Source organism: Embiotoca jacksoni, unplaced genomic scaffold (assembly GCF_022577435.1).
Source record: "Embiotoca jacksoni isolate LCO1_2020_lvr unplaced genomic scaffold, fEmbJac1.0.p SCAF_22, whole genome shotgun sequence".
Taxonomy (NCBI): Eukaryota; Metazoa; Chordata; class Actinopteri; family Embiotocidae; genus Embiotoca; species Embiotoca jacksoni.
In genome coordinates, this window is record NW_027185363.1 from 3338319 (window position 1) to 3406607 (window position 68289).

The window sequence follows — 68289 nt, forward strand, 5'->3', positions numbered from 1 at the left end:
GTACTGGAAAGGTTAAGGTGCACATAGGGTGAGCAAACTCCAGATGACTGAGCCAGAAAGCCGAGATACAGCTGCAGCAGCAGCAGAAGCAGCAGCACGCTGCAGCACTGAGGATTGTAGTAATCTGGGGTTGGTTAACACATATAAAGCCCTTCATACGCATCTCCGGCTCAAATTCTTACCAAAACTCTAAAAGTGCTTTCCTTTTTTCTTTTTTTTTTATCGCAGTCGCTGCATGCAATTAAATCATAAAGTTATGAATGACTTTTTCTTTTGGTGTCTGTGTCTTTAAAATTTACCCCACTAATAAAAAATAAATAAATAAATAAAAAATGCTGCATCCAAACGGTAACTACACACACAAAGAAAACGAGCTCGTAATTAATTCATAAACAAGCACGTGGAAGTTTCTTACCGGCGTTTTTATCACCCATGTCCCCTTGCGGTGCAGAAGTTACTGCCGACGTAGGCTGAAGGGATGCGTTCGCCTGGCGCGCGCTCTCTTCGCTCAGGAGAGCCCAGCAGAGGAGGAGCTGGACGGAAGTTGCTCGTTTCAAGTAATATTTTTGCCTAAATTAGATCCTGCTCGGACCCCCTGTTCACCGGATGTAGCTCTCTGGCGAGCTCGTGCTTACCGCTTGGGGTTTCTGAGAGTTTCTGAATAAGGTGGATTGGGGACTCAGGTAAAGGGTGGTGGGGGTGGGGATGGGGGGGTGCGTGTGTGCGTGTGTGTGTGTGTTTTGCAGGGGTGAGCGGATGCAGTGTGTGCATTGTGTATTGATGCAGAAATACAGGGGACTGACTGGCAGTAAGACCTCACAGCTAATGTCGTCAGAGTTTTTTCTGTGTTGTGCAGATAAACCCTGATTAATTGAACTTTTCTTCAACTTAAATATCTGTAAGAAATCTGACTGCTCTTTCTTTTCTTGTTTAACAAAGTCAGTGAGTATAATTTTAAAAGAATGGGGGTGATACTGTACACGTCAGATTTTCTAACCTTCACGCCCACAAAAAGTTGCTGGTAAAACATGTAGTCTACTGTAACTCTCGAGTAATCTGAATGAAGTAATCAGTCCATCATGCGGTTTTTGAGACAAACTTAAACACGTCAAATTTGAACAGCCACAATTTCCCATCGGCTGTACACCTGAATATTTCAGGGTTTTGTTGAGTAATTTAATGGAAAATGTCATGTATGTCCTAGTAAGAGCACAATTGAGCCATCTTGTAAAGCAAAGAGCTCCTTCCTCACCCTTCCTGACCACATTGTACCATTTTGCTTCACTGATAGCAAAGGTATATGATATTTTGCTGAGAGACATCAATATTTAATGAATGAGTCCGATCAATAGCCTTGTCCTGAGCATCTGGCACTTTATTGTGACTGTTATTTGATTATACTGCGGAAAAAATTCAGATGGATATTGTGTACAGTGTAGACTGTATATTCAGAATGAGCTTGCTGTTGCAGTGTAACGAGTTTGTGCGAAAAGCTCTTGAGGAACTTGCTTGTGTTGTGTAATGCTGTCGTGTCAGTTTGACTGCTGGACAGATGCAGACAAAGGTTCAGTGTGTGCATAAGAGTGTGCTGCTCTCACATTTATTCAAGTGCCTCTCTTGTTCTATAATTACTCTTTTTTTCACCCCATACAAACTATACATAAACACTGTTATTGTAATCCTCTTAATCAATTAGAGGAGTGAGAGGTTGCTGCTGTCGTGTAGTGTGCTGTCCTCTGTGGTATTTTGGGTAAAACAAACATCAGGCCTGAAATCCCGCTCTCGATTGTCCAGTTCACACGGCATGAGTCTGTAAATCAGCTGCTGCTCAAAAAATACCACAGCGATGCACTGACCACTGAGGTTGGAAAATCTATGCAGGAAAAAAACTGAAAACAAGTGTGTTATTATCTAACTGGCCCATTGATCAGCGTCTTAGGAAACGCCCTGTCAGCACTCTGATGGGACGCTATGACAACAGCTAGAGTTTCCACTGATGGTATAAAAAGACTGTGCTGCTGGTATAAAATGTTGCTGGCCTTTGTGCTGAAATAGAAGCCTCAAGGCCAAATGACGTGAAGCATCATGCGTCCGACCGTGGATCCGAATCACAGCACTAAAGCAGGAGGGCAATGTCAGAGTTCATGTGGATATAGTTGCGGTGGAGTCAATGGTTGTCCTACAAGAATGACAAGTTGTTCTGATTTCAGGGAGACTACTTCCTGTCACATGGCCGAGGCCTTGCTGCCCTGTTGCCGACACAGGCGAATCCTGGCTGGCGTCGGTTCACAGCGAATCAATAAAAGGACCTGAAAGAGGACACCTATGCTGGAAGGGAAAAAAAATGAACTGCATTGATCAGAAAGGAACCTAAAGGCCTCTACATATCGAGAGAGATGAATGTGTGCGTGTTGGGGTTGCGCTGTCTGCAGGTCTGCAGCACTGTACGTCTTTTTGATCAAAATCAAAATCCCCCAACAGCTTTTACTTAAGTTCACTTCTGCGGCCACTCAAATATTTATGATTCTCACCCTCTTTTCCTCTCTCTATGCTCTCCTGTTTGGCCTCCCCACCTCGATCTATCTACCCTGTGCTCGGTCCTGTCATTGTCACTGCTCCCTTCCCTCCTCTTCTCTTTTCATCCCTCCTCCTCTCTAATTCCTCTCCTATAACTCTGTGTCCTCCCCTGCCCCAGACCTGCACCCATAAGATATCATCTAACTTGGCAGTGTGTCCTTGGTCCATACAGTGTCAAAGGCATATTGCTCCCTTGTCTTTGTACACTGTATGTTTTGTCCTGAAACCGCTACATCCCCTCTTTTTTGTATAATTTTCTAGCAGAAGTCAGGTTGTATTATACTATACCCACGGGATGCGTTGTCTGCTTCCGTTAAGATAAATTGCCTGTGTACCTACTCCTAAACTTGAAGTCTTTTCCAGCTCAATTACTGCAGTTCTCTGTGCAGTATTGTGTCGAGCTAAAGCAGCGCAGCAAGTGCAGATATTGCATTGGAGGAGAGCCTTTCTCTGCAGACACTGCAGTGCAGCCTTCTCAATGTAAAGTCTACCTTCTTTACCTATTTTTGGAGTCACTGGCAAGCCTGCAAGAAGTTTGTGGAACTTGTCCAGATGCCAATAGCAACAACCAGTGCCATCAATATTGCTCAGCCAACTGTCCAAGGCTTCCATAATTTCTCTCTTCTGTGTGCTCATACGACATGTTTTAAAAGAAGGAAAGGAAGGGGACCCACTAGTTTTAATTATAAATTTTGGTTTTATTTGTTGTTGTTTGTTTGTTTTTAAGTGTTCTCGTTTCCTCCATATTCTTTTGTTTTGTAAATCTGGCAGAATAATTATGATCTTTTAGCCAAAAGAATGATGGAAAAATAGCCAAATTCACTTAAAGTGTTAAAAGTGATAATTATGCAGAACTGATCCTTTAAGGGCATCAAATTATTACATTACAATTTTGGATTATCATTTTTCACGCAATCATATTCTAACTGCTTTATATGTAGTTTGGTAGTTTAATCTATAGCAGCCGTCCTTTTCACATCACACATGTTCCTTTTACAAGTGTCACTAATAGCATAAGCAATGGCTCTGTGTCCCAGTAAGCCATTCAGTGTCACAGTGAGCCAGCATGCACACTACAGGACCCTGAGACCAAAGAAGCAAAATCAAATTCAGCCATCATTATTTATTTATTTATTTATTTTAATTACTCTCCTGTATTCTGTCCAAAAAAGGCCTAGGTACTATATTATGCAAATTAATCTGCATGGCACCTGACTGCATACACTACTGGAGTGAACAGTAATAGCCTATATTTCCATCAGATATTGAAAGAATAAAATAACAATTAAATGAGAGCAAGAAAGTCCACTACTTTAAATTGTAAACTGTACTTAGGTTCATTACTTCAGTAAAAGTACTTAGTCACTTTCCACAACTGATTATGTCTGTGATTCTGGCTGGACAAGCCGTACAAGACAAAGATGTACTTCAATAAGCCACTAGAGGGAACTGAAGTCCTATCATTGAATAAAAGAGATGCAATTCAGAGGCCTACTGCACTGTATATCTTGTCCTGTAAAACCGAACAGTTATATCGCAATCACTATATGTATATTTAAGCATGGAAGAAGTTAGTCTCTTTGGTTTCAAGCAGCTCTCTGTGTACTGCAAATACACACACTGAACAACAAATGGACAATAACAATAAACTAATAGATATAGTAACTATATAGGCAAAAGCTATAGCCTACTGTAAACCGTGCAGGATTATAAATAGTGGAAAACGTACGCTGTAGTACAAAGAATTGAAAACCCACGTCAGATACAAATTAATAAATCGGAGCTTTTAGGAGAGTCCGTGAATGCAGCACGAGCTCCAGTCTGGCAGTGGGAGGGGCTTCAAGCAGGAGGTCACCACAAACATGGCGTGGAAGGGATGTGTCATGAAATGGGCCAAAACAGAGTTCATCAGATCCCAAAACACGACTTCACGGAGCTCCAGGTGAGCAATTGAAACGCTGTTCAGATCGCAGTCTGTCTAAACAAGAATACCACGGACATGGTGCATGTGTGTGTGTGTTTGCTGCTGGACCAGCAGTGTGTGGTTACCTAACTGCACCGACTGTCATTGTAAAGACATCCACGGAGCTGAAGACAGCTGTATGTTTCATCTTATGTACCGAAAAACAACCTGCAACACCAGCACTGTCTGTGCTGTCTTTTATTGTCAAACTGAACCGAAATATTTAAACTGCATGTCATATTGTGAACCTCACTGAATGTACTGTACAGCCAGGAAATCAAGTAGCTGATGTTACATGATTTCAACCAAAAGTAACTGCCAATGTCGGGTATACTCACCTGCAATCGTCCATTTTATATTTTCAAACATTTTTCACCTTGTATTTTAGTTAACAGGAAATCAGGAAACAAAACTGAAGCGGTTGGTCATAACAGTAAATTGGTACACCATGTAATATTTCCATAAATGAGACCACATATTGTCGAAGGTTTTGTTATCATAAAGATATGGTATGTGTTGTCTTTACCCACTTATCAAATTGTTCTAGCTGTTCTATTAGTTGCCTTTACCTATTCAATCATTATATCTTTATAACCGATGATTATTCATCATAAATCTCATCATGTAATTACTTAAGCACCAGCAATCATCCCTACAATGTTGCTGCATGATCAATGTCAAACTGTTTGAAGAAAAATATTGTGATATTTAACGTTGTCCATATAGCCCAGCCTTGATATTAATAATATTTCACAAACTCATACTGAAACAATCTACTAATCAATTACAAAAAAATACTACTACTTTGATAATTGACTGGTTAAAAAAGTGTTCATTGGTTTATGTAGCAGTCGGGGTTATTCTGTGTATTTCCCAACACTGACTTAAGTAGTTTTAAAAACTGCCTAATTTTTTTCTTTTGGCAGACTAAATCCCCACAACCAGCAGAGGTGCGGCTTCCGTCGTGACGCTAAAAGACCAGATACGAAGAAAGGAAATGTCACCCAAGAAACCAACGCCTCATCCTGTGAGGCTGGCGTGGCGGGGCACCCACCTCCTCCCAAAGTCCCCAGTCCGCTATTCAAGCCGCTGATGTTCACGGTGGGGGTAGGACTCCTGTGTTTTACGGGAATGATTTACTTTCCTTTTGTCTGATGTTTATTGTAAAGCGGGAAAATAGATGCATGCTCTAAAAAGGTTTGGGACTGCAGGGTGGTGTTGGTTGTCGCCTGATTCCATGTCAGTTTACAGGGTGCTCCTTTGGTGCGGCGGCCATCCTGCAATATGAGACCCTGAGGTCAAGAGTTCAGACTGCAAAAGATGACGCAGAGTCTGAAAAATTAATCCAGGTGAGCATTTAATGATGCAAATTGTCGTTTTACTCCTCCACTGCCGTCAACTTGTATGACCAATTTACCTATGAGTGACTTAGTGAACCATTCATATGTCATTAGGGCTCCCAGAACAGGACACACTGGCATAACTGGTGGAACCAGCTGTCCAGCTTCCAGCGACAGCTCATCCTCCTGATGTCCACGGTGGACGGCTTCTGGAGCAGCCTCACCGAGGGACAGAAGACCGCCACCGGTAGCTCATTTTACAGACTCATTTTGTCCTTCCGTTTCTTTAAATTTGAATGTTATCTATATGATTGCATTTATAATCCTGCATTTCTTCTCACTCAGGAGTTTCTCCATTGATGTTTTCTAGGTATTATCGCTGTAAATGCTGTGGTCCTGTGTTGCTGGCGGATCCCTTCAATGCAAAGAAGTATGATTAAGTACTTCACGTCCAACCCGGCCTCCAGTGAGTACGCCCGTCCATGAGTTTGTTTTCTGGAAAATTTGAAGTAAATAAAGTTGACACAAAATGAAGAGCGTCCATTTTCAAGTGTTATGATTTTCTGCTTGATCTTGTGACCGTGATGAATTTGTCTTTTTCATTTCCAGTGCACAACAGTTTTAGTCCTTTTCTCTTTCTTCTTCCAGAAACACGGTGCCTTCCCATGGTCCTTTCCTCTTTCAGTCACTACTCCATTATCCACATGGTGGCCAACATGTATGTCCTATGGACATTCTCCTCAGGAATCGTCTCTCTCTTAGGCAAAGAGCAGTTTCTTGCAGTCTACCTGTCTGCTGGTGAGTCAACTAAAAACTAGGACTAGGGACTGATAACATTTATCAAATCTGAATACATTATTGGATCAGTACTAAATGTATAAAACCTGTATCGCTTTAAACATGTGGAAGAATATTTTTAATATTAGTGTTCAAGAAGTTGATGTAACTCAAGTTAGAAATAATTGTATTATTCAGAATATGCACCCTCAACTTTTAGCAGCGAGTCTTCTTACATTTTCTTCAGAAAATGGAACCCTTTTCAGGTTATTTTTAAGATTTAATATTCAAAGATTGACATTTAGTGAACTAAAATGGCCATATTTTTACGGCACAGATTACATACTTGCTACTCGGCAAAATAACCAGAATTTTCAATAAGTTACTTGTTAGACATAGCACTGAACAAGTCTAGGTAAAAGTGTGCTTTCAAACATTTTGAACTGAAACTGCTTTCAGTGTTTCCACTCACACTAACTACTGTAGTCACTTTTACATCAATTCAAACCTAATTAGCTGTTGTCTCTTACTATTCAACTTTCAAATGAAATTGCTTTTATTTCATCTTATTTCACTCATTACAAGTCAACTGATATAACAAGTCCACATTTTATATCCTTTTAAACTTTGAACTCTTCAGCAGAGAAGGTGGGAGTTTAATTTCTTTCTGCTTTTATGCTTCAGCTGCCAGTGTTTGTTTATTTCATAGTTTCACCTGTTAAAGCAGTATAACTGTGGCGTTAGATTGAGAAAACGGGGAACATGAAGTAAGAATTGACACAGACAATGTTTGTGGGGAAGAAAAAGTCTGATTCTTAATGTGATGTATTTTCAGGCGTGATTTCCAGTTTGGTCAGTTACATGTGTAAAACAGCCACCGGGCGTTTCTACCCTTCATTAGGGGCGGTAAGATATTTCTTTTTTACACAGCTTAAGTACAAATTAAGTACAAATTTTGACCCGCAGCTTTGTTTGATCAATAGTCGGGTGCCGTCATGGCAGTACTCGCTGCTGTGTGCGCAAAGGTGCCAGAGGCCAAACTCGGCATAATCTTCCTTCCTATGGTCACTTTCACAGCAGGAAATGTGAGTGATGCAGTTTGTGTATTTACGTCTGTCTGTGTAAATTATGTTTATAATGTTATGTTTGTGTGCAGTCATGGCCCTAAGTGTGCAATTAACATTGTTTGAAATACTTTCTTTTTTTTTCCCATGTTCGATAGACACCTCTGAAATGTAATCTTAAAACACTTGTTTGCAAATTTGTACATTTAGTTGTGTTTTTCCTGCAGGCAAGACATTGAAATCTGTGCATGAACAAAACAAACAAGTGTGGGAATGAGTAAAATGTGTAAATATGCATGTCTGAATGTACGGTGGACAGAAGGTTGATCTTGAGGCACTTCCCTACATTGTATGTAACTTTAGATTCCTGCTCCATGTTTGTCTTTAGGCCCTTAAAGCGCTCGTGGCCATAGATACAGCAGGGCTTATATTGGGATGGAGGCTGTTTGACCATGCAGCTCACCTTGGCGGAGCCCTCTTTGGAGTGTGAGTCTGCATGTCTTTAAATGGTTACTCAAAATACGTCCGGGTTAATGGTAAGAAATATAGTGAAAGTTATAGTCTGAACTCTCGTTCAACTACTTTGACCAATCTTAAATCCTTGAATAGGTCTCATGAGATGGTCGTTTTTGGCACTTTCTTGAACTTGTACTTTATGTCCTTTATTGATTTCTTGTTGTTTTGGTTTTTATGATGCTTATGCTTTCTGTCAGATTATGTGTTGTCATGTGTGGCTGTTGTTTGTGCTCTTTTGTGTAAAGCATTCATTCATTTGTGTGGATGTTATCGGGCTTCATATGGGGGGGGGGGGGGTTCCTGCTCTGCAGTCACAGTATTTCAACCATATCCATATATCTCATCTTACAGATGGTATGTGGCATATGGTCACAAACTAATTTGGAGGAAGAGGGAGCCTCTTGTGAAGCTGTGGCATGACATACGTTCTCCAGGCGGCAGAGGATCCAGGCCTGGAGGTGGACCTGGGGTCAGTGGTGGTGCTGAGGGTGGGGGACCTGGACCACAATAGGACTCCGCAAGATCTCTGGAAACCTTTTTGAAAGAACTGGACTCCAGTTACCTCAGATTATGCAAAGACACTTTTATCCACCAAGATGGAGGGGGCTGTTATTATTTATCAATAAATATAGTTTTCCATCCATTTGCAGAGACTTGGAAATTTGAATACAGGTCAGATCTCACGTCTGGCTTTACGGTCCAGATGTTTACAGTTTAGACTGATGACATCCGTTACCCTTTCCAGCTAAAAAAAAAAAAAAAAAAAATGAAATACCAATCTCCTACCTCTTTTAATGTTTAACCCATATCCAGTATGTCAGCGTTTTCCTGTTCATATGACTGAAAAGAATTACAGTCGTCTCTCACTGGACAGAAAAAGAGGAACTGATCTGATTCATTAATGAGATTGACATCTGCGGGCTGATCTCATGTCACATTATAAAACTCACGTTTTGCATTTATACTTCTGCAAAAAGGAAGGATTATTTTTGATTAAAAATGAAACAAATCAAATTATTTTTGACAGATGGGTACTCCTACCTCCTACAAGTTATTATCCATCCACCCCCCTAAAATTAAGAATAAATTCTGGCTTGATTTGTTCTTTTGCATCTTTGTTTTTTGCCTTCTGTCCAATAATCGCTCTTCACAGCCCCCTCTGTTGCACTCACCAATTTAGGGCTTCACTTCATTAATAGGCTTGAAATTTCAGTTGTCAACGAATCATTTGTCGTAAAAATTATGCATCAATATGCCCGCACCTAATTCGTAATTAGTTCATGTCAGCATGTTGATTTCTGATCATGTTTTTAATCACTTAGTAACTGAAATCATAACTATGAATTTATCCACAAATTATATCAATAGAAAGAGAAAACTTTGTTTAATCAAATCTTACAAACATATGTGTACATAAAAAAAAAAAAAAAAGATTGTCCATGCGTGCATAATACTGGACATGAAGATTGCTTTTTAAATGTAGTGGAGTATTTAAGGGAGGCTATTTTTGGCCAAACACTACTTTTAACTACCTTTATATTCTAGCATTTATTTGGAGAGAAAATGTAACAACTGAAATGACACAATCTGTAAATCATTGACAAACGAGGCAAGTTGTGTTCTCAAAGCAGACCTAAGACCGACACTCGCTGGCTTTAAAGGAGCTGCATTTCAACCCATGAGGGAGGCTGTACATGCTGCAGGAAAAGCCGATTTTCCCAACAATACAGATTACATTATCAAAAATGGATGTTTCATCAGAGTGGGCCAGGAGGAGAAAATTCTTTCACAGTCATTGCGGTCGTCCAAATGAGGAAAAGTTCATCATTGTCCTGCTGATTTCACGATGAAACTGTTCAGGATAATAAAACACAAAAAAAAAAAAAAAATACTTTTTTACAAATTATTTTTAGATTATATACAAATGTTTGGATTGATAACGTCTTTCAGTGAAATGACAGTTTCTTTGTATTTAAAGCATATTTGTTTCCAGACACATCCAGTCGCTAATGACTGGTCATTGTCCACACATTACACAAGCATGAGAAGATTTAAACTAATCCTCAGTCCAGGCATGTGATGTTAACTTACCAGACTGCTGCTTGAGCCTGTCGTCTTCCATTCCAACACAGTCAGCGATGTGGCTCTTCCTCAGCTCCTACTCTTGTGATTGGCATAGCTGGGGAAGCCAAACTGGGAGACCATCAGGTTGGAGAAGCAGAGTGGCATGAAGCCATAGATCTGTGTCAGCCTGTTCAGGCAGTAGGACCTCTGAAGAAGGTGTTCGGGACGGTGCCACATACCCTGGTATCCACTGCTGGCATCCTTTTCCAGGTTGCGGAGGTCCACAGGTTTGACAAAGACCCCAGAAGGCTTGTTGACTCTGCTCGCCTTAGAGTGTTTCCTTAAATACAGTGCTACAGCAAAGTTCATAGCAATGTCGTCACAGTTCTGTGTTTCGTCCACTAAGGCATGTACTGCTGGTGGTTGGTCCTGGAAGAGCTGCAGGTAGCGGCGGTGGTAAAAGGCAGCACCAATTAACACCATGGAGTATCTGCAGTGAGTGAATAAAGACAGAAATGCAATTAAACAGCCTTTACGATCACAATAATACCAGTCAAGCAGCCTTTAAGATGCGGTGTACGTGGAGAAAACGATGACCCAAAAAAAAACCACCATACTTGTCACCTCCAGCTGTTTCTGGATCCTGGAGCTCAAAGCTGCCATAACTGTACACTCCTCCTGGTGTTGAGACGTGTTTCCTTGGGACAAATCCAACAATCTGGTCTGGGAATTGCTGTGTGGGAGTTAAAAACAAAACAACTCGGGCTGTGCCTGCTTATTTTATGTTATGAATAAAAGTAGCACATTATTGCTAATAAGTCCATTTTAAAGTTACTGCGGCTTATTTACCTTCCAGACAGAGAAAGCAAAGCTGATGTCAGGAACACTGATGAGAGTGTCGTCATCCAGCATCAACACAGCTGAATGATTGGGGGAACGGGAAATAACAAATCAACAAATGATACTTAAAAATTGTTGACAAACACAGAAAAATATGATTATGATGAGAATAATGATTATTCAAGTAGATTGTGCAAGCTGACATATACTGACCATCAGTATCAATCTCAGGGAACGGTTGTAGTCTGTTCCGCATTCGATTGCTAGTCTGCTCCTTGAAGACCACCTGGACAGGATGAGGCCCCAAGGAGTCCCATAACTTTGCAGGCGTCTGCTCCCCAACATTGTTCCAGACTATAATAATCCGCTGAAGATGAGGCACCGCCTGGTAATGGTTCAGGAGTTTAAGCAAAATGTCTGTGCGGTTGTAAGTTTGGAAGATGACGGTAAACTTTTCCTCCTCTGAGCTGTCAGGGTGGCGGCCCTGGGCAGGATATCGCTTTTGAGGCGTTGTCCTGCGCAGCACTCCCAAGACCCCAACACGTCCTTGGTCGTCAGCAGGTGGCAGCAGAGCTGTCAGGGCTGCACCAACCACGAGGATCAGCAGGATTGGACAAACTAAATGTGTTCGCCGCACTCCAAGGCAGCAACGGGGCACCCTGCGTCAGAGGAGGCAAAACAGATTTACAGCATGGCCACAATGCTTTTATGTCAACACGAGTATTTACATGGGCTATTCTGAACTTATGCTATTCAACAGGGGAACATGCAACAGCAACTTACTTTTGGGAAAACAAAAGTCATCTCTCTGTTCCCAGCGTGGTGTTCCCAGATTTACACAGCATACAATGGGAACAAGACAAAGGGTTCTATGATCCCGGGATCCCTAGCTCTATGCATCACATAATGAACCTGGAAAAGATTGTTTCCCAGCTCTCGCTGCGCGTAATATAGCAGTGGGTTAGGGTTGAACTGGGGAAAATACATTTCCAAACAGTTTAATCCTACAGTCTATGTGACTGTATTAGGGTTTGGTGAACACGGTGGGTCAAATCAGAAATCTCATTTTGTTGACCCTTTAACTTTAAAGAACCTTCAGGGGATGTTCCTTAAAGGTACCCCTGAAGGTTAGGTTTTGCGACCATTGAAGAAAGTTCCAGGAAATGTTCTCTCAACGTTGTTTTTGTGGACCCTTTACTTCGGAGAACCTCCAGGGAACCATAAACTGTTTGCAGGGGAAAACTGTAGTAAAGTATAGGTGGAGGCATTCACAGCTGGAAAGGGACAGAAAAATCAGCAGACCGTATATATTAAATAAATCAATTCATCAATTGTTTTCCTGGCAAAGGTCCAAAATTCCCAGTTTATAATCTTGCGCATGGATGAATTCGTTGTGCAAATACATCAATCAAAACTGCCTTGTTGACTTTTAACATGTATGGTTGAACTTACTCCTGATCTCAGCTCAGTGTTTCTGTGAATGGACATAACGCCACACCTTGAGTTTACCCACGTCACCTCATGTTAGAACTACTATTTTACGGTTTACTGTAGAAGCCATGATTCATGTCGATCTACAAATCAAAACTCACCTCATTTTCGTCGGCACCGCAGTCCACCCCGCTTCCTTCACATGGTCGCCATGTTGGCTGATTCCGACCAGAGAGCCTGAGAGGAAACAGATGACGGCAGCTGACGTTCACCGTTACGTGCAGTCAGGGGACGAATCAACTACCATTTTGTCAGGAAAAACAGAAGAAAAAAAAAACTTGCCAAAACCTTTACAAAATAATGAGATTACACGAGTTCGTATCCTTCCATTTTTTTTTATTTTTTATTTTTTTACATCACAGTGTCGTGTTTATGTTTTCACTTCAAGCATGTTCGTAAATTCGATAAACCGGCGCCATCTTTGTTCGGCTGAGAAAAAAAAAAAACCAAAAACCCGGAGTGATTCGATTTGTCTTTAGAGGCCCATCTTCACCCCTTCAGAGATGTTAACAAGTCTGGGTTGGAAAGAAGCATTACAAAATAAAAACAAACACTTTCATACTATCCTGAATCAATACCCGAAACATTAAAGTACAAACTGCCCACCCCCCCCACCCCCAGCAAAGCGCAAGTAAGTTTTAACTTGATGTGTTGTCGACAATAATGTTATTTTACTATTAACATGTGGGATTTGGAAAGTTGTGAGAAGTCGTGAAGTAGGCTACAGAAGATTTGTATGAACGGACGAGGACACAGATTCGTGTTATTAAAACAAGATAAACTAGGAAAACCTCTTCTTTCAGGAACACATGTCTTTCCCTGCAGCGCTGAGCTGTCCTACAGTCCCACTTTCTAATGGTCTGCAGATTCCGGTACTTGGATTAGGTGCGTTTTACTTCACTAAATCCTGGACATGTAAGATTATATAGATGCATTGCATAACCCTTTAGATACAGTAATTATATGTTTAAAGAAACGTGTACCGTTATACGGTGTACCGTATGGAAATGTATTTAAAAGCTTATCAAATAAAAGTAAAAATTAAAAAAAAAAAAAAATGAATAAGTAAAGCTAAACTGACCAAACAGTTTGATGTTTTCCCTGAATAAAAAAAAATGTCCCTAGTAGCTGCTTAAAACATCTGCTACTAGTTAAATATTAGAAGTACATGAATCACTTTTCCTAACAATTCTAAATGATTGAATATTACTTTTTTATGTTATTATTTACCTTTTTTCTTTAACAATGTTCTGAACATAGCCTACTGTTACGTCAGTATTTATATTACCGTGGTAAATACTGCTCTTGAATTTAAAAAAAGTTTGAATTGAACTGGGTTTAAATTCTTTGACTCTCTCTCTCTCTATATATATATATATTCATATTTTCTGTCTATTCTAGGCACATCACATGATGGTGGATACTCCCATGATGCCATTGTTTATGCCCTCACCGATTGTGGCATGTGCCACATTGACACAGCAAAGCGCTATGGCTGTGAGGCCGAACTGGGCAAAGCTGTCAAAGAAAGTGGGCTACCGAGAAGTAATCTGTGGCTCACCAATAAACTGTGGCCCGGGGACTATGGATACAAAGCTGCAAAAAACGCCTGCCTTGATTCCTGCTCAGAGATGGGGGTTGAATATTTTGGTATGAGATAGGATTGATGAAGTCACGTTAAACATAAACCTACCAGAGACTACAATTTGACCACTTATTGTCTTTTTTTTTTTTAACATGTTCAGAGATGTACTAACTTTTCTATGCTTTTTAAAATTATTATTATTATTATTATTATTATTATTATTATTATCATGTTAATTTCCCAACATTGAATACCATTTGTTGTCTTCCTGTCTTTCGTCTTTCATTAAATCCTCCTGCCCTCTTAATCAGATCTGTACCTGATGCACTGGCCAGAGTCATTGAGACCTGGTTGCTCCAACAGGGAGGTGAGAGCTGAGACCTGGAGAGCTTTGGAGGAACTTTACAAAGAAGGTAATTGTTGACTAGATTACGGGGGTTGCTCGTTTCTGCTACTAAACCAAATGTAACAATGTTAAATTCGATGCAAGACGGTAACCTCGTAGGTCGCAACAGGTAACAAGTTATAAAACACTGAACTGAACTATTTACTTTATTACCTTTATATTTCAATAGTTGGAATTATTCTCAGTACTGCACTTAAAGACCAGATCCAATGTTACAGCAAGACAGGGAACACCAAGTGACTATTTGTTGTAGTCACTTAGTGACTAAAAAAAACTATCATAAATATAGTAGTAAGAGTCGGGTATTTGAACATAAATGAATTATTATTGAGCATAAACATCTGTGTCTCACTGTAGGAGTGTGCCGTGCTATTGGGGTGAGCAACTTTTTGGTCCATCACCTGGAACAGTTGAAAGAAGATTGTAGTGTGGTGCCGCATGTTAACCAGGTGGGTCTTGAAATACAGTATGTAAAAGAATAGACAACACAGGTCCATATTCTTATTATCTAGTTCTTATCTAGTTATGTATCTTTCCTAGTTACAAAGGAGAAGTACACCCCTTCATGGGTATCTGTCCCTGCACCTACAGTAGCAGTACTTAGTAGTAATTTTCATACATAAACTGACTTTGCCTGCTGCTGGCTGTAGTATTAGTCACTCTTTTGATTAAAACGTTGCCTCATAAACTGTTAGTAATATGGTTAGGGACCATCGGGAAATTATTGGCTGATTGGGGCTCAGACAGAGGGGATGGTTATGTATTTTGAGAACATTATATATATATATATATATATATTTTTTTTTTTTTTTTTTTTTTTTTTTTTTAACAATATTTACATATCCTAGATTTAAATTTCAAGTCACTCTTTAGTTGTGGGACACCAAAACGTGTTGTACTGTTGCCCAATTTTGCATAAACAATTGATTCAATAACAGGTTTAGAAATGTGTCACTAACATGAAAAAAAACAAAAGCGCTTTGTGATAGGTGATAAAGCGCTATACAAGTACAGACCATTTACCATTTACATGATCAGAAAGAAAATTCAATCTTTAACATGTCCTTTCCAGAGATGCTTCAAAACCTTATTGTTTGATGTGCTGATTTGACCCGTCAGGTGGAGTACCATCCCTTCCAGCAGCCCAATCACCTGCTAGACTACTGTCGCCAGGAGGGGATTGTGTTTGAGGGGTACAGCCCTCTGGCCAAAGGTCAAGTCCTGAGCAATCCCATTGTACAGCAGATAGCAGAAAAGCACACACGCACACCAGCTCAGATCTGCATCCGTTGGAGTATTCAGGTTATCACATTGCCCTGGCTTGAGACTTTTGTTTCTGTAAATATTTTTCATCACAATTGCACTGTTTTCTACATGTTTTTTTGTTTTTTTTTTCAGAATGGAGTTGTCACAATACCTAAATCCATCAAAAAGAACAGGATTCAAGAAAACTGTCACGTAAGTCAAAAGACCTTTGCCAGGTCTATTCAACCGTCAGAAAATGTAAGGAAGATCCTGTTGTGATGGACCAAGCATGAAGACGCAGTATGCATTTAAATGTCAATGGACATTTTTTTTTTATTTCACTACTCCGCGTCCAAAAAAAACAACTTAAATGAATGAAGCCGAATACTTTATCATGGGGCTGAAATGAAGCCAAAAGCAGACTACAAGTGAAATATTGAGGTAGCGGTTGGTATTTTAGTAGCTTGGCTGTGGCTTAATGTTTAAGATGTGTTAAAACCGGTCTTAAGATCAAGCTGTTTGGTCTAAACCCTTGCTGCATCGAGTTCACCTAGATACCACGAGAGGTCACCATATGATAAATTTGTACACTCGGCTTAACTGAGGTTTAACAAATGTCACTAAGAGGTTAAGTCATTTCTTATTGCGCAAATCTTTGTTCTTTGAACGTCCTTACAAAGGGAGGACAGATCTTGGATATATCGTGATTGCCACTGCAGTTTTTGACGCGAGATAATACTGCTTGACAGATTATTAATAATGTGGTTTGTAAATCAAGTCATTAGAAATTAGAATTGCCATCTGTCACTTCTAATGACACAGGCAGTCATTTTCTTATTTCACCCAGTGCCTCCTTCTTTGACTCCGCCGTCTCATACTAACAGGTGTTTGGGTTCCAGCTGGAGGAGGCGGACATGTCCGCTTTAGGAAGACTGCACGATGGAAGACACGTGACTTGGGATCCAACGAATGTGGAGTAAAATAAAAGTGTGGGAAAACAGGAGGCAAGTCTTGTCCTGGAACTAATTTTGTCAGTAATGGTTGGGCGAAGGGACTAATCTCAAGGTACAATTTTAATCTGTTCTTTTTTTTAGGTTAGGTTAGGCAGTTACTTTATTAATCCCCGAGGGGACATTTTTTTCGCTACAGCAGCATACAGGAAGCAATAAGATAATAATAGAATAATAGAAAAGCAATAAAATAGCAGTAAATAGCAGTAAAAAATATAAATATAAAATGCACAGTATATACAGTACAGTATATATATCTATATATATGATATACAAACAACCAAGAAACACAGTCAACAGTGTTATTGTTATGTGATGGGTTTTGTTTTGTTATCTTTTTATGTAATACTTTTCCTGGAAAATGACCTCCATGATCTGAAGTTCATTAATCTCAGCTACCTCCTCTGAAAAAAAAAAAAAAACTAAACCCATCAACAATTGTACACAAGCTGCACATACACAGTACCAAAAAAAGTACCTTACTTCAAATGACTTGGACATTGCCTTTTTTATGTAAAGTAAGACTGACTAGATATTGCAAATCATAAGTAATTGCTAAAGTATTAAAAAAAAAAAAAAACTGTTTAAATACATAGTTGACTTTGCAGAAATACAGCTATCACTAAGGATGCGAGTGATGTAGACAAGGTTTTGAATCTTGTCCCAAATTTTCAGGATGTCCACGTTCAAATAAGGCAACACCAGATCTGGGCTTCACTCGAGTATCGAGTCACTTAATACATATTTAGTTTGACATTTTAGGAAATATGCCGATTCACTTTCTTGCCGAGGAGGTAGACGAGATCAACGCTGCACTCATTAGCGCGACAGTTCCATCCCGTCAGCTAACATTCAGCAGTAAAACAAGATGTTGAACTATTCCTTTATGTAAAAGTTACAAGACCAGTGTAAAAATACAATGACACAGACTAGTAGTAAAATACAGTGATCCTAATTTGTGTTTAAGTACAGTGTACTTTCTTCCCCACACCGAGTGTACAGTGTTGCGTGTCGCGATCACTCCTTGAAGCACTTTAACTCAACAAGTGGGAAGATGATGTTTGAATTATTTATTATTATAAATCCAACATGAGAACAGCAATGACTCACCCTGGCGTTTATGTCGAGGTGTACTTGCCACACCCTGAACAAACTCTACATCGTCGCAGAAAAGGTGAAAATCTCGCCGTCGGGACGTCAGAAAAAGAGATGGCTCAGCAACTGCAATGTCGTTCTTTAGGCTCGGAAATCTCAAACTCGCGTTAAAAATAAATAAATAAAAACAAATGACGAAAACATTCAGAGTTAGCAATATTTTTAATCTTTCCCCCTCAGCTCAGAATCACTGTTGTACATAAGTTACATTTTGTTTTCTCAATTTCACAGGTTCTTTTTTTTTTTTTCTCTCTTCAAACTTCCAGTTTGACCTCCATCTTGTATCAAACAAAAAAAAGCAGATTGTATTATACAAAAATGCAAACCAATTTTCACACAGTGAATTCTCTTACAAAGTCATAAAATGGCGTAATAATGGCTACATCCACATTGGAGGAAGATAATTCTAGACATTCCTTAATGGAGTATAATATACATATAAAAACTTTTTTCTTGCTGAAATCAAACCTGTACCTTAATTTAAGAGATATTTTACAAGGGAGTAATCATATAAAAAAGCGTTTTGCGAATTTCCCCAGAAAGTCCAGGAATAAAATGGGAGCCTCAAACAGCAGTAACAAGAGTTCAGTGGTCAAGGGTGGGAGTGGAGGGGTTAACTGGTTATGCGAGGGGAGAGGCAATAGTTCCACTCGGAAACAACAACAACAACAACAAAAAAACACACACAGGAGATTGAAATGAAAATCTTCGTAATCACTACATAGTAAACCACCCAGTAACTCATATGTATGTCAGTTCTGCTGAGCTAAAGGCGTTTCCGGCTCCATTCAGACCTGCAGCGACCCATCAGGTAGAATCAGCACTGTAGTAGTTTTGGTCGACTTGCATTTAGAAGAGTGAGTAACAAAACATTTTTAAATGAACCCCATTAATTGTTGCCAATTCGTGGTTAAACCCCATTCCCTCTTTTTATTTTTTTATTTTATTTTTATACGGAGCTTCTTAGTTGGCGAGCAAAATTCTTTTGATACTTGTCAAAGAAGAAGAAAAAAAAAATTATAAAATGTGTGAATGTCACTCAGATACTCTTAAAGCTGTTGAGTACACATCAGGTCAGATGATGCATTAAACACTAATACTTGCAGGTCAGTAAATTCACTCGACTATTGCAGAAACAAACACGCACACACAAAAAAAAAAAAAAAAAATACAAACCCAGCTATTCAACATTTCCTTAAAAAAAAAAATTAAAAAAAAAAAAAAAACAATAAAAAAAAAATTAAAAAACAAAACGATAAAAACATGCGTTTTACTCCAAATCTCGGGGATTTGCATTATTGCATTGTTGCTGTTTAGGACATGTTTGAAAGGGCGGCGTGGGGCCGGGGGTCTGCTGAAGTTCACCTGTACGACTTAAGTCGTGCCAAATTCAGCGTCCATTTGATATTTTTGACATCACCTCGCGCTCTTAAAACGCATCGTGTCGAGGAGCATTACCAGAGGATTTAAGGCTAAATAACCCTTTCATCAGAGACTTCTGCTAATTGTTTTTTTTTTTTTTTTTTTGGGGGGGGGGGGGTGGAAGGGGGGAGGGCGCAACGGTGGGCAAAAACTCCAACACTTTTCTAATACCTCAACACTATCAACCGGTACAGCACACTTTTGAGGAGGAAAAAAAAAGAAAACCAACTTAGTTAGGGTACATTTTCTACAATACAATCTAGCACACACAAAAACATCTCGATCATTTTCCAAAGTTACAGATTTTTTGTCTTCTTCGGAAGCATAGTCTATAAAGAACATCTTTGTTTGAACACAAAAGATTAAGTGAACACACATCAATGCACACAGAAGTCCTTCGTCTGGGAAAGGATAAAGTCTGTGTTGGCAACCAGTGGACAGAAAACAAATTAATAAAAAAAAGAAAAAAAAAGAGAAAAAGATTTGCTGATTCTAAGTAGAGATCATTTAATATAAATGCTGAGCGAGTAGAATAAGAGGTGGCACATTAATAGTGCTTTAGTATATTAAATGTATGCATACATACTCATGTATAAGTGAGCTGTGTACCTAAACAAATGTAGCAAGGAGCAGCCAGAGGCTTTAAGGTGTGGCTGAGAAAAAAAAATAATAAAAAAAAAATTAAAAAAATCCAAAACATTTATGACAAATTGGAAGAGAAGCCCATTTAACAACCAGATGAGGATGTCGGACACAAAAAAAAAAAAAAACATTCGCGTCTTTTATTTTTAAATGGAGTCGTCAGTTATCGGGGATTCGTCAAAACCGTCAAGTTTCTCGGCGCCCCTCGTTTGACCAAAACGAGGGGGCGTGACGTCGCAACTAAAAAAAACCAACTCGACCCGAAGCGTCTCCTCCGTCCTTCAACCGTTCGAGCGCGAGGGCTCGCTCTCGGCAGAGCCCTGAAACCGTTGCCCGATCGTGCTAATTGTTTACAAAAAGCAAAAACAAAAACAAAAAAAAGGCGAGGAGCTCGGCGTCGAGCGTCGGCAGTAAACGATTTACACGACGGCGGAAAGGGCGACGACGGCAGCGATGGTGGTGATGACGACGGCAGGTTATGAACGGGGGGGGAGGGGGGGGGGGGGCGACCGGAGTACTGTACCGGTCATCGGTAAAAGATGGAGCTTTGCAACGTGTTGGTTTAAGGACAGCCGTTGTTCGGTACGCTTTGCTTCCGTTTACTCCCGGACGACGAACGGCGATGTCTTCATGATTTCAAATGTACCGCGAAGCCAAAAACGCCACGACGGTGACCTTCTCGCCGCCAAGTGAAGTCGGGAGGTGGTTTTTGTTTTTTTTTTGCACAAAATTTAACCGTTTCCCGACAGAGAGGATGCGGGAGGGGGGGGGGCGCGTCCTCCACGAGATAAAGCTTCACCGCCCAAAATCGTAACAATGTAAAGCATGAAGGAAAAAAAAAAAAAAAAATAAAAAATAAAAACAAACAAAACGACAACAACAACAACAACAAAAAAAAAGAGAGACACAAGGGAAAAAGGCAACTTCATAGAAGTTAGGAGAACAAATGACGAGATAATCCCAATGGGGAGGCTTTTCGTTTGGCCAGATGAGAAGCGGCTGAGGAGGGAAACCTTAAAATCGCCTCGGTGTTGTGAAGTCCCAAGTTTTACACTCGTTCTCCCGACTCTTGAATCAGAAAGACGACCTCTCTCTCTCTCTCTCTCTCTCTCTCTCTCTCTCTCTCCACCTTCACTCAACAAAAAGCAACTGTTTTTGAGCGTGTTGTAAAAAAAAAAAAAATTTCCACAACAATTGGCAAAGGACTGAATTCAGCACGGGTCGGGAGCGAGAGGCATTGCAACCAAACCACGTCGGGATGGGTGGGGGGGGGGGGGAGGGGGGGGGAGGAGTCGCCGCACCACAACCAAGAGAAGCACGCAGTAGATTTCCCTTATAGAAAACACGGAAAGCTCGTTATCAAAAAGACTCTTGTTGCAATCTTTAAAACAGAATGCTCCAATTAAATATATAATATACCGCTTTCAAGTATGAAACAGGACATGTGATTTTGTTCATAAAATGCACGAATAAAAATCATACTTCTCGTGGCCGGTGAGGAAGTGCGTGTGGTGCAACACTTCTTTTCTTAAAACACCTCGCGCGTCCATTTTTTTTTTTTTTTTTTGCTGAATACGGGGGTGGAATATTTGACTGCTTTTCCCTCCTCAGACGTCTGAATCTGGGCAACCTCTTTTTTTTTTTCTTTTTACGATTTTGGGGGGCGAGTAACCGAGCGACGGACTTCTGCCGTTTCCTGCCATACCTGTTGAAATCATCAGATTGGAAAGAGTTCCTCGGTGCACGTGGTGCGATGGCGCTGGGTAATCTGCTCCTCTGGATTTAACCGTTAAAACTGCTTACACATCGAAACCCGAACGGGTGGGGGGGGGGTGGGGGGGGTAGGATCAAATACTTCCTAATAGTTTTGTGTTTGTAGAAGATGTCACTTTTGAATAAAGTTACAATACTACCGTCAACATCACCACCATTTTCTCTTCCCGATACATCTACTGCGAGCCTTGTTAATGTAATCCCAGTACAAAAAAAAAAAAAAACCATTAAAAAAAAAAAAAAAAAAAAAAAAAAAAAATACACGCACGAGAAATGTTATCATATGCCCTGGTTTCCAGGCAAGGAAAGTCATTAAAAAAAAGCTCATTCACAGAACAAAAAGAAAGAAAATTCATCACGGCAGATACTGCTCATCTTCTAAATAGAATGGGTGTATGTGTGCCTGTGCATGCTTTTCAATTGAGCATCTTGTGTGTGTGTGTATGTATGTGTGTGTGTGTGTGTGTGTGTGTGTGTGTGTGTGTGTACTTCCTAAGAGCAGGAATGGACAACGCCATTCTTCTGCATCTCTGATCCAGCGGCACCGGGATCAGAACACAGGCTCAACGCAGACGTCTTATTTGTCAGTGACAGCATGGACCCGCCCACTGCACTTTCTTGCAGACCGCTGGAGCCGTTTGACACCTCGCTGAATTAAGAACAGCCACAAAGATTCAAATGAGAACACGAAATACAGGGACCGGGTCATTCTAAATGATACAGCATGGAAATATATATATATATATATGTATATATAGCTTCATGTTGAAGTACGTTTATGCTCACCCAAGAGCCAGGGAGATTTCTTCCAGCTGCGTCTTGTGGTCTGGCTGTCCATTCTCTGCTGGCTTCATCTTGTACTGCTGAACATCATGGGCTACTTGGTTTTCCTGGTCCGCAAATGGAGAAAATATGCGTCATTGAAAAGACCCCCTGATGCATATTCTATTTTTGACAAAATGATGAGCTTATCTGAGCCACGTCAGTCATTTTTAAGACTTCAGTTGTTGACCGAAACACCACAGCTGTTACTGTTGTGTGCGTGCATGCACGCACGCATCTGAACTGGTGTTAAAATGTATAAAAAAAAAAAAAATACGCTGTATGGTTGCATTTTGTAGACTCCAACAAGGAGTGAGTTTGTTGTTGCATATTTATAATTTTCTTGTTTCGTCTCTTTATTTTGCTCACCGTGAGACTGAGAATTTTTTTTTTTTTTTTTGATCTATCTGTATATCTGTATGTGGTGGACGGACATTAAAGCTGGAGTTGAGCGGCCGAAGGGATTCTTAGAGAAACCTGCATATTCATGTGTATTGTGTGACAATACATTATTGAAAAGCCATTTTGTTGAGGACACAGTGGGATGTTGCCAAGTATCTCCTCCTCCAATCATCACCGGACTTTTTAAAATCAATAAATACCCCCCCCCCCCCCCCTTATCCGAACTTCTTTCATTATACATAGTCAGACTGTCACAGCACCGCACACCCACCTACCATAGCCATTTCACGGGTCCTCTTGCCAATCTCTCTCTCCACTTGGTGGAGCTCCAGACTTAGCTGTTCGCTGGAGACAGCGGTGGCACTAGCTCCCCCTGCTGGCCATTTGGGCTGTTGCTGCTGCGGGGCTACCGCTGCCTGGCCCTGGCTGGGCTGCACAGGCTGACCTGCCATTGCACTGGCCTCCCTCTGCAGGAGTAGAGAGTTACTGGCAGCCTGTAAAAGTGAGACAGGAAGTTGGGAGGGTGAGTGAGCAATCTCAAAATTGTTGGCAATAATCAGAAGAGACAGCACAACATGAAAAGCTTTTTTTTTTTTTTTTTTAATTGTTTTTATTAGACATTTCATTCTATTTTAAATATAATCTCCTCTGGGAATCTAAAAACAGCATTTACATTTGCTCAAATATCTTAAAATCGTAGAAATTGTAACATTTATAAAAATCCACGTTTGTACTTTCCAGACTTTTGTAGCAAATCTTAAATTTCAGAGATCACACACACCTCCATGCTGTGCATCTGGGTCTGCTGGGTGATCTGCTGGTTGACCTGCTGCAGCTCAATCTTCAACTGTTCTCTGTCTGCCATCGGTAGGCTGCGAGGGCAAAATACGGAAAGAGCCGCTTCACAATCCTTCCAGGTGACAGTCTCATTTTTATACTTGTATTTACATTTTTTTTTTTTTTTTTTTGCCTGAAAAGCATGATTAGTATTATCATAGGGATATTTTAAAAATGAACTGAAAAAAAAAAAACCCCGGGCTCACCGCTCACTGAAGTGTCCCTGAGAGGAGGAGGCAGTCTGGTGGGAGGGGTATGAAGCTCCACCCCATCCTCCATGGCTTCCATACGTGTACTCTGCTGTAACAAGGGGGCAAGATGGAAAACCCAAACATGGTTATGCCAAACTGGAATTATTAAATACCACGAGTATGTGAAATATTCCGTTCGGGAGGTCTCTGTGGACAGTCCAGATAAAACCAACATGTTAGCGGTGTTTTCTCTACCAGCATTTAACAGTGGCAGTTTACCGCTGCTGAAGTACGATGGGACGGGAAAAGAGGAGAGGGATACGGTCTCATCTCTTCAGAAACTAATGTAATATTATTTGGCACTGCATACACCTCATATCCAGATCAGTTCAAAGACCTGTGAGTAAAGCATATAAACAACAACAAGAAACTTTGCGCTAAGCTGATAATGATAGCGCCATGATTGTAACAACAGGCGACGTCAATGAAAATGCAAAAGCGATACATTTTTCACGATTATCATTTTCCAAAAAGGAAAAAAAAACAAAACAAATCTTGCCATTCTATCTTGGAACAAAGACAATTGGTATTAAACAAGCACCGCATGTTTTCTTCTTCCTGGAGGCGGGGCTTATTGCACTGGAGAGCAACCCCGACGCATGAAAACGGTCCATCTCAAAGATAACCGACAGATTCCCTCACAGAGATATTGGCGTTACATATAATTTGGACAAGATTCTCCTGAAGAAATGTTGTAAATATAATTATTTGGATATTGACAATGCAACGGTATGGTGATGCAAGTTACTCCTGGGAAAAAAAAAAAAGGGCCGTTGAGAATAATGAATGGCAGCTAGCAAGCTGTCAGCTTAAGAACAAGTGGATGCAAACGGCCGCTGCGGGTCGACGGTGGGCGACTGTGACACGAACACAAAACTAATAGCTTGTTCTTTCAAATCATTTTCAGACGAGTTTAAAAAGACTGGCTGATCAAAAGAAGACTCGGGGGAGAGGCGGCTCTGTTGTGTGGCAGCAATGTTTTGGAAAGGAGAGCACAAACTTTTCGACGTTTGAATATTAATTCCCAGTAAAAGTGTACTTTCCTCAAATCGTCATACATGCTACGTGTTAGCGAGACAGACATTTCTCCTGCGGATTACAGTGCGCAAATGTACAGTATGTAGCCAACGGATACATCCAAACCTTCCGGGAGGAAGTGTTGTTTTTTTTTTTTAACACGAGTGAAAATAAAAAAAAATAACATTTGCCCACACTCGTGCTTCACCTCCAGTGCTACAACTCCATCCCAGGGGAAACACTGTTTGCTTTATCTAAATAGGCTACTGTTCTACTTAAAAGATATTTTTGTGTTTCAATAGTTTTTAGTACGTATATTGAGATCTCAGTCAAATTTTTTTTGTGGCCCTTAATTAACAGTGTTCATCAGTCATGAATGGGTTGTTATGCAGGTTTCTTACCTGGCATGGCCATGTGTTTAGAGTTTGGGTTCTGGGGAGCGGAGGCCAAAGCCTGCACAGGGCCAGCGGTCTGGTAGCCGGTCTTTGAGGTGCGGGAGATGGCACCAAAGCGTGATACAGTGGGCTGGGGGCCGAACGGGATAATAGGGTCATCGTCCTTTACTTCTGCACCCCTCCGGGGAGCCTCCAAAGATGGTTCCCTCAGACTTTTAGCCTCCACATTCTGACAGAGGGAGAGGGAAGGGTAAAGAGAGGAGGGGTTATGGATATGGAGAGATAGGAAAAAAAACCAAGGAAAACAAGGAAAGGCAGATTACACATGTTCTTCGGTCACTTGATATAGTGGAACAAATATTGTTCTTGTTAGTAGGACAGTGTAAAGATGAACAAAAAGTCCACATCAGTGTACTGATCGATTAAACACACAATCAAATAGCATAATATCTTGTCTTGATTAACATTCTAATTATTCACCCTATTACTGTACATTGATCATTCATTCAAGAATCTGTCAATTCTAAACGTTATCCATCTGAACTTACCATCATCTCCATGGTACCAGGAACCATAACATCTTTGGGTTTGGCGTCCTTTGTTCCAATGTACGAGCCAATAGTTTCACAGGACCAGGGAGAGTATTGCCCTGCATAGTCAGGCTCTCTGCATTTTCCGATAGTTTTGGAGCTCTCGTCACCATACTGCAAACACAGAACATGCCGTCACTAATACTTGCATATATTTGCAACCACCATATCTCTTCACGGTTAAAATCATGATATTAGATGTGTCAAATGTTACAGTTTAATGTGTGCGTGTGTGTGTGTGTGTGATCTGAAATAGTATTAGAGGCATATGATATAATGACTTTGTGCTAACCTCAGGAGGGTAGTCACTGGGGAAGGGATGCGAAAGAGTAGGGGAGGCAGCGAACGGCGGAGGGGAGATGACCTTCCTTTCCTCCAGCTGGGTTAACAGCTCCTGCCGACGTCGGTGCAGGTAGTCCAGGCTGGGCTGTGGACCACCATATGATGGCCCCTAAGACACACAGACAGAAATATCACTGCTGACCTGTCGGCAGTCATCTTATTCGTATCAAGTGTGACCACACAAAGAGATAAACGCAAAAAGCATAAACGAGCAGACTCACCCTGACATAAGTCCTCATAGGTGGAGGTTGGGCGCCTGGTTGATAGTAGCCATCTGGTGCGTATCTATCCCGGGCGCTGGGCTCCTGGTGGTAGAGTGAGCTGGCCTGTCCTGCTGATGGTGGGGGAACATCCAGAGGTGCTGGACTCATTCTGACCAGGCCATCCCTCTGAGATGGGTAAGGCTGCGGGGGAGGTGGCGGGCCAGTGTAGGTCCCATGGCGACCTCTGTCATAGTGTGGGGGGTGAGGATAGGAGAAGGGTGGGCCAGAGTGAGGGGCCTGATATGGGCGCTCTGGAGGGCCGTAGCCAGGGTAAGGGTCCTGGTAAGGAGGTCCTGACTCACTGGGAGGAGGAGGATTACGGATGTAATCCCGAGGAACATACTGTGGTGGCTGTTGGTAGGGGTACCCTGAGAAATAAATGGCAGACTATTATTAAAATATCTTATATTTTAATAATATAAAGTAAAATAGATTTTTTTTTTCCCCCATCTGTCACACACATAGAAGTATGCGTTATTAAATTTAGTTGATCCTTACCTGCGGTGTATTGTGGGGGCTCATACTGAGAGGCAGAATGTGGAGGGCGAGTGTCGTAGCACATCTCAGGGAGTTGCGGCTGTGGGTACACTGGTGACCCTCTGGCTACCACAGGCATGTGCTTCACCCCAGAGAGGTGGTCTGCTGGCATCCTTGGGTGGGCCATGGCATGAGGTGGCAGAGGCATTCCGGATTTGGGCACAGGGTCCAGGCTACAAGAATACATTTGGCTAAATTAATTTTGCAGGATTTAAAGGATCTATCTTGCCCTGCTCTCTTAAAACATACTGTAGATAATTTCACTGATTTGCCTTGACCACTGAACAAGAGAAAAGGACATCATTTCAATCAGAAAAAAAATAAAATAAATTGACCTCCATGATACACTGTCGCCTGCTCCTCAGCTGCTACCTAAATTCATTTCCATGAAAATATTATACTCACATATCAGGTGGTGATCCTGGGCCACTGGGAGTCCCTCCATCCATCTTGCCAGGTTTACGCAACAGTTCATATGAGACTGTGTCTGTGCCACGGGCAATGAGCTGGGGCAAAGAGGGTCCGCCGCTCCCATTGGTGAGGGGTGAAGGCTTCCGGGTCACTGCTACATCAAGAGGAAGGCCCTCGTCTGCCAAGAGCCCTCCTGAGCCAGGAAGGCGAGCTGCCAGGCGCTTATTCATTTTGCGATACCTGAAAAATATGAAATACATTACAAAATGCGTCAGAAACACTGTGGTGATTGTGGATAGATGTGAAGAGAAGCTGAAATATCTAATATATATATATATATAAAATAAAAAAAGACATTTCTTCATGTTGATATTTGTTCGACTCACTTCTCCAGTTCTTCCTGAGAGTGGGCAAAGGTGCAACTGGCTCCACGAGGACAGCCTCCCTTCTGCTTCATGTCGCGACACATGTATGTCTTGTACTTGCTGTGCTGAGGAGGCTTAAGAGAGAAAGAAAACTTAACTTTTTCTGTATGATAAAAATGGTAAAAAGCCAACTCATGCAAGTTGCATGGCATAACAAAATGCAAATCAACCTGTTCAACACTCAAAACTGTTGATAATATACAATACAATTAGAGTTGATGCCGATAAAATGAGCTGTCATGTCATTTACTAAATACCTCCGAATTTAAATATACAGGTGTTTGCAAAATAACAGAAAAAAAACAACATCAAGTCTTATTCTGATGTGCTGGGCCCCCACGAGCATTCAGAATATATTTCTACAAGTCTCTGGAACAATACTGGAGGAATCAAAACTCTTTCTTCATCTTTTTGGGGTTCAATTTGAAACACTGACCTGTTGAGGATCAGCTCCTTTCTTGCTGTGGTTCTGGATGAAGTCCACCAGGCCATGTACCACAGTTTTCACTGCTACCAACCCCTTCTCAAGCTGCTCCCATGTAGGAGAAGGAGCATCTAGGGAAAGAAACGTATGATTAAAACTCAATGGTCACATTTCGGATTTCCACATTTACATTGCATGTAATAGACCTCCCACTAACGTCACTACGAAACCATTAATCCTGAAATTGGCTTGTTTCTTACCAGGACTGGGGTCGATGTTGGCCAGTAGCTCCAGGTGGGGCCGCAGCCTGTTGAGGTTGGCTGGATCTCCAGTCCTTTGCAGTGCAATCGTCAGCTCCTGAACACTCTGAGCAAAAGATGCTGGGGTCTGCAGCTGTGCAGGAAGCATTAAAAACAACAGGGCGTAAATGTTCTGGTGGTTTCATGGCAGACAGACTTTCACGCGTTACAAAAAGTGTTGTTTTGACATATGGAGCTAACAAGCGTGTAGCAGAACACACAAATCATTCAAGCGTGTACTGGATAAGTTTTGTTTTTACTTCACTCACCTTGTCTATGATAGACTGCATGTGTGACTTGTGAGACTGATCTCCATACAACAGAGAGGACCACTGGTCAGGAGCAATGCGCAATCCACCTTCCATGGCGATCTGAACAATCTGAGAGTCGTGCTCACGTCGCAGAGCCTCGTAAGTACGGAACTCCTCTTTCAGCTGCATCAGGGAGGAATCTTCATCCCGTTTGGTGACCTGAGATCCACAGAAGAAGTGACTTAAATTGTCTTTTCTGTCAAGCTTCTACCATAGAAAGCATTTATTACATTAATAAAGTTCACATTCATCACAGCAGTGAATTAACAATGGGTTGTTTTTTTTTAATATATAAACATATACATCTGTACAGACAAAGTTACACAAATGGGCCCCACAATGAAGTAGCATCACATGACCAGAGATATTCTTTACAGACATCCAAACAAATTTTTAAAAAAGTCTCGGGGACCAACCTTGAAGCATGAGGCCCTGTAGAGGAGCTGCACCACATGGCCTATGCTTGTTTTAGAGGCCTGAGGGAAGCGTGGCTCAAGCCTCTGGACTACAAAGAGAACCAACACCTTCCTGGACAGAGCAGAACCATCCTCTAGGGCAAGGAGGACCAACTTTAGAGCTTCCTCCTGCATTGCTGTGGGAGGAAAAACATAAACATAAAAACCATGAGTAACAGCTGGCTGTCAAAAAGCCCCAGAATTGAACATATATTGAGAATACTGCCATGGTGGTGCCACTTTGCAGATAATGGAAAAGCATCTACCCGGGCCAAGAAACTGACATCCACGCGCACGGACAGCGGCCCACAGATTGGAGGAGAGCTGCTGTGGATTCTGGTGCTGCAAGATGAGTTCGGTGACGGTTCGCTCTCCCAGAGAGCGGGCAGCTCTCATGGCTCGAACACGGCCCTCTTCCTCCACCAGCTGGCAGTGGACCAGAGTTACCAGTTTCCTCTGCATGGGTCGACTCAGCATGCTCTGGGCCGTGCTGCTAAGGCCCACACCTGGTAAGAAATGAGGGAGGACAAGTATTACATACCACTGTACCATATATATATTTTTTTTTTTTATCAGTCCAGCAAACCTACTTACTAGAAACCCCTGCAGAATACAATCTTTTCAATAATTTAAACCAATAGCTCTCTAAAAAAAAGGTTTGGCCAATGAGCATGACTAAAACTATTAAACATGAAAAGCGGAAGCTGCCAATGTTAAAATAACATATCAATGAGTTGATGCTATATTCTGCAGACTTGCACTAATCTGCAGCAGAATGTCTGACAGGACCAATGTGACACAGTGAGAAGGAGGGTGCTATAAACTAAAAAAAAAAAAAAAAAAAAAAAAAAATGAAGTCACGCATGTTTACTGGGATTGCAGATGGTTATTTTCCGATCAACATTCGGAATTTTAACAACCATGTATATATCTAAACATGTAAAGCTGGTGCATGTCGTCTTCAAATTCATCTGCTGAAGGGGAGAACTTTCTCCGGCTGATTGTAAATCTATTTTAAAGATCAACTCACACAAGTATGACGTGGAAACTTGAAGCCCCCGGGGTACATACATCAAGGGTGGATTTTACAGTGACGTAAGAAACAGTCCAGCACTTTAACTTCAGAAATAAAATGTATTTGCATTTTTGTAAATTCTGGTATTTTAAATAAGTGAAAAGGTATAGATGTCTTTTTTTTTTTTTTTTTTTTTTTTTCTTAATACAAGACTGAAATTCTTTCCTGGAAAAAACATCCGACACAAATGCTAGTTATGCTAAATTCACACAACTTAAATCAGTGAAGGACAGTTCAAACTTCATGAATCAAAACACAAGCTAATGTTTTAAGTGCCGGCCCCAGTTAAAATCAGTGACAACATTTTTCCCAACTTTGTTTTCTACTCTTTTCTTGTTCCCAGCCTATCAACACGAGGAAACACAAACTCATACAGTACTTTGCAAAAAAGAACAACTCCACATGCATTAAGTCACATGGCAACAATATTTTCACATCTTGAAGCAGTTGAATGCCAAGAAGATTGTACATTGAACTCTCCTTGTTGAAATTTGTCTCCAGAGTTGATCATAACGGAGGATTAGAAAAATGGTCAAAGTAACCAGCGCGTGTTTGTTCAAGTACCTCGCGTGTTGCTGAGGGGTTTGAGGTAGAGGGCCAGCTCCTCCACACACTGCCTGGCCTCCTCATAATGCTGTGTGTCCTCTGGACTGGTAATCAAGGCAACTGGCTGAGCCTTAGGAACCTGGAGCAGGACACGGAAGAGGAAATATTTAGGACAACCGATAGCAACAGCTGAAAGCTTTTAGTACAATTATGTCTCAACAGCGCTGTAGTGGGTTTAGTGGAACCACCAGTTTCCTTTTCATTTATCTAATGCAGCAGCTAACACTGCTCAACACGGCTGTGTGCAAATTATTAACATACCAAATCAATACCTTTTAATATGGGACAATACTGCAGCGTGTATCCTCACTGACTACGTGGAATTGTATGGTGAAATGCATTAAAATTAACATCTACAAACACTCAGAAGCACATATTACATACTGAAACAGTCATAATGTTTGAATAAAATTCATCTTCCATTAATATTGTTGTGTCAAGTATAATAAAACATCATGAATGTGTCATGAAGCTATTTTTTAGAACTCTTCTGTACAAATAAGTGATTTTCCTGTAATCTTTACACAAGTATGGTCCCCTGATATATTTTCCACTGGGCCATAATTACATATATCAGAGCAAAGAAATATGACTTATAATAAATGACTTTGACAATCAGGAACCATTGTATCCCACTAAGGGTTTATGCTCCATTTTCTGCATAAAAGTCATGGCTTGGTGAACAGTACCGATCTTGTTATATAGTGATAGTTATCTCCATTTAAAACAGAGCTTAAACAAAAAAAGGAGAGACGCATATTAAGTCATTTTTGTATTTACGTATATAGACCCATGACGGCCATACAACTTCTATCAGGCAATGACTGAATTCATTAACCCACGGCATCCAATGAAGCTTTCAAAATAACTTTACCATTTTCAATACAATACGTATTTCGTGTTGATATGGACCCTGCAGCTCTGGAGCATTTCATAATAAAAAAAAGTCCCATGTTACTTAAAAGTATTGGTTATGATAACATAACCAGGGATGTTACAAGAACAGATACTGCACAATAGAGGCTGAATGTACGGTATATACTTGACAATAAACAACATGTGGAATGGCAGCAGCAAAAGCAGGTACAGTAACAAGTCCGCTGAAACTTGTGTGGGGGTGGAGAGGGAGGGAGGGGGGTTGTTACAGAGAAGAGCCAACTGTGCAAAAAACATCACCCAAGTTTTAAACGATTAGTAAACACCTATAACTTATCTAAGCACCTCAAACACAGGCCCTCCCAATCTGCGCACATTAGTAGGCTACTGTCACTACAATTCTGTCTCTCAACTATAATATACGTGTGCGTGTTAGCACACTACGTGTGCAACAGTTTTTTTTTTTTTTAAATTAAGAGTTTATGCTGAAATATCGTCATTGGATTGATATTCAGTTTTGATATTGAGGATGGTGGAATTTTAACAGTACTAATGCTAACTACCAACACGCATATCTACCTGGGAATGCTTTTTTGACAAGACGCTGTACCATTTTAACCTGCGTTAGCACAGAAATGTGCCCATTCACATAAGAGATAAGACATCCCAACCGTGCCTGTATCTTACACTTGAGGGTTACAGTCTATGCACTGAGGTTATCCATCACTGCTCTAAACTAGGAAACTCCATCAACTAAGTTAAAACATTATGAGCTGTATCTCACCCTATTGGTGAAAAACCACTTCAGAGAAATGCAGCTGTGCTAATTGTGCCAGCATTCAGTGAACCAACATAATTAAAATCATTGCTCAATGACTGGAGTGTGACTCATAAAGGCTCCCAGCCACGCGCATCATGTAACAACCCATGTGTAACACACTAATAAATAATCAGTGATTACAGACAACATTTTTCCAGATAGGGATGGTACCTTGAAATGTCCTAAGACTCAAACGCATCCAGGAGCCGTTTCTCTTACCACAAGTTGGTGTCAACAAGGGCTCCACGCAGACGACGCAAACTGGAAACTCCGTACAGTTGTTCGGAAATGTATGGCAAACACACACAGACACGCATCTTACCTGGCCTCCCACCAGCTGCAAAAGGGCCGTGTTGACAGGTAGCTGCTCGATGTCTGTGCTGATGGCCGTCTGGTCAAAGGGACAGGCCTTTCGGTGCAACTTGTTCAGGCACATCTTGCAGACAGTGTGTCCACAGCCCAAACTAATGGGCCGGCGAACAGTCTCCTCAAATGTCTGTGTGCAGATTGGGCACAGCAGGAACTCTGTCCATTGTGGTGCTTGCACTGGCATGGTTATGTTTATGAGTTGGGTGTGTATATAAATGTATGTACGCTTTAACACACGGAAAAAAATATAATAATTATATATATATATATATATGGAAGATTCCACTGGAATCAAGATTTTTTTCTTCCGAACTCAATCGTTCTTAAATGTCCTCACACATTGTGGATGTTGGATCACATCGCGTGATGAATACTGGAAGAGAGAAAGACAAAGTGAATTACAATTGTGCAAATATTCACTGACTTTAACAACTTGGCATACAAGTCAAAAAGTCAACTTCATAATGCTTCTCATCTTGTATCCCAAACTCACATTTGCAGCTAACAACAGATATGTGGAAGCTGGAAAAGTAATTTAGGAGCACAGTGAATAAATATTACAACCAACCAACTGTAATCTTTTTGTTAAAAACATAACGTATTGGCAGAATACAGGACAACTTTGACTATTAAACGCTAGCAGACAGTGAAGCGGATACGCAACCTCAAGGCTACAGCCACTTACTAGGTGGTCGCAAATACACTACTCACTGGTTTCCTAACAGAATATGTGGTTGTTTAAAACTGTCCATATTAACTCGCATACAAAGACAAGAGTTTCCTGTTGCTACTTCACAATAAAACCCCGCTGCATCTTTGCACAGGGAAAACTTTTGGACTGTACAAAAACCACAGGGTGTAGATCAGTCACTGAGCAGGTGAGTGATAAAGTTACATCTTTGGTCACCCAAAGGTTTAGACATCTTGTATTTGTTTCAAATTACAAGCTCTTGTTTCAAATGAAAAGCCTTCTGGTAATTTACACATGGCCCAGCTATATACTTGGTTTTGATCTAGTCTTGTCATTTAAACATCAGCCTTTGTGTCAAGTAGAGATTTCGGTAGTACGTGCGATTGCACTTATGTACCTTCCTTAGTACACACATGCTTCTGCAGAGCCACAATATCTGTTAAAATGTCATTTAAAAAGAAAAAAGAAGTTGTTTCAGTGCATCAATGTTTAAAAAAAAAAAATTAAAAAAAAAACAAACTTTCAAATATTTTAAAAAGCTCGTGTGTCATTTTCCTGCAAAAACTGTGTTTCAACATTTCCAAAATCTTGTGTCAATGTTTTAAAAAGTTTAAATGAATCAAATATTCCCAGAAAATAGATTTCAGTGTTTTACTAAAACAACCAAGTGTCACGTAGATACCACAGTCTCCCCCCTTTTACAGCCTCCCATTGGTTTTCAGATCTTAATTAAACACAAGGAGAAAGAGCACAAACACGCAGACACACAAGTGCAGTATAAATTTGCCATGCATGTATAAAATTGTTTGTATTTTTTGTTTGTTTGGGTTTTTTTTTACCGAGCTCCCTAAATAATTTCAGGACTTCCGTGTCCTCTTCGGGATAAAGAGAAACGCGGAGCCCATGAAGTGCGTTTTTTAAAACATGGATGTGTTGTGTACGAGTGCATCTGTAGTTGGTATGATGACAAAGTAGATTCCTCGTGGAACAAAAACAAGACATTACAATATAAAAACAACAACAACAAAAAAATTAAAAAAAAAATAAAAAATGTGCCGCTCTCTTCTCGCCAGCATTAACGTGTTCAACAAAAAAAATAAATAAAATAAAATCACGAGCACAAATGAAACAAACGACGGAGATGGATCAAAACAACTCCGGCCTACTTCCACTATGACTCTGGACAAAGGGTGCGAGAACAAGCTAACCACCGAGTCCCTTCGCTTTGGTACGAAGCTAACGTGTGCTAACAGAGCCGCAATCATTACTTTTAGTTTGGTCGAAGAGCTCGGCCGTCCCGCTTTGTAATCGTTCACCTGTTTCGTTACGCGGGTTATATATTCTGTATCGGGGCGATGCGTTAGCTCGCTTTTTTTTTTTTTTTTTTTTTTTTTTTAGCCATCTGAGCTAAGGGTGGCTAGCTCGGCTAGCGAGCAAAAACGTCGTTTGATCGGAAAACAATTACTTTATAATCCACCACGTGATGTTGTCCGGGTTATCACGCACTGGTTGTTATTCTTCTTCTTCTTCTTCTTCTCGTCGGGAGTTATGAATCGATGGTTTGGTTATTATCTCGAGAAGAAGTCGAGGAAGCTTCAGCCGTGATATTATGTAACGCTAGCAGACTAGCAAACCCCCCCGAAACTACCGAAAGCAGCCGAAGCGCCTTTACAGATGAACCCCCATGTTCCCTCCTCCTCCTCCGGGGAACCTTCAACACGATGCACCGGTGAAAGCTTCAGCATCGGGTTTTTTTTTTTTTTATGTCGGTGATTTCTTTTTTTTTTTTTTCTTTTTTTTCTTGGGAGTCGCCAGCCAACTTTAAAAAAATGCTCTCAGACGGCTAACGAGGCTAACGAGGCTAACGGCACACACAGCGGCGGTTAGCTTCTCCAGCCAGCTAGCAAACGACCAACCGATGCTATGCGTCATTAACGGGACTAAAAACCAAACAGCCGAGTCGCGCCGGTCCTCCGGGAACCGCGCCGGCGGAACAGATCCGTCGCGCCGTCGGTGCTACTCACTTATTCCAAAAGACTTGGAAGTTTTCCCTCTTTCTTTAGGAAAATATTTCGATATTTTCTTGCCATGTCGACTGTGCAGCTTAAGCTGCTGCCGAGGTTTCGGGGGAGAGGGTGTCAACTCGACGACAGCCTCGCTAGCCGGTTACAGCTAGCTGGGCAAGACGTGTGTGTGTGCGCGTGTGTGTGCGCGCGTGCGTGTGGATATTTGAGTGCGCGCGCGTGTAACGTGTGCTAATGGCGCCCTCTGGTGACGTTAGACCGCACGGCGCACAGACGAAACACACACACACACACACACACACACACACACACACAAACTGAGCGACATCTGTCTGATCACATCTGGGGGAGGGGAGGGGGGGTTGTGACAACTGGCGAGAGGAACATGTCCCCAATTAGGAGGACTGTTTACGAGCGCGCGCGCGTGTCCGTGCGCGCGCGTGTTCTCATACACAGAAGGATAGAAAAAGAGAGAGAGAGAGAGAGAGACGAGATAAAATTGAGACAGAGGGAGGGATCAGCTGTGTTGACAAATAAGAATCAGTTGACAAGTTGTTTTTACGAGAGAAAATTGGCCCTGTATTATCTGAAACACACAGCTTCTAATTTCACACCACGCTCGTCGAAATATCTCAGCACCGACAGGAAACTGGGCAGATCTCATTTAGGCGGAAGCCCATTAAGCCATTTTAGGTTTTTTTTTCTCCCCTTTTCCTTTTCATTGGCTTTTTACTGTGTGGATGGGAATCGGTGTGTGTGCACTAGACTTACGCAACAGAGCTTCTCTCGGCAGCGAGGCAAGGGCGAAATTAAAGCAGGCATTTTTTTGTATTCCATTTTTGCCTAATCCCACTGATTTCTGAAGGGATTACCGGACCAATCATGATTGAGAGACCGCTGGCTCGCTGGACGCTGCTCGGACTAGGAGCTATGTAGACAGGAATTGGAAACAAAACCTTAGGATCTGGAGAAACATTGAGAAATCTGATTTGTGTTCCTTATCTTTTTTTTTTTTTTTTAATCCGGTGGGGACAGTTGCTTGGTGCTCTGCTGATATTGGTGACCGGCCTGAGGATCCACGCTGTAATATCTGTGCGGTCGGCGCAGGTTTTCAGTATGGAGGGTAACTTTATTATTGCACCAGAATTTAATATTAACTTTCTCATGATGATCAACGCTGGAAGTGTATTTCAAAGTACACCATCTTCACTAGATATCCAGGTACACTGTTGATTGCGTGTTAGATTTCTACTGTTTTAGAGAACTAGAAACTACTTTGTTCATGATGTTAAATTGGCTTTCATGTAGAGGTTTTGCATACATGTTTATCAGCATTATATGAAACAGGATTTCAGAACAGTTTAATCTCTTAAGGCTGAATAATTAATCCCGTTTTTTTTTCTCAGTTTTTATTGTTTGAGTGACAGGTTTAAAGACAGTGTATTTGGTTGTTTGATATTGAATTTGCTTGACAAAAAAGAAAGATAGAAAACTTAAAATATTGCTTATTCGGCTTGGGTCTCAGTTGCAGGCAGCAGTTGCTTATTCTCATTCTAAAGGATTATCCTGTGCCCTGCAAAGTAATCAGTGGATAAGGCAACGTGACTGAATCCCCATTACATATCTCCTTACCCGGCACATCAGAAAGAAAGTAACCGGTAACATAGATACAGAATAGATTGTAAGAGAAATTATTTTATTTTTCTTGGGTGTAAAAATGGTAAAACTTTGTTCTTTATCTTTAGAATCTGTCTGAACTTTTTTGTGCATGACCAGCCAATGGAGGAAGAGAAAGCGGCTGATAACATCCGTGCAAAATCCAGTTCCCCTCTACCCACCAGGCTTCCCATTAACTGGGGGCTCATCACTGGCCCTGTTCCCGAGCCCGTTTTCCCAGCACCCTCTTTGAGCACCTCATTTCCTCCTTCTCAGAGTTCAGCCGTGCACGCACTACAGACGAAGGTGAAGTCGGTCACGCAGAGAAGGACAAGAGGGAGAGAAAAAGACAGAGACAGGTTGGACACAGATGTGCTGGCGAGCAGTCCAGTTGGGCAGATTTCCTCTGAAGTCCTTCTCAGGCCGAGACCCGGAGGAAAAGGCCAGCTATGTCTTTCTGCTCCCTCCTGGCGATCAGGTGTTGCTAAGGACTTGAGCAGTAGTGATGAAGAGGAGGAGGTAGAGGTGCGAGTCAGATTGGAGATCCACAGTCCTCCAGCTGAAGCACAAGGAGAGCAGGGGGGAGAGGAACCTGAAGAAGAGAGGTCAGAAAAAAATGACATCCAGATCAGCTTTCAGACAGGGCAGCCTTGTGGGCTCAGGGAAGGGACTAGTCTGGAGAGTCTTCTGTCTGACAACTCAAGCAGTAGCAAGGATGACCCATTGCCTCCTCCTCCACTGCCTGTGCTGTCCTCCCTCCCTGTTACCACTGCTGCTTCCTCAACATCTCCCTGTTCTTCTTCCACAACTTCATCTTCAACAAGACACTGGGCACCTCCAAAGGGCTTCTGGAGAGTTGCACGCCCAGAAACATTGCTTCTCAATGGAGTTGGTCCTCAAAACATTCCATCCACTTTACTTTTGAAGGACTACACTCAGACAGAGGCACCGGCAGAGCCTGACGGGAAGCCCAAACCATCCGAAACAGGCAACAGGAATGATGTGGGGAGTGTGATGGATGACATCGAAGCATTATCAGAATTCGAACACTCGGACAGTGTGGATTGCTTCCTAGAAAGGTGTAAGCAGAAGGAAGCAGATATTGCTGATCCTACCAAAGGACTGTGCAGCTCCGACAGCTGGGAGAGCATGTCTTCACAAAGTGAAGCGCTCTGTGCCGATGAGAAACTGAAGGTGAAGGAGAGGGCCTATGCAAAGTTAAAGGAAAGACAGAAAAGCTGCAGGGAGGAGAGAGAACAGCGTGGAGGAGACAGTGCTAGCTCCTATGAAGACACATCATACAGAGTGGATTGTAAAGGTATGTCTCTTGAGGAAAACAGCTTGTTTTTAATGCCAGATGTAGAAATTTAGAAATGAAAGCATGGAGCTGAAAATAAGGTAAAAGCTTGATCGCTCCTCTCTTTGTCAAAGTGGCTTCATTGTTAGATTGTTAATGAAAATATTGAAAAGCCTCTGACCCTGCCATGAAACGCCTAACTTTAGTTTTGCACTTTGTCTGCCCCAATATAAGATATCCGTGGTGGAAAGACACATGCCGATACACCAGAGACAACAGACCATTATACAAGTTGAATGGAGGCTTGGCTAACAAGTAGCTCAGTCACAGTTCTTTGGTGATCATTTGTAACTTCCTTGTGAAACACAGTTTTTTTTATATATATATATATATTGTAAGCTAAATATTATTGCAGCTACAGTATTTTGCAGCAGTTTAGAGGCTAACATGGTGTGTTATCATTTTGAATGGAGACAGAAAATTCAGAATAATTTTGCAGATATTCCCCAAAAATATTTTAAAGCTTCAGAAATGTTAACAATTTATCCACACCGTCTGCCTAGAATGCTGTCCAGCTGTTCAAAAGGGCCTTACACAAGCCTTTTTTTTTTTGTCTACCCAGGATGTTGTATTGAAATGTAGTATGTAACCTGGCTGATTCCCAGTGCTGAACAGATGTCAGATGTGCAGATGTGCATGATGGTGTTGCTATTATTAGCAGTCAGAGCTGTGGGGGAAGTGTCCCTGCCTTTGTATCTCTGTCTGCGTGCTAATGGCGGTCTTTATATGTGTGTAGGATGACAGATTACGTATTTTCTCATGCTGTGCATTAAAAATATTATATATATCTGTCCTGTGTGTGTGTGTGTAAGCAGATTATGTTAATACGAGATAGAGGGTCAATATGCAGGTGCGAGTCCACAATGATGAGAGGATTTTTCCCTCTTGTTTCTGGGAAAATCTGCTTTCATCTCTCTCACAGTTACATAACCTGTCGTTGTTTTTTTTTTTGTTTGACTGACATTAAGGATCAAGCAGGGATACCCACTGAGACTGTCACTGAATCGGAGTTGTTTTTTGTTGTTGTTTTTTTAAATCCTTATGAAAGATCCAATTACTTTGATACTGAAATGTTCCTGTAGGTCCCATCACGGCTGATCGCTCTCTTGGCAGTCCTGTTTGCCCTGAGGCAAGCACTAAATAAGACGTGAACCTTAACTAAGAACTGAATGCACTGTAATGCGTTATTTAAGTGAAAACGGAAACAAAAAGATAAACAATTATTTGAAGGGGATCAAATTATCGGAGTACTTTTTAAAGCTTTTACACATAAAATACATTTGGTCAGATCTGCTCACATTTCTATCTTTCCTCCCTGTTTTTTGCCCATCACAGGTGCCTATGGAGTTTTGGACAGCTCAGATCCAGTCATTCTTGCTCAGGAACTTGAACCCTATTTGAGGTGAGCAATGTCATGCTTGGCCGGGGTGGTGACATACAATCCCTAAGGACTATTTATACTGTATCCTTTCCTCATGATTCCACTTCTACAGCTCCACTTTCATCCAGTGTCTGTTTTTCTGCTGGATTGAAGAGTGAGTGTCTAACAAGCAGGGTTTAATAATTGGCCATTTTTGAATCAGGTACGAATATTAATATTAAAGACGCACACTGAGGTTGCTGATACTTTACCCAAATAAGATTATAAAATGAAACCCACATTGGAGAGGGATTTGTAGCGCTATTCTTGTCGATGGGAAATCTGACAAAATCCTCCGGTCATACTTGAAATATGAATACTGTAAGTATGTGAAAGTAAACAAATAAACTGAACCTGTCTTTTAACAAAAAATGAAAACATACATTTCTCATTTGTTCAACATAGATTATCTGATCCACTGTTATCTTCTGCATTTAAGGCCATTATAATTAATGAGTATATTAATTTAATCAATTTAATCAGCATTATTAACTGCAGAATGAAACCGCTGTTGCCAAAAGAGGCTGCTAATTATTTTGTGCTTGTCAGTGTTGGGATGATCTAAAACATTGACACAACAAAGTGTAATCTATTGAAACACAATATGTTTTCCGATTGACACACAGGAGAGAATGAATCACATTCAGTCTGGTACAAGGATAATCCATATGGCTGGTGTGTCATGCTATCTTTATCACTGGGCCTGGGGATAAAGACAAGTACAGACGATGAAGCACAATACATAGCAGCTTAGCTGCTGGGCATAAGGATAGATGGATGGATGACGTTTCTCTGTGCTGCTCACCGCAAAAGCCACGCCCCCTAGTCTATCTATCTGATATTACATAAGACGGCTTAAGAAGATGCAGCTTGATTCACTCTATGTGTAGTCAATTGGTGGGAAATAGGATGTCGCTGGCTATTTCTCAACACAGAATAAGCTTTGCACTCTTGAGCACTTAATTTTTCTTAAATCGATGGCGATATAGCCTCATCTCATCATACACTCAACTCTTTCCATTGCCTTGCCATTTTCATCACCTAAATTTAATATTTCTTTTATTAATTTGTATATTTCTCTCTCAGGTCACTTCTTGTAATCAGTGATGAACTACCTCTAAGCCCAAGACATGAGGAAGCCAAGCGTCTTCTGGAGCGAGCAAGACTCAAGGCTCGCTCAAATCACATCAAAGGCGATCGTCCCAGCAGACGCTCCCACTCTGATCAGAGAGCCACCGTGTAAGTTGTCGAAAAATGCCTGTGGGGGCTGTAACTTCTTTGGCATCTTCAGGAGCAAGATGTCAGAGACTGACCATCCCACCTGTTTGTGCAGTTTTGTGTGCATGATTATGAAACAAATGTGTCATAAAAAGTTCCCTTTACAGTTTTTTTCTGTTTCTGTGCTTCTTGTTTTATCACTTAACTCCCACACATAAGTCTGTCTTTGCTATTCAACAAACTTCTGTACTTTGTCTATCCTATGCTTCTACTTGGCCTGTTTTTTGGCAAACCTAATGTTGCATACCTAAAAATAAGTTAAAGCTCTGGAACCTGGCTGAGTTTTGTAATTGCAGACACAAAGCTGACAATGTCATGAAACCATCTGGTTTCATTCTGTTTATGTAACGTGTATACATCATGCGGTTTTGTTGAAATCCCCTTATGTCAGCAGGAAGCTTTCTCTAAATTTAGGATTTAGGAGTATTTGCAATGGATCCCACATTCATGGCCGCATTACAAACCTGGTCTGTGGACAGAAGATGTCACTATGCGTACAGTGTATCTTATTACAATTTACTATGTGAATGTTATTTCTTCATGTAATATGAAAATGGATGACCTGAGGAGCACGTTTAGTTGTGACTGAGTCAGTTGAGTGTCCTACATCAACGTAGTCTGATGCTGACAGACGACTGTGACTCCTCTACACTTTAACTTTCATTTTACTTTACTTCTATATAATACTAGTGTACAAATTGACAAAATAACAGCTGCTTTAAATGTCTCTGATATGCACTCCTTGTAATTTCTTGCAGAAAGAAGCAGCAAATTGAATCTCCTGGTCCAACAAAAGCACAGAGGGCTGTTCAAACCAAAGAAGATCTTCACGCTCAGACTGTATCTGGTCCCCTCCGCGTCCCAACTCAAAGAGACACTTCCCCCAGTGACCAAATAGGTCGATCAAGACGGTACGGTTGTTCACCAACGCGTGTACGCTTTGAGGATGAATCAGAGAAAGAAGCAGAGTCTCGCTATTTGGATAGAGTGAGACAGCGAGGCAGGCCTGGCATGCCCAAGAACAACAGTAAGGACAGTAATACGGATTCTAGCAGTAGTGGCTCAGAGAGGAGCCGAAGCCACAGAAGTGCATCTACGCCTCCTTCACAGAAGCAAGAAGATGTGGGAGTTAGTTGTGAAACCACAACCGTGATTAAAGAAATAATAGTGCTGGTGAAAAAATGTGAGGCTTGTGGTTCTGTGGTCAGGGAACCTCAGCCAGTCTTATCACCATCAGATCCACAGAACGCTGAGCCACAGCAGCCTGGCAACCCCGAGGACCCACGTGGGAAAGCTTCTCCTCGCTGGATGTCTCCAAACAAACCAGAAGCGAGTACTCGTCCTAAAGCTCCTCTTACTGTCACTTTTGCTGGAGCTTTTGTGCTGGGGGAAAATAAAGAAAGTAGCACAGGGTGGAAGTCATCCGGGTTTGGAAAACTTCGGAGAAGAAGCAGGAAAGGAGAAAGTCGGTTGGAGTCTGGCCATGGACCTTACGGCCCGTCATGGGCTCAGCGGCGTAACTCAAATCCACGGAACAGGGTCAACTTGAGCAGAGCTGTTTCATTTGCCCCTGATAGCCCCATTGCTCTGGAGCCACATTTGCTGGAGGCCTCTGGTGGACTAAGGGAATCACCCACCCCATCGCTGCCTATCAAGTCAGCCCTGAAGTCGAGCTCGAGAAACCGCTCTGCTGCAGGTCAGTCCACAGTTCAGTTCCAGATTACCTCAAGTCAGGGAGGAGAGGGCGGATCCCAATCCATCCTGGACTCTCCAGAGACAAGAAGGGAGTCTCCAGTGTCTCTAACCCAAGGGGCACCAGCAACAAGCAGCCCAGTGCCCTGTATCAGACCCTCCACTCTGAGGTACTCCCCAGCCAGATGCAACACAGACATGACAACCTCTGAACTCTGGGATGCCACTCCAGATGGAGCAGGTGAGCGGTCACTGGGGATGAACACTGTCATGTGTAGCTCTCTGTTTCTGTGGAAGATAGTGTGAAGATGTCTGAATTTGTAGTTTCTGATGATTATATTTCTTGAAATCATACTTTACTTTCATATGAGTGGATACTGTGATGGAGTATTTATTCTTATCCTTTAGGAAACTTTCACCAGACTGTTAAAACGTAATTTTAGTAAAAGCCCTGGAATTAAGGTTGCAAAATAAGTATTATTAGTACAATATACTCATTTTCAAAAGCGGTGTTATACTACTACATATAACATTTGACTACGAGTCTAGTGTTGTCACCATTTTGATGTAGCACCAGTATGAGTTGGAACTAATTTGAGCTAATTTACATACTTAGTTGTCTTTTAATTTATAATAAAGCCTTATATTTTATAAACTTGTTATAAAGTACAAATGGTAACTGATTGCCCAATAAATACAGTGGAAAAAAAGTAAAACATGTCTGCCTGAGCTATAACGGAGTAGCAGTATAAAGATAGAATTTCACTTTCTGCCAAGATCAGATCATCACAGCTGAAATCTGTTTTGGAATTCACATAATTGTATTTAAATAGAACAGTTTCTTTCTGTTTACAGGTCTAAGTGGAGATACTGTTCCTGGTTCGGAGTGCCGTGCTCTGCGTGGCCTGGTTATGTCTCGAGCCGAGGACCTCAGAGCAGAGCTGCTGAGAGCAGAACATCTGAAAGCAGAGGCTATATGGGAGGAAAACTCTGACGGATCCAGGTAAGCCAAGATAACAATGTTCTTGTCATAGCTTCGACAATAAATCCCCTGCCCCCACCAGCACTGTTCCCGAAATTACTTGAGCATGCCACTGGTAGCAGTTAGGAGATTAGAACCTGCCCTGCTGTCCACAGGATGTTAGTGTTAGAAATATTCTGTGAATACCAAGACAATCCTGCCCTCTTTTGGTAATGAAAAGTAGTAGTCATTTAATCCATTTATAAAAGAAAGATAAAACCGTCAGCAAAGTCATGATTTGAACTGCTTCTCTCAACAAAAAAAAAAGCTTTCCCTGGTGTGTTTTTTTTATTTTAGTTTGTGAAGTCAATGTTTCTATATTGATCAATTTAATTATATATTACTGTGTAGTTGAAAGATATTTATAACTTTCCTTTTGTAGAAAGCTGGATGGACGGCCGAAGCTCTTTCTGCGTCGCTTCTTTTCCTCCATTGGTCTGAACAGCGTTGGTAGACTTGTAAAAGGAGGTCGCTCCAGTAGTATGGAACAGCTCAGTGTCCCTTCCGTCCCCCGGGCAAGCTCAACTTCACCGAGCCCCACGCGCAGACAGCAGCCCACCATACGCATCCAGAGGACACCCTCACTGCAGACACTACACACGGTGAGCAAGGGAGAGCAAACAGTTTTTATGTTGTGTTTTTATCTGGACGGCTCTGCCATTGTTTTTGTATCCTCTCTATTTCTGTCATACAGTTGCATTTGACCACATCAAATACATGTGATTTTTACCTCAAATCTAGGAAGTCGGGAGAATACGTGTAATTTACATGCCTTTAAAGTTCCAGCTCTGCCTGAAGTACCTTTAAAAAATTAATTGAAACAGTAGACCAACCAAGTATTACCAACCTTGTTGCCTGACACGGGGAGCTCAAACAATTCTTTTCAGGTTATTTTTTTTTATTTTCTTCATGTTTGTATTGTTGCCACCCCTGTTGTCCACCTTGCAGCTGTAGGAATGCACACAACAGAATTAGATCACTTCCTGCTCCAGCCAATCACAACCTGCATTAGCATTAAGTGTGTGCGTGTGTATGTGTGTGCATGTACATGTCTGCGAGTGGTGTCAAAGTTGAATAGGGGTGGTAAAGAAAAATGATTTCAGTTCCAAAAGCTGGTCTGATTGATTTTGTCAAAATGAAATACACAAATTGTTACAGTGCCTCTCATTTGCCACTAGGTGCTGCCACTGGCCCAACTGCGTAAAGCCTCCTCTGTGCAGAGTTTAGAGAGAAGAACAGAACGTTCAACAATACTTGGAGAGGTGCAGATACCATATGGCCTGGCACCCAGGTAAGGTCCAAAGGCAATTAAAAGAGAGGGAAAGATACCAAAAGGGAGGGATGACTGGTGAAAAAAAACAAAAAAAACACTTGATATATTGTTTTATAAAGTTAAATAACTGTCTTTAAAAGTATGAATTTCTGCTTTGATAGCCCTGATAGCCCTCAGCTGGAGCTTCACAGGGCACTGAGTGTTGAAGATGTACTTCCCTCTCGAATGGTGCGTCCAGTGGGCCGGGTCACCCAGGCCTTCCCTGATGGGACTCTCCTCCTGGAGCTCATCAAACCCCCAAACGGTCCTTTTGGTTTTGTCATTTCAAGGGGCAAAGGTCGACCAGACACAGGTAACTTTGTTTTCATCACTGTTTTCCTTGTCCCTGAAATCTTGAGTTTCAGAGCAGTTGCAGCATTAATTTCGTGCCTGTGGTAGCATCAGTTAAACTACTTTGCAATGGTATCCTGAGAATAGAAGAGAAAAGAATTCAACTCACACGCATCCTCTCTTCTTCCTGATTTCCCCCTGATTTTTGTCTCCTTTCTGTAGGTATATATGTTGAGAAAGTGGGTGACGGTAGTGGTGAAGGCCTATATGTCGGTCTCCTCGGCATTGGCGATGAAATTCTCCAGGTGAATGGAGAGGTGGTGGCTGGACTCAGTTTGGACCAGGTGACACGGCTCATGACCCGGGAGAGCACTGCTTCTCTGCGGATCATGCCGGCTCGACGAAGTCAGCGGTGACTGGAAGGAGAGGCGTAGCACACGGCCACTTCTCCTGAACACAGGGATAGTAATTGACCACTGCAGACACTGCGGTTTGGCTGCAACACATGATAGATGAGACATAGTCAGTGTATATTACAGTGCAATATGACACACATGGAATAACGAGGGTAGGACGTCAGTCCCCATAATGTAAACTGACAGTATGACACAGCAAAGGATCAATAGGAAAAATAACCAAATTACAAATCTAAAACCAACCAAATCGGGGTATTTATTGTGATTCCAATCAAAACCAGCGCACTTTGTTTCTGGTTTTATTTTTTATATTGCAGATTTAGATGAATAGGGAAAGACTCTATGTTTATTTTCTTGTGACTTCTTTTGCTCTTTACATCACACAGAGTATAATATTCTAAATGCTTTGTGAGTGAAATTATTTTGTCACATTTTTAAAATTGTGATTATTTATTTATTATTTATGTTGATTTTTTTTTTTTTATTATTATTATTTTTTTTTTTAGATGACATGATCTGTAGCAATGTGCCCCATGTTAGCTTGGCCCATAAGACCCCAAACTGAAGAGCACAAGCTAATGTGCACAAATCAAAGAAAGCAAATTATGACCTCCGATATGCAGTGCATCATATTTTCTTGGGGCTCTGCATGGTCCTTTTGCTTGTGTATCACCTATTCTTTCATGAACTTGATACTGTTTTGCTTCTAAATAAACATGTTTTATTTTGTCAAACCTTTTGATCCTTGAATGTCATACATTTATTAATTATTCACATTTTTATGCCACAAAATCCCACAACTACAAAAGCAGTTTTACAGCGTTGCTGTGTTATCACATGGTTTTGCAGCGATTCTCCATTGAAAGTTATTTTCTCAACTCTTGAAGTCCCTCGTTCGTTTTGCCAATTAGAACTATTGATTTGCACATTTTCGATCAGTAATTAATTTGGATGCAAACTGGTGTTTCATTGGCAGATCCTTTTAAAACAAAACTTGAAAGGGATTGTTTCAGCGAAAGCAGGATATAGGATCATGGTCGTGACTTCTGCTTCAACAGTGCTGCAGGTCGTGACTGATTGTGAGGCTCGCACTTTTTGAACCATTAGGTTTCAAAACGAGATGTTTCTATCTATCTATCTATCTATCTATCTATCTATCTATCTATCTATCTATCTATCTATCTATCTACGCATGCACTCTATAATTTGTCATGTCGCCTATTTATTTGATTGCATACAAAGATAATTGCTTAATTTCATAAATTATTTGAGTTAAAAAAAAGACAGAAAAAAAGAGTAGAAAAACCGTTATTATTACGTACCTGTCACTATTTAGGCTGTCCTGAATGTGCTCTGATAGCATGTCACCGTTGATGCTCTGCTCTTTTATCTGATGCGACCAGAAGCCGATACGCTTTTATCTCCCCGAGCCATGACTCCCCACGGACCCCGGGGGAACCGCCGGCTAAGGCCCCAAACACAAACAATGACACACCAAAGCGCGTTTTTTTTTTTTTTTTAAATTTATTTATTTAGCCTATTTATTGATAAAGAAATGGTGTCACATTCAATTAAGGCCTGGTCAACATAATTAGACACCATCATTTTTAGCAGCCCATTGTATTAGGAGCACATCCATCCTCAAGGCGCAGAAATGGATGAATGCATATATTATTTTAAGAATAAGATTAAATAAAAAATATAAATGTACAATAAAATCTACAAAAAAGGTAGAGGAGCACCTGCTATCATCGGTATCTTATTGCGGGAGAAATGGGCCTAGCTAAATAACCTATTGTTGAAAATTGAAATAGGTCAAAAGCCTAACCCGAGCGGTTCTTTCTTTCTTCAAAAAAAAAAATTAAAAAAAAAAAAAAAAAAAAAAGCTCTACTATACAGGCTACTACTACCTCACGTTGTTACAGGCCGTTGCGCTGTGCCTGTTTGCTTTTTTTTTTTTTTTTAATGCTTTGCCCTCCACAAGACTATATAGCCCACGACAGCCAAATAATAATGAATCATTTCATAAATAATGGGTTTAGGGGCTTATCGGGAATGAAGAGGCCGCTGCCGTGCGCTTATCTCACTCGGCCACATTGCGGCCTGTGTTCCGCTCCCCATACTGAGGGAGCGCACTGGATGCAGCGAGGAATAACTCAGCTACACACACACACACACACACACACACACACACACACACACACACACACACACACACACACACATACACATACACACACACACAGCTCCACAACTGGCAGAAAAAAAAGAAAACCTCAGACATGGATGACCCACTCACAAAATGGCTCCACTTACACAGTAACATCAACAACACGGCTGGAACGGTAAGTGCAAAAAATACGTCTCTTTATTTAAACCTGCGTATTTGTTGTTCCAAAAGCTGTGATTGGACTGCTGTCGTCTACAGTTTATTGCAGTAATGAGCGAAATATTAAGCCTATATTTTCTGCTTTTGTCCGATCGGTTGGTTGAGGCTGTGGGACGGAATATAACGGATGCGAGGCCTATTGGAGAATTCCCAGAAATAAATGTGCGGCTTTTTTATTGGCGATGTCCGGTTCGTTTAAAATAATATTTATTGGACATCGAATTCATTACTAAAATACCTGACAGTGGTGTGTGGTGTATATGACACACGCTTGATGTTTGACTGTAACAACAACAGCATTATGGCCTTCACCACGATTAAACAAAAATTAGGCAAGTCCACCTACCCGGATTATTAAAATGATTCGACCCAAGTATTTCTGAAGCTTCACGAGGTTTTTCTGGAATCAGCTGAAGACAGTGATTAAAGAAGAGATGTTATTTTAACGAGAAATATCACAAGATCTCTTCGTAGTCCTGGGATCCACAGTCTCTGTACAAGGCGACAATTTTACCCCCAAATCAACAGCAGACAGAATCATCTTTTAATATATTCGTATGTGAATTAATTCAGAGTTCAAACGTAGGTAAGATAACAGCAAAAACTGTAACCTACTGGAGGCCAAGCAAGCGTGAGATAAGAGCATATAGAAAGAAAACCACCACATGCACGAAGAGACCATAAAATAAAACGTTTGAACTCATCAGCTACAAGAAAACGATCAACTGGAGGCAGTTTCAGAAATGTACAACGAGGCTACAAAAAAATACATCACATCACATAGGCCTACCTGTTTGACTTTTAGACAAGCTCTCACACCCTCAGCATTTCACAAAAAAAATGTAGCCTCCTATCCTGGAGAACGGAGAAATATTTGAATTTAATAGTAATAGATTGTCAAATTAGTGTAATCATGTGGAAAATATTTAGGCTCTCCGAGCTTTTCTAAATAAATGCTATTTTAATATATCGAACAAAATATTAACTACGAGAAACAATAATCTAACCATCAATTATCTCCTGCGAATTGCAGTTTTACATTATTTATATTGCTGGACATTCTGCGATTGATAATAATAATTGTAGCAAGAATAAAAATATTTTATAATAATGATAAATTATTAATTTCCTATAGGATCACACGGACACCAAATGCGTCGTTATAGCTGGTATTTTGCGACTACAAATACTGTTCTGGACTCTGAATTAATCGAGGGAAATCTTATTTAGGACGTAGTGGACTCGAGCAAGTAGTGACGGTGTAAAGATGATGGAAAAACGGCAGCAGGAGCTTTGTCCTGGGAGTCCCGATGCAGAATCCGGTCCTGTGAAGCGAGAGGACTCCTCCACCATCTCCAGACAGAACGGATGCAAGGAGGACGAGGAGCCGAGGAGAGAGGAGGGGGAGGAGGAGGAGAGGGGAGGGAGCTTCAAGGGGGTTGAGGAGACGGATGACGTTCCTCTGCAGAACTCGAGCAACGGGACCAGCATCAGCATCATCATCAACGGCGTTGCCAGGGAAACTGCCTCTCACAACGCCCTTGACCTGAAAAGGGAAGTGCCGGTGATCGAGCTCTCCAGGAGGGACGCTATAAAAGCGGTGGAACAGAGGACTGAAAGCCATTTGGTGCCGATCACGGAACTTCGCAGACCTCCACCGCTGCCGCTGCCGCCGCAACGAGACGACGCTCGAATGGTCCAACTGAGCCCAAACGCGTTTCCTGTCCCGGCCCGGGCGATGCTCTACAACCTGGCGCAGCCTCTCGCCGCCATCAACAGGTAAAGGTGGAGTCTGAAAAATAAAGAAAATCATATAGTTTCAGGAATGCACGTTTTAACATCATTGGGAGGGAAAGTTTTAAGATTAAAGGCGTTTAGGCTACATGTTGCTCTGCTATGCCCTGCAGGAATAGAGCAGGGACAAAGATGATTGTAATCTGATTGAATGAGTTCACGTTATATTTAGCTTCATTCTTTAGCACGTGCATATTTGGCACAAGTTTAGACCATGTGTGTATGTGTCTGTGTATGTGTGCTCCTGGTGGAAGGAGTGGACAGTAAGGGTTAGAAAAAAAAAGCCAATTATGATAGAATTCATATATTCTTATATACCTGTGCACCTCTTGTCTGCTTTCTGTTGCTATAGTCTCGGAGGGGAGTCGGAGCAGTACAGTATGTACCCCAGCAACAGGGTAAAGCGCCGCCCGGCGCCTTATGAGGTTGAACTCGACGAGGGTAGGCGCATTTTAGATCTTTATAAGTATGGTAAGACGCACTTCTGCTGTGTCCTCCTTCTGCCAATTTAGTCCCCCAAACGTCCCTTCCTCATCTCCATTGTCATTCATCCACTGACATGGATCTATAGTGTATCTAATCTGAGTATTGCAGAAGATGCCTTGCAAAAAAGAAAATTCTGAAAGTGGCTAACCCCAGAGGAATAAATACATCATAATTCATGGCATAAACAAATGCTGCTAATCTGAATGTCAAATACATGTACCTGCATGGCATGAAAGTAAGCCTTTTTCAAGCGGATTTAGGGTTAATTTCATTTGAAACATCCTTTCCTCTGCTGCCCACTCACTGCCATATACAGGGGTGGAGGATGGGGGTGCTGCTGCCTCCATGCCAAGGTTTTACTGCAGAGTGGGCTGAAGGATTAAGATACACTGGGTGTGTTCCAAGGGCAACAATAGCCTAGAAGACACCATTGTTGGGGGTGGGAGGATGTGACTACCTGCAGTGGAGCATTTTATTATGCCTAAATAAATAAAAAGTACATAGAATGCCTAATAGCGAACACACGGTCTCCCTAACACACGTTCATAGGGCTTGGAATGCCAAACGACCTATATCTCTTGTATAATATGAAAAGCATACAGCACAACTTATGCTCCATCATGTAAAAATCAACGATCGTACAGAGGACCTTTTTTTTTTTTTTAAACTTTGTTGTTTTAGTAGCTACAGTCATTTTTTTCTCAGAACCGTTGTGCATCTGATCTCCCGCTGCTACTTCTTCCACTCTTATTTTTGCACTTGAATCGCTCCACCGCTTTACGAACTACATTTTGTGATTCAGCTCTGCATTTCATGTTTTGCGTTACTTTCTGTATCACTGCCTTGTCACCTTACCCTGTCCCTGTCTGTCTTTCTCCCTCCTTTTTCCTCTGCTAGCCGGCCAGCCAAAGATTGTACGTCGTATCTTCACAAACAGTCGTGAACGTTGGCGGCAGCAGAATGTAAACGGGGCATTTTCAGAGCTCCGTAAACTCATCCCCACTCACCCTCCAGACAAGAAGCTGAGCAAAAATGAGATCCTGCGGCTCGCTATGAAATACATCAGTTTCCTCTCCAACCTCCTGGAGGATCAGGATGGAGGGAGGAATGTTGGCAGCACAACTGATGGGGAGACGGGGCTTCTTGTCGGGGTTGCAGCCCACGAGGGGGGGCCTCAGGGTGGACCACACCAGGACACAGTCGTGGGCTTGGCCAGGGATGATCTTCTGGAGACAATGTCACCAGGCTCCAGCTGTGGAAGCCTGCCTGATGGCGACGCTGAAGGCAGTCCTGAGAGCTTTATGGAGGACCAGGACTCACCTCCAGCTCCAAGGACTCTATCAGCATCACGTGGGCCCCAACTGCATCTAGCTGCTCGGGATCTGAGGCGCAATGGACGCCCATTAGATGGCTCCAGCCGCCGATGATGCTGATGCCAACAGACCACGGACACAACACCTGAGACTGAAAGGGAGCAAGGAGAGAGACTTAAAAAGAGATGGATATGCTCACGACCCTGTTAGCTTTGAGTGATCAGAGTAGGAAGGAGAATCGAGCTCCACATAGTGAGATATTGGTGTCAAAAACGGATCACGGGCGCTTTATTTTCTCCACACTACACCCGAGTAGTGCTGATAAATAGCTTGGTTGAATTAGATCCAGCAAAACACTTGTAAATTCTGCATGTCTCATGTCTTTGACTGACCTGTGGATGAAAACTTTCTGTGTTTTGAAAGTTCCAAAGACTCAATAATCTAAAACTGAAAAATTAAAGGAAGGGCAAACAAACAAAAAAAACAAACAATAATTATTCAAGAGACAGATTTTTGATGTGTATTGATGAGGATCAATGCTTCACTAATGGCACTATTAATTACAATATAACACAGCCAAAATATAATCACCTCTCTTGGTAGGTGCTGCAAGTAAATGGTTGTAAAATGTCAATAAGGTAAACCTGGAAATATGTGCCCAACAAAATGGATGCGTTAGAAAAATGACGCAAAAGAAACTTTGCCTCAGTCGGAGGCCTTAAAGTAAACAGACCGGACTCTAAATGTGCCCATGCAGTTACATATGTATTGTAAATAGCTTTATATTTCCACTGCACAATGTAATAACAGCGACTCAAATTCAAGTCATGTGGTTTAAAATGTACTATAGTGTGTTTGTCAATGGGTTTACTTGCAAAATTGTCTTTTAGGAGACAAGGAGAGAGAGGAGAGAGAGGAGAGAAGAGGTTAGACAAACTCAAAATGTAAAGTGAGCAACTGAACATAAAGTACATCAAATGTGGTACCATTCACTTCTGTTACACTTTGGTGATGAGAAAATGACACCAAATAATAATTCAAGACAGACAAACAGTTTCACTGCCTGGAATGAATATATCTATTTGAAATTGCTGTGGAGGTACAAGACATGCAGTGTTCTTTAAAGTGTACAAAACATGGGTCAAATGAAATCATGAACTGACTCATGCTGTCCTTTTGATATGAATGTTTAAGTGTTTTTTTTTTTTTTTTTAACTGTAATGCAGTTGTAGTTTAGTAAGGTACACGAATAAATCCCTTCATTGCCGCATTTCACATGTACACGTGCAAACATACACACGTGAGGCATGCGTGGAAGCACAGACACAACACCACCACCACCACCACCACCATCGCACAGTGTTAATATCATAAGAACACCAGCAGTTTTCTGACAAAGACAGTTATGTATTGCTCACTGTTGTTGGTTATTCTGCTTTTTCAGCAGGACCTATATTGGTACCTTTGGTAACTATGGTATTTTATGAATTGCAGTAAAGGGACATTGTACGTTTGGTTATGACATATTTGTTGTATGATAGCTGTAATTATAAATATATCCAATGTCAGATTGATGAATTTTATACAAAACCCCTGAATAAAACACACGGATGAAAAGTTTTGTATATTTGATCTCACTCAAGCATGTTGTGGGTCTAATTCAATTCAATTCAAGAAACTGTGCTGAACATGATCATCTTGTGCCATACCACATCACACATGACATTTTTTTTCTATTTTTTTTAACCATTATTTCGGAATTGCATAATCTAAGTGACATCCCTGAACTCAGATCTTTTCATGCTTTCCCACCTTATCTGCACAGTGTATAGCTAAAACCACAACCTCCTCAGAGAAACTCCTCCAGTGGACGCTGGAATCCTCACTTCCTCCCAACAAGTGACAACTTCCTTTGGAGGTTAACATGGCTCGGTGACCTGCAGGATATCCTGCCATTGTGAAAGTGGTTTTGACAGCCTCCGCTGCACTCGTTTGCCTGCTGTTGTGGCTGTACACATTGTGCAACTGCCATACTGACCAAGACTCCCCCGCCCATAAGTTATTCACTTACGCAACAGGAAAGTTATGTTCATCAACTTGTGTTCTTTTAAAATTATTTATATATATATAAATGTATATATCTTAAGAATAAATTCAGCTTTTTATGAAATCTTCTTCCCTATATTCCAAAACTTTACCAAGTGGGCGTTGCCACCAGTACCACTACTACAACAGAATCAGCACTTAGACATTTCTAAAGGCAATAATTGCTTGCAGAGAGCATCAGAGACATCCAGGTGTTTGGAGACCTCTCCTGTGCTCTGCTCTGGCTCTGCTGGGACTCCACTGAGGGGCTGTCTGGGTTAATGCCTGCCAAACATTTACCTGCTTCAGTGTTCCTCTCTCCAAAAAGACGCAGACTCACAAAAGAAAGAGGTACAGGAAGTGTATATGAGGGATTGAAAGACAGGGAGTGAGAGGAAGATTGTGGCTGTGTGTGTGTGTGTGTGTGTGTGTGTGTGTGTGTGTGTGTGTGTGTGTGTGTGTGTGTGTGTGTGTGTGTGTGTGTGTGTGTGTGTGTGTGTGCATGTTTGTGTATTTATGAGACCGGGCTTGTGTTTATGTGTGTGCGCTGCATAGATCTCTGTGTGTGTGTGTGTGTGTGTGTGTGTGTGTGTGTGTGTGTGTGTGTGTGTGTGTGTGTGTGTGTGTGTGTGTGTGTGTGTGTGTGTGTGTGTGTACGTGAGCTGGTGCGTGTGTGTGTGTTTATCAGCTCAGTGCAGATGGGTGGCAGAGTGGCTCTTGCAGCCAAATGATTCAGTATGCTAATGAGTTGTTATCTGTGGTGCTGCAGGAACAATATACTGTCTTTCTCACAGTGGGAATCCAGCCTGCTGGGGACAGATTACACTGCACACACCGCCAAGGTAGTTATTTATATTTTCACACAGAGTAGTAGAAAATACATAAATGCACACACACACACTTATGCACACATATTCAGAGATAGGCCTATAAACAAATAAGCAAAATAACACTTTAACAAACACACACACACACACACACACACACACACACACACACACACACACACACACACCACCATCGCCACGAACCACAGCATAAATAAGGTGGAAATCTGACAGAAATGTATGTCCTTCACCAGCAGATGGAGATGTCATTCTGAGCTTTTCACTTTATCAAGTTTCATTATGTTTCTGTTCTGTATTCTTCATTAAGTTATACATATTGTGCGACATATTAAACTTGTATTTTCATCAGCTCATAATGCTCAAATCAATTTTCCAATCAATAAAATTTGTCCAATTTTGAGAATTATTTTAGCTTAGAAGATACAACAGATAGAAAAGTGCTATAAGAAGTAAAAAAAAAAAAAGAAAAGTACAAAACTGAATACATTTGTTCACTAAATAATTCACCAAAAAAAATGGTGTCATTTAAAATGCACACACTGCATTTAACTACAATTAAGTAGCGATCATTGCGTGATTTCTATTCTTTTGGCTTTATCGTAGACGCATACAGATTCAGCTCAAGTGTTGGATTTTTTTAGTTTTTTAAATCACCAGCTTCTTAATTATTTTTTTTATTTATAAAATAAGAACATGAGAAACAAAAATAAAGACTGTCTTTGATGATGTTCATTTGGACATGATAAAAAAAAATTCCCAGTGTCTATTATGCCACAATATTTCATGTTACAGTAAGTGTTTGTTTCCTTGTGTGCTGCGGGCTCCAGCTTTGGTTACATTTACATCGAACACTGAGTTACTCTCAGGAAAACAGAGGAAATATACATGTTCTGTGGTGCAAGTGAAAAATTCCAAGTCTCATGCAGATTTGTATAAAAATGAATCAGACATGCATAAATCCTAAAAGCACTCATTAGTATATTGTAATGGTAAATGAATATGAAATTCTTAGATATATGCCCAGTTTATTGTTGTGCAATAATTTAACAATCAAAGAATGTGAATAACTTGCGACAATTTTAAAGGATTTTGATTTAAAATAAAAAGTCCAAACTTAAAAGGTAAATCATACCACTTTGCTGAGGAGATTTCGGAACAGATTTGTGATTAATTCCTTAAATACTGACTTCATTAACAGTGAAGATTTCACCACACAGATGTTCTTAATCCTCTATCAGTCATGGAATTTGAGGATCATTTTCTGTGGAAAAAAGAAGATGTCAGAAGAAGAGAAGACATAAGGCAAACTTACGCATGAAGCAGGTATAAACTTCAAGATGTTCAAAACTTGAGAATATATCACAAACTGTATCTCGCTCCATTTGTGATGAGACTCATGTTGTCTGTTATGAAATATTTCTAATACACCTACTTAAGATTTCTGGCAAAGTTAGATAAATAAATACTTTTATTTTTCTTGTTGTTTTTAATAAAAGATTTTCCCTGAACCCATAAAGTAATAATTACGACACTGCACAGTGAAAAAGCTTTTGAATCCGAATCCCCTAGTCATTTAACAAATATGTCACTACATAAAATTGTCTCAAAAGCCTCTCAATGTAACAAATGCTAAATACAATTAATCTTCTGAATGGATTGCTGTGGTGAAAAGGAATACGAGTTATTATCAGTTATAATCTGGAGAGAGGGCTCGACTGTTTAGAGTCTAATGAGATATAGCATTCGTAAAAGTCAATGCTATTTTTCATTTTACCCTGTGGGGACACTGGAGTATAATTGATGTTGCACCTTGCTCTGCAGCAGAGGGTTATCCTCCCTGTTCAGGGCCAAGGCAGCCAATCTGTTGTTCCAGTATGGGTGTGTGGTATCAACGAGGCTTCAAATCTTATTTATATCAGCTTGTATGACGTATTTTTTAAAAATCATATCTGTCTTCTGTGTTTCTGTGAATCTTATTCACCTACACGACTGCTTTTAATCTTTGCTGATGAGTAGGAGAAAGAACATTATTTCATTTCTGTTCTTGCTGCTGTTTTTATTATTCAGTGTTTTACAGTCCCCAACAAGTCACCGTTGGCAAAATGAACCAAATTCAGGGATTTCAACTAAGCAGAGGCCGAGCTGTGGTGAATGACAAGTGGGAGCTAGAAATGGTGTGTAAAAGTCCAGAAGAATCTTGGTAACATTACCTCTTTGTTGTTTTGCCTTCAATAAGTGAACAAAAACATATTGAGTCGAGAATTGATTTTGGTGCATTTAAACTGTTCTTTTGCACTATTCTATTTATTTAACATTTTGATGATGAAGTATCAATTTCTTAGACTCTGTCTGCAGCAATTTTTAATGACAATTATTTTCTTCTTCTTCAGCCTAATACCTGGGTATAAAATAATGTCCAGTGCATCTTTGTAAAAGTTGAGGATCTTGCGCCCTCTAGTGACCAAATGCAATTATACATGATTGACTTCAATTATGTATCCAAACTCGGAAATGGCTCACTGACACAGAGCTTATCTATCCTCGTTGCAACGACAAATGGTTCATGAATAAGATCATCTTTCTGTTTCTAAGTAAATGAGACTCAAGGGTAATTCATTTCAAGCTGAGTCATTTTTAATGCAGTGTCAAAAAGAACGGAAATATTGCGTACAGCGGTGTAATCAAGCCTCATTCATCTCACGCATTTGGTTTGATTAACGCAGCAACAACAAGCAGAGAATAAGCGTCCGGATATTTAGCTGAATCACAATGATTTGACAGAGCAGCGCAAAAGGCTGAAGGCTGTGCAAGCACCTACAAGAAGTTAAATTCAGAGCTCAGTTTAGGTCAGAGGTTTGCGGTCACAGGTTTTCCGTAGCAGCTGGTTTGTTCTTTGAGTCTGGGTAAAGCAGGAAGCCGGAGAAAGTGCTGTCATCCTCATTGCTGGAGTAAACTCCATTCCAGTCCCTCAGCGTCTCCAGCCACACCTGGTCACCTTCGCTCAGCTGCAGCAGTGCCAGGTTGGAGGCCTGATCGATATCCTGGCCATACAGAGAATCTCTTGTCCGCAGCTTCTTTATCCCGTTAACCACCAGGGCAGCACGCACGGGCCGGTTGCGCACAGTGATGTGATAACTGAATAAGTAGACCCCCGGGTAGGTGACGTTAAACTTACTAAGTGCTGGATCCCAGTGCCCCTCCCCGTTGTAAAACACCTTATCAAACTTCACAGGCAGGCTGGGTGGAGGGAAGGAGCGGCTGGGGAACAAACCCACACTGAAAGCAGAGCGAACCTGCTCCGCACTTTCACCGGGAGGGCCTTTAGGGCCCCGAGGCCCACGCCCTCCTTTCAGTCCCCGCTCCCCCCTCAACCCTGCCATGCCCCTCCCACCCGGTAGTCCTGGAGGCCCTCTGGCCCCAGTATCCCCCTTCCCTCCTGGAGGCCCGGGGACCCCCCTTTCTCCCTTTGTACCGTCAGTTCCATTCACCCCTGGGGGGCCCATTTCACCTCTCAGACCACGCTCTCCCACATCACCTTTGTCACCCGGTAAACACTCGCCTGTAAGTCCTTGTTCGCCTTTCTGACCCTTTGTCCCAGGTATCCCTGAGGGACCCATAGGCCCCTCACGACCAGCACTGCCCTTAGTCCCATTCAGGCCAGGCTCTCCTCTTTCTCCAGGGTCCCCTTTCAATCCACTGAAGCCACGTTCACCTTTCTCTCCTCTGGGGCCCGGATCACCTGTAGTATGTGGAGAGGTTATGTTCGTATAGGAACAGAAGTTTCAAATGGGATGCGCTTCAGTTTTCCAGTAAGATATTTAATTTTACAGGTTTATGAGGTGAATTTATGCATTTTAATCAAACAATACTTCAATAGATTATCTAAAAATCTCTGCCCAAGTTCTTGTGGTAAACTACACACCTTTTTCTCCAGATTTTCCTGGGATCCCAGGAGTGCCAGGTAGACCCACAGGTCCTTGATCACCTTTTTCACCTGTAGCATTTTTGATAAATAAAGTGCAGAAAATAACATCCAAAAAGTACTTATACAAAGCAGCGTTTTGAAAAAGAGGAGAGAGGCATGGAGAGAGAGAAACCGAGAGACATTCAAGAACTCTCTTGATGTTAAGCTCCTTTGTACCTATGTCGCCATTGAGGCCATTGGCTCCGGGTAATCCCGCTGGTCCTGGAAGTCCTCTGGGCCCTGTCTCTCCCTTCTCTCCTGGCAACCCTGTAAAACAGATAAGAGTAGGAGGAAGGACAAACTGTGGCCTCCAAAAGGTAATTTTCCAGAAAATAAAAATCCATCTTACCCAGGGGGCCCTTCTCTCCTGGTGGCCCTAGTGGTCCTCTTTCTCCCACGGGCCCTACAGGACCTCGTTCTGGTGGACAGCACTCACAAACGTTGAAAAAGCATTCGTTGTAGTCGAGGCTATAGTTTCCATGGGTGTTCCCGGGGGGCACTATGGCATCAGCGTGAAATTCGGTTGGATAGGTGTCGATGGAGAAGGTGGTGCTGTCTGTAGGGGACAAGGAGTACGCATCCGACATAATCTCAGTGGTTTCCTCTGTGTGCGGGCTGTTGGTCGGGGATGGGGTTGTCGTGGTGGTCCGTCCAATTCCGACGCCCCCACCTCCACCGCTGCTCCCGGCTCGAGGGGGCTTCTTTGTGCTCTGGGGTTTGGGCCAGCGCGTGGTTCGGGCACCTGAGGTCAGCACGGCCGCCAGGGCCACGAAGAGAGCGGTCAGGACGACGAGGCGAACGGACGGCATGCTGAAGTCTTGAAACGATGATCTGATGGAAGTCAGAGGAACGCAGATGAAGGAGGCGCAGCACCGGTCATTTTCTGTTGCAATGCAGTTGGTCCACAATGTAAAAACAAAGCAACAAGTGCATCTTACCTGCTGATGTAGAGGGTGTTGACTCTTCACTCCATCCCCTCCGAATAGTGATCGATGCTGTTTACCTTCCTTCCTTTTATTGCTCTGGTAGCCCAACTTCTGCACCTTTAAGCCAACGGCACAACAAGGGACAGAAATCCCTGGCGGTTATTGGGAGGAAGGTGGGCTGGGAAGAACAGATTACATGACTCCTGAGGGATATGAAATAAAGCAGGTTGTATACAAGGCAAGACTTTATTCTTTGTGATATGGGATATGAATCCAGGGTCCGAAAGTGCATATGCTGCTGAGGCGTCGTTCACACACACACACACATGCTCGCTTTGTACACAAACAGGAAAAAGAAATATAAAGCTACAAAGACGGACACACATTCAGAGAACATGTGTAGATATTGTTTATACACACAAACTCACACATTGTTGGTAATGAATAACACCTCATATGAGAGCTACCAAATGCAACACCTTGTCGCGATCACACCATTTGGCAGTACCTCAAAGCAGAAAATGGATCACCGTACACCCGGTGGGAAAAGGATCAATGTCCTAAAACAGGCGGCATGGCAACACTGATCCAACCACTCACCTCCCTTGATCTAACAAACCCAAAGAGCCCAGTAAACCCAGTAAACCTCACGGAAACCCGGCGCCAGTGAACCGAGCGTCACACGTCTCCGAATGTGTGCCCGATGTTGTTTCAGCCTCAGACATTAACTCCACAGAAAATCTGATTACATTTTTTTTTTTTAAAGTTGAAGAGTTCAAGGTTGTCATCAATACAATACAATGTATCCTGAAAACTTAAATGAACACTTACTAAAATGCTTTTTGTGTAATCTTTGCGGTAAACAAACGAACAAACAAACATTGAAACAGCAACAAAAAACAAAAATAACTTGAGTCCCATCACCTACACCTCTTCCCCAATATTAAACTGTTTCATGAGAACATAATTGCAGTTCTTTAAATAGCAGTTTTGACGTCCCCACTCTGATCAATACTCTTTATGAAAATGTAATATGATCGGTGCTTTATAAGAATTTGGTTGAATTGGTCCCCTCAACTTTTACTTCTTAAAAATGCACTTGAACTGCTGACTGTTTTAATGGAGTCTTAATAGAACTTGTTTTGCCTTTCAAAACAGAAAAAAATACACAAAGCTACCCTGTATCCTCATATGGTTGTCACTACCCATAAACCATTGGATTACATTTACCAAGGTGTCATTCAGTTCTGTGACTTATCTGAAAATAATAATAATAATAATAATAATAATAATAATAATAATAAACTTTATTTGTATAGCACCTTTCATACAAGAAATGCAGCTCAAAGTGCTTCACAGCAAAAATAATTACATACAGTGTTTCACATAAAAACAGATATAAAGGAACAATTAAAAATATAGAAAAGAAATTAGATAAGACAGATAAAATACATAAGAAACAGATAAAACGCATCAAAATGAATACAAGTGGAAAATATAAAATGGAGCAATATGCATTGTGCTAAATGCAAAATGATCACATCAGCATTTTTGTGTTTTCGTTTATATGGCCTGTATTGTTAAAAGTGAACAACCATGACACAAAATCACAGTTCCTTGTATAACACTGAACTGGGGATGACTAGTTTTCAGTGCAAAGCACTTCACTTTTGAAATGAACTGCCAAAAAGCTGAAGTCAGAGAAACTCTTCTCTCTGAGGGACAATGAAGCTCTACTTGATTATATTACTATATAATCTTTGCTCCCGCTTTATTTCGAATATGTGCTATTACTACTTTGTGTGACTGAATTTTTCTGCTGTGATGTAAGATTTTTGTTTTCTTCCTTAGACAATAGATGATGACCGAACCAATGATATTTTAATCCAGAGATCCACCAGGGGGCAGCATTTTCTCAGTCTAATGACGGCTGGTACTAACATGAACAAAGGCCTCTACTGTTGCATTAATTACTGGGCAATAGAAATTCAAGCTGAGATCTCTAATTAGTTATTATTGTGCCTTGCCATGTTTATTTATTTTTAAAATAATTTGCTCATGTGAGCATTTAGAAATATTGACCGTGTGTATGTACGGATACAATTTCATTCTATTTCGGGCCTAGATTAATAATTCTATTATAGCGAGCTGATTAATGTCCAGTTACTCTTAAAACGTCTGCAAACCCACGAAATACTCCACTGTGAATGGAAGATACACGGTGTGGATTGTGAGTAGGATCTATGATATATATATTATACCGGATGACATCATCATTTGATTCCGCAGCCACCGCCATTGGTCCAGTGTTTAACTTGTCCACGGTATGAGTTTGCAGCTGCGCACTCTTGTCAGCGCCGGCGACGCTTAAAGAATGAGTCGGTGTCAAGCTGACCATTATGAAATCACATTTCCGCTATAGACTTTCAAAATAAAGCCATCGTATGACGTGTAGACCAGTATGCAGCTCCCGCTACCGTTTTGCTTTATTAAGCCAACCATCATACTTCCGACATTGTTTTCGCTCTCCCTTTGTGTTTTGACAATTCTCAAGAAATGGAGGCGTGTGTGTGTGTGTGTGTGTGTGTGTGAAAAATGTGATGTTTGATGCGGCCACCGAATAGACACATATCCGACACGAGAAACGGGGTCAGCGGCGGAAAAGGAGGACACCTCCAAGTCACATCGCCGTCCCTCGCCCCCCGGTGACTCCCATGTCTCTCTCCGGGGTGGGTCTAACCCCAAAAATCCGTCACTCTACAATGGGCTGTGGGAGATCGGCTCAGCTCGAACCCTCTTGCAGCTGTTTAGAGAGCCGAGGATAGGACCAAGACATCGAACCGAGTCGATGAAGGTGGCCTGTTCGCTTTTGTCCTTCGCTTCTCGGCCCGGTGTCTGGGCAGCCAGCTCTGCACAGCGCGTAAATGTGCTCGAAGTAGAGAAAACAGCCCTCGGAGGAGCACTTTAAATGTTGAAATTCAGCCTTTGTCTGACATCGTGGTGGTGAATCGATTCCTTCTTAGTTCCGCTGAGCGGATGTAGTGAATTGTGCAAAAGGGGAGAGAGACAGACCCGCAGTTTGGTTGCGTGTGATGATAGGAGACACAATGACGCTCTTGTCTCTTCTGGGTCGGATCATGCGTTATTTTCTCCTCAGGCCGGAGACGTTATTTCTGTTGTGCATAAGCCTGGCGCTGTGGAGTTATTTCTTCCACACTGACGAGGTGAAAACCATCGTCAAGTCCAGCCGGGATGCCGTGAAGATGGTGAAGGGGAAAGTGGCAGAAATGATGCAGAATGACCGGCTGGGAGGCCTTAGTATCCTGGACGCGGAGTTCTCCAAGACCTGGGAGTTCAAGAATAACAACGTAGCCGTGTACTCCATACAGGGGAGGAGAGACCACATGGAGGACCGCTTCGAGGTGCTCACCGACATCACCAACAAGAGCCACCCGTCGATATTCGGGATATTTGACGGTCACGGTGGAGAGGTAGGCTGGGAGGGAGAGGTGACACGGGCCCATTTTATAACACTGCATTTTGGTTGGACTCGGCCAGACCTGCTGCTGCGCGACTTCTCAGCATCACAGTGATTCAGAGCTGCAAGACAAGACAGGAAGTTTTAGACAAAGCATTATACACCTGCATTTTAATGACATAGGTACAAATTACATCACATCATATACACATTTTGGGGCATTGAATATATAAAATTCTAAATAAATAAATTTATATTATTTGAGGTTTATAATCACAAAAGTTAAGATTCGGCTATTATCAACTTTCCATAGAAATAACTGGTTTCTGGGACCAAAACTGGCCTATTTGATTGAAACAGACACACCGCTTGTGTTCAGCCCGTTTTCAGACAGCACTTCCCCTCCCCACTTCAGCATTGTGTGTGAACACCTCCACCATCCCACTGCCAGTCAAGGGAGATGACTGGGATTGATCACAAAGCGCTTTGTGTGTGTGTGTGTTGTGTGTGTGTGTGTGTGTGTGTGTGTGTGTGTGTGTGCACAATGGCTTGAAATGTGTGTCTGTGCTTTTTGTCTGTCTCTCTCCTCCACTCCCTGTGTTGTCAAGGGTCAGTGGTTTCTCATGGCTGCTCTAAGACTACATGTCCTGGACACCATCTGTCACATCATCACCACTGCCCCCCCCCCCCCCCCCCCTGCCCCCAGAGGTGGCAGTACATACTGAATGATAAGCATATGGGTATTAATTGTCTCACATGTTCTATTGTTATGTTGTTATTAGAAAACGTATTTAGATTTCAAGCAAACTTATGGGCTATACAACAAACAAAAGCTATAGAGCTGTGCAAGTATGAGAAATAAGGAGGAAGAATTTGTCATTATAAATTGATTATATAAAGTATATTATCAACAAATATGGCCTGCTGTTGCAGAGGAAAATAGAAATGAGTCATGATTGCTGAGTTTGGGACAGAAATGTTATTAATTTGTAGTTTCCAAATGATAAGCGCTGGCTTTATTCTCTCAATTAATATGCTGTATCAATCATTTGGTTTATAAAATGTGGGGAAACATTGGAAAATGTCCTTCAAAACTTCCTAGAGCTTTTATTTTATTACTTTTCTTGTCCAACTAGCACTTCAGACCCCATTAAATAGTGACTGACAGGCCAAGAAAACCAGCAAATGGTCTCATTTAATTGACTGGAAGCAGGGATGTTTTGGAACTATTGTTTAAAATGGACTAAAACAATAAATCAATCCAAACGTTTGATTAAATAGAATATTTTAAGTCCTATTTTACGTTTTCCTTTGCATACAGGGAATTTATTTGCCGTCTTAAAAGGGATTTGTTTAGTTAGCTGTCCAGAGATTCTGTAACTGTTGGGTGGCGCTGAAACCAAATGTTCTCCTGCTCCTCAACATTGAGTCAGACCTGAGCAGAACTGCTCTGATATGATCCAGATTTTTTCCCATTCTTCTAAAGAAAAATACAAAAAGCACTGCCCATTTATTTCTTTAAAAATATTACATACAATAGTTACTGTTGGGGTGTGTTCATCCAGAGGGAGACAGCCAACACAGAATAGGGGGTGTTTACCCATCTGGACTGCTCTGTCTATTTCTGTCCCGCAAACAAATGTTTATCTTTCCTGTCTGGATTCATATCTCTCCCTCTCTCTTTCGCCCTCTTTTTCACTCAGTCTCCTGCTCGTTTTTGCATCATCTCTTTCTGTAGTTAAATTTGTATATCTTTGCATGTGTGTTTTCATATCATTGTTTGTCCTCTCCTTTTTTTTTTTTTTTTTTAACTTGTGTTATGAGTAGAAACAGTTAAACAGAGTTTGGACTTGGAGTGGGTCACTCTGACGTCTGCCACAGGTTAGGGTCACCCTTATAGGGTCATTAACATCAATACACGGACATCATCCTCAAATTTGGAAACACAGTCAGGTCCTATGAACACAATTCCCAGTTAAAACACGTGACTCAGTGAGGGATGAGTTAAGAGTCATTCGTCAAAGCTGTGTTTAACTTTCAGGACCCTCAGTGCTGATGATAGTTTCAACAAAACTGTATGCACGAATGTCCAATGGTATTTTTTTTGCTTCAGCACTTTTTTGCAGTTTGACGCACTTGTAAATACACACAAACGCACAACACATCACCGCTATTAAATGGAGCGATGCTGCCAGTGCCAAGCCAAATATGGGCAGATAGAACACTGTCTCGGTGCAGCGTGTCCTGACCCTGAAAACATGCAGAACATTACTCAAACATGTTTTTGTTTTTTTTGAGGCAGTGACTTTTCCAAATTATGAAAAGTCAGCATAAGCTGCTGCTCCTCTTTTGACTTGATTTATAGAGACTATTTTCTGTTGCAGCAGGAACTTTGAGTAGTTTAACATAAGCTTTCACTCTACTTCGCTGTATAAAAATAGCATTTATAATTATACGCGAGTCGAGGAGTAAAAAGGACATAAAGCAGCAGTGTCAACAAGAAATCCAGACTACAGATGATTTCACTTTGGATAAAGCTGGTTCCAAACTTTACATTGACTCATTAAATGTACAGACAGTACAATATTTGAATCATTTAAGAGCTTTGTAACTGCACTCACTCTGACAATTTCTGTTATTTACTGCAAATGGAAATTTGCACTTGGAGCTCTTTTGCTGATCCAGGCTCAGAGTGCCTCTCTCTCAAATTAAATGAATGATCGAGTACACTCGTCCAGCAAAAAGGAAATAAAGAGGGGGGACGGAGGAGGAGATGGTTTTTCTCTTCCGATAATTAGGAATGTTATAATCTCTCTTACGCCTCTTCCAGTTCACGTTGCTCATCCACGCTGAATGCCCTTTTCCATATACTTCATGATAAACATTTGGATTAAAATTAAAGTGGCTGCAGCTTTCATCTGTGCTAGTCATTCAGCTTAAATAATGCATTGAGGTAAACTGGTACGTTTAGTTGCATATGAATATAATGTAGCACCAGACAACGTGTTCATTTTCAAAAAGTTTTACTCTGGCTTTCACTTGGTATTAAAACTAAAATGTATGGCCATATTCAGGAACAGTTTTGTTACTGAAGGGTCAAAATTCATATTTAACTCAAACTGAATTCACATAAGGCCTCTCGCTCGTGCTGCAGAATCGCTGAAGCATATCAGTAGATCAGAAAGCAGCACAGTAAAGCATGTGGACTTAACGGCCCAATGTGGCCTAATTTCCATAGGAACTGTAAATATGAAATATGCACTCTGTAGACAGACAAGATGGTGTAACATTTTCCCAGTTTAGATTTGATTCGACAGCATTAGCATAATGGGAATCTTGGCAGAGAAAATGAGGATAGAGGCAGATAGGTAAAGGCAGGAGGAGGAGGAGGAGGAGGAGGGGGGCTGGTGAATGAGGAGGTTGTTCAATAATTCAGCGCAGAACACCTGCTGTACAAAACTAAAAAAAGCACTTCTCTAAATTAGAGTTGGACCACATTGCCTGGCAACGACAGTTTACAAATTTCTTTTTGGTAACTATATATCAAACAATGTAATCTGAAAGGTCTAAAGCAGTGAGTCCAAAACTGCAGTACGAGTACATCCGGCGGCACGTCAGGCTCCACCTGGTGGTCTGCTAGAGCCTCGCTGAACGGCATAACGACTGCACTCCGACTGGCAAAAAAAAAATTGTCCTTTAATTTCAATCTATCACACGTACACATCACATTAGAATGAATTAATCGTTTCATTCTCTTTTACGCCAGCTTTAGCTTGATGCTGTCAGATTCAGACTCCTCGGTTGTTAGTTTTAGCGATTGAATTGTGTGAAACTCGAGTTGAGAGGCAAATCGCAACGCTGGAGCCGACAGGTCAGCTGAACACGTCAACGCTGAGGAAGAGTCTCGAGTCTGCAGCTGAGCCGCCAAGTGACACTTTTTCTAGTAAGAAATGTAAACGTATATTTAGCCTCATGTTTTTGACATTTAGCTTTTCTGAGGCTATTGAACTTTAAATTTGGAACATTTATTTTGTCAAACAATATTGTTATTACCTGCAGTGGAGCTTACTGGGGAAAAGGGGTTTCATTTGGTACCTGGTCTGAAAGGTTTGGGAACCTGTGGTCTAAAGTAAATCAACATCCGTTGCTCTGTGCTGAGACTAGTCAGGAAGAGGACATCCCACGCAGCTCTATACCCGTCAACATTTTAGATTTGGCTCAATCAGATCTTTCAAAGATGGTGTAGTTCGGAAAATTCCTTGCATTTGTCTGTGTATTACTGATCTAACACTTAAAAGGTTTACTTGCATCATTAATGGCGCAGACGGCTCTGCGCCCCGCTATCTAATCCTCTCTGTGTCTTCCTTTCCCTTCCGACCCTCTTCCCCATCCCAGGCTGCAGCTGACTTTGTGAAGGCCCACCTGCCCGAGTCCCTGAAGCAGCAGCTGCA

General features: G+C 41.5%; 8 protein-coding genes and 1 long non-coding RNA gene across 15 annotated transcripts in view; 5 read left to right on the forward strand and 4 right to left on the reverse strand.

Moving 5' to 3' along the window:
- The first annotated feature begins 4411 nt into the window (after positions 1 to 4411).
- parla (presenilin associated, rhomboid-like a) lies at positions 4412 to 9341 on the forward strand. Of its 2 annotated transcripts, none has more exons than XM_069157282.1 (10): positions 4412 to 4519; positions 5467 to 5647; positions 5785 to 5889; positions 5995 to 6127; positions 6251 to 6346; positions 6529 to 6678; positions 7493 to 7563; positions 7641 to 7742; positions 8110 to 8207; positions 8589 to 9341. In XM_069157282.1, the coding sequence occupies exons 1-10, from the start codon at positions 4440 to 4442 to the stop codon at positions 8746 to 8748; spliced, it is 1176 nt and encodes a 391-aa protein (XP_069013383.1). In that variant the 5' UTR covers positions 4412 to 4439; the 3' UTR covers positions 8749 to 9341. The 2 variants fall into 2 exon arrangements, with proteins under 2 accessions (XP_069013383.1, XP_069013384.1); XM_069157283.1 differs by having other exon boundaries at positions 5467 to 5641.
- Positions 9342 to 9604: 263 nt separating this feature from the next.
- On the reverse strand, positions 9605 to 12807 carry extl2 (exostosin-like glycosyltransferase 2). Its single transcript, XM_069157285.1, has 6 exons — positions 12734 to 12807; positions 11355 to 11800; positions 11151 to 11221; positions 10919 to 11034; positions 10329 to 10791; positions 9605 to 10089 (listed from the first exon to the last, which is right to left on the reverse strand). Exons 1-5 carry the CDS (start codon positions 12736 to 12738, stop codon positions 10389 to 10391), a joined length of 1041 nt encoding a protein of 346 aa, XP_069013386.1. The 5' UTR covers positions 12739 to 12807; the 3' UTR covers positions 9605 to 10089; positions 10329 to 10388.
- Positions 12808 to 13441: 634 nt separating this feature from the next.
- On the forward strand, positions 13442 to 16871 carry LOC138202918 (glyoxal reductase). Its single transcript, XM_069157286.1, has 7 exons — positions 13442 to 13517; positions 14034 to 14282; positions 14529 to 14630; positions 14981 to 15072; positions 15743 to 15925; positions 16022 to 16081; positions 16753 to 16871. The coding sequence occupies exons 1-7, from the start codon at positions 13442 to 13444 to the stop codon at positions 16846 to 16848; spliced, it is 858 nt and encodes a 285-aa protein (XP_069013387.1). The 3' UTR covers positions 16849 to 16871.
- A 1305-nt stretch (positions 16872 to 18176) lies between these two features.
- Positions 18177 to 36290, reverse strand: rc3h1b (ring finger and CCCH-type domains 1b). Of its 3 annotated transcripts, none has more exons than XM_069157279.1 (20): positions 36113 to 36290; positions 33351 to 33770; positions 31291 to 31411; positions 29918 to 30157; positions 29613 to 29788; positions 29155 to 29355; positions 28847 to 28979; positions 28599 to 28717; positions 28124 to 28236; positions 27732 to 27977; positions 27288 to 27499; positions 26748 to 27157; positions 26477 to 26635; positions 26143 to 26298; positions 25601 to 25823; positions 24138 to 24231; positions 23876 to 23966; positions 23370 to 23588; positions 22657 to 22760; positions 18177 to 22519 (listed from the first exon to the last, which is right to left on the reverse strand). In XM_069157279.1, exons 2-20 carry the CDS (start codon positions 33579 to 33581, stop codon positions 22363 to 22365), a joined length of 3405 nt encoding a protein of 1134 aa, XP_069013380.1. In that variant the 5' UTR covers positions 33582 to 33770; positions 36113 to 36290; the 3' UTR covers positions 18177 to 22362. The 3 variants fall into 3 exon arrangements, with proteins under 3 accessions (XP_069013380.1, XP_069013381.1, XP_069013379.1); XM_069157280.1 differs by having other exon boundaries at positions 24138 to 24228; positions 35554 to 36290; XM_069157278.1 differs by having other exon boundaries at positions 35554 to 36290.
- A 1584-nt stretch (positions 36291 to 37874) lies between these two features.
- LOC138202911 (uncharacterized protein KIAA1614) lies at positions 37875 to 46555 on the forward strand. Its single transcript, XM_069157277.1, has 9 exons — positions 37875 to 39086; positions 40461 to 40527; positions 41632 to 41784; positions 42582 to 43756; positions 44371 to 44518; positions 44919 to 45138; positions 45715 to 45827; positions 45971 to 46161; positions 46362 to 46555. The coding sequence occupies exons 1-9, from the start codon at positions 37892 to 37894 to the stop codon at positions 46553 to 46555; spliced, it is 3456 nt and encodes a 1151-aa protein (XP_069013378.1). The 5' UTR covers positions 37875 to 37891.
- On the reverse strand, positions 38271 to 50085 carry LOC138202921 (uncharacterized). Of its 2 annotated transcripts, none has more exons than XR_011178684.1 (6): positions 49291 to 50085; positions 47878 to 48020; positions 46309 to 46635; positions 45384 to 46201; positions 43548 to 45129; positions 38271 to 38360 (listed from the first exon to the last, which is right to left on the reverse strand). It is a non-coding gene; the product is annotated as an uncharacterized lncRNA (long non-coding RNA). The 2 variants fall into 2 exon arrangements; XR_011178683.1 differs by lacking the exon at positions 38271 to 38360 and having other exon boundaries at positions 43710 to 43803; positions 44369 to 45129.
- Positions 50086 to 50211: 126 nt separating this feature from the next.
- On the forward strand, positions 50212 to 54174 carry tal1 (T-cell acute lymphocytic leukemia 1). Its single transcript, XM_069157284.1, has 3 exons — positions 50212 to 50723; positions 51091 to 51179; positions 52122 to 54174. The coding sequence occupies exons 1-3, from the start codon at positions 50212 to 50214 to the stop codon at positions 52649 to 52651; spliced, it is 1131 nt and encodes a 376-aa protein (XP_069013385.1). The 3' UTR covers positions 52652 to 54174.
- Positions 54175 to 58172: 3998 nt separating this feature from the next.
- Positions 58173 to 60243, reverse strand: otol1a (otolin 1a). The gene is made up of 4 exons (XM_069157281.1): positions 59784 to 60243; positions 59612 to 59701; positions 59393 to 59464; positions 58173 to 59209 (listed from the first exon to the last, which is right to left on the reverse strand). Exons 1-4 carry the CDS (start codon positions 60241 to 60243, stop codon positions 58332 to 58334), a joined length of 1500 nt encoding a protein of 499 aa, XP_069013382.1. The 3' UTR covers positions 58173 to 58331.
- A 2649-nt stretch (positions 60244 to 62892) lies between these two features.
- ppm1la (protein phosphatase, Mg2+/Mn2+ dependent, 1La) overlaps positions 62893 to 68289 on the forward strand; it is a 10229-nt gene continuing 4832 nt past the window's right edge. Inside the window, exons 1-3 of one of the 3 annotated variants that reach the window (XM_069157294.1) lie at positions 62893 to 63214; positions 63750 to 63851; positions 68234 to 68289. The exon at positions 68234 to 68289 is cut by the window's right edge and continues 119 nt beyond it. In XM_069157294.1, coding sequence (XP_069013395.1) covers positions 63209 to 63214; positions 63750 to 63851; positions 68234 to 68289 — 164 coding nt within the window. In that variant the 5' untranslated portion in view covers positions 62893 to 63208. Of the gene's footprint in view, positions 63852 to 68233 lie in introns of all 3 variants that reach the window. The other 2 variants (XM_069157293.1, XM_069157292.1) reach the window with 2 other exon arrangements.

What these genes read in the sequence shown, in the direction of transcription:
- parla (XM_069157282.1), top strand. Translation starts at nt 4,440, where the DNA reads ATGGCGTGGAAGGGATGTGTCATGAAATGGGCCAAAACAGAGTTCATC. An exon ending in AGTCTGAAAAATTAATCCAG is followed by an intron (nt 5,890 to 5,994) that starts GTGAGCATTTAA and finishes ATATGTCATTAG; the next exon opens with GGCTCCCAGAACAGGACACA. An exon ending in GGGACAGAAGACCGCCACCG is followed by an intron (nt 6,128 to 6,250) that starts GTAGCTCATTTT and finishes GATGTTTTCTAG; the next exon opens with GTATTATCGCTGTAAATGCT.
- extl2 (XM_069157285.1), bottom strand. An exon ending in CCCTGAGATTGATACTGATG is followed by an intron (nt 11,222 to 11,354) that starts GTCAGTATATGT and finishes CCAATCATTCAG; the next exon opens with CTGTGTTGATGCTGGATGAC. An exon ending in GAAACAGCTGGAGGTGACAA is followed by an intron (nt 10,792 to 10,918) that starts GTATGGTGGTTT and finishes CACTCACTGCAG; the next exon opens with ATACTCCATGGTGTTAATTG.
- LOC138202918 (XM_069157286.1), top strand. Translation starts at nt 13,442, where the DNA reads ATGTCTTTCCCTGCAGCGCTGAGCTGTCCTACAGTCCCACTTTCTAAT. An exon ending in GATTCCGGTACTTGGATTAG is followed by an intron (nt 13,518 to 14,033) that starts GTGCGTTTTACT and finishes TGTCTATTCTAG; the next exon opens with GCACATCACATGATGGTGGA. An exon ending in GGAGGAACTTTACAAAGAAG is followed by an intron (nt 14,631 to 14,980) that starts GTAATTGTTGAC and finishes GTCTCACTGTAG; the next exon opens with GAGTGTGCCGTGCTATTGGG.
- rc3h1b (XM_069157279.1), bottom strand. Translation starts at nt 33,581, where the DNA reads ATGCCAGTGCAAGCACCACAATGGACAGAGTTCCTGCTGTGCCCAATC. An exon ending in AAGGAGCTGATCCTCAACAG is followed by an intron (nt 28,237 to 28,598) that starts GTCAGTGTTTCA and finishes TTCTCTCTTAAG; the next exon opens with CCTCCTCAGCACAGCAAGTA. An exon ending in TCTCAGGAAGAACTGGAGAA is followed by an intron (nt 27,978 to 28,123) that starts GTGAGTCGAACA and finishes CATATTTTTCAG; the next exon opens with GTATCGCAAAATGAATAAGC.
- LOC138202911 (XM_069157277.1), top strand. Translation starts at nt 37,892, where the DNA reads ATGGAGGAAGAGAAAGCGGCTGATAACATCCGTGCAAAATCCAGTTCC. An exon ending in GAACTTGAACCCTATTTGAG is followed by an intron (nt 40,528 to 41,631) that starts GTGAGCAATGTC and finishes TTTCTCTCTCAG; the next exon opens with GTCACTTCTTGTAATCAGTG. An exon ending in GAAAACTCTGACGGATCCAG is followed by an intron (nt 44,519 to 44,918) that starts GTAAGCCAAGAT and finishes TTCCTTTTGTAG; the next exon opens with AAAGCTGGATGGACGGCCGA.
- tal1 (XM_069157284.1), top strand. Translation starts at nt 50,212, where the DNA reads ATGATGGAAAAACGGCAGCAGGAGCTTTGTCCTGGGAGTCCCGATGCA. An exon ending in CCTCTCGCCGCCATCAACAG is followed by an intron (nt 50,724 to 51,090) that starts GTAAAGGTGGAG and finishes CTGTTGCTATAG; the next exon opens with TCTCGGAGGGGAGTCGGAGC. An exon ending in TGAGGTTGAACTCGACGAGG is followed by an intron (nt 51,180 to 52,121) that starts GTAGGCGCATTT and finishes TTCCTCTGCTAG; the next exon opens with CCGGCCAGCCAAAGATTGTA.
- otol1a (XM_069157281.1), bottom strand. Translation starts at nt 60,243, where the DNA reads ATGCCGTCCGTTCGCCTCGTCGTCCTGACCGCTCTCTTCGTGGCCCTG. An exon ending in TGGCCTCAATGGCGACATAG is followed by an intron (nt 59,465 to 59,611) that starts GTACAAAGGAGC and finishes AAAATGCTACAG; the next exon opens with GTGAAAAAGGTGATCAAGGA. An exon ending in AGGAAAATCTGGAGAAAAAG is followed by an intron (nt 59,210 to 59,392) that starts GTGTGTAGTTTA and finishes CACATACTACAG; the next exon opens with GTGATCCGGGCCCCAGAGGA.